Genomic DNA, 68,225 nt, shown 5'->3' on the forward strand with positions numbered 1-68,225 from the left:
AAGCTGCTGGTGGTCCTTCCACCACCACCAAAAAAAGAAGGCCCTGCACCTTCTCAGACTCCTTGGGTATTGGAGACAGCATATACCTCACTTGGGCATCCTACTTGGTCCTTTACATCTGCTAACTTGCCAACCAGCACCCTTTAGAGCAGTGCCCAGGCCAGAAAGCTGTATTGGAAGCTGTCCAGCAAGCCCACTCTCTACCTGTGGATCCTCACAACCCAATGATCCCTTTAAGCTATATAAGTCTCTGTGACTAGTTTTGCTAATTGGAACGTTTGGCAAAGGGAAGCAGACTGTACCCAGAGGTGCCCCTGTTTTGGACTTACTGCCTGTCTCCCTGACAGTGGCCAGGGACACCTCTTTTGAAAAGCTTACTATCTGGGTTCTTACAACAGAATACCTGACCCACGAAAGGCTGGCTTTTATGGAATGTACGTGTACTTAAGATGGAAACGGTATATTTAAGAACACAGCTAGTCTAGCCCTTCTGACATTGCAGTTTTACATGAAAAAACTGGCAGCTAACCCTTTGGGGGACACTTACATCCCCCTCTCCACCAAAGCAAAGTCACTGGGGTCAACAGGAACCTCAGTTCTCAGAGGTTCTCCTAAATGCCAGGGCCTGGTTCACTGATGGTCTGATGAAGTGGAAGCTTCCTGGTGTCCACAGGGCTGCTGTGGCTGCTCACCCTCAGAAGCAGCTGCGCAGAACAGAAAATGGGTGAGTAACTGCTCAGTAGGCCCTGAGCCAGTACTCCTCTTGGTAACCCTTGTTATATTTTTACTGACTCTTAGGGTGTTGCCAATGGCCTAGGTGTTTGGTCTGACACTTAGAAAACCTCAACTGGCAGATTAAAGACACCCATCTTTGGGGTCATGAACTATGGAAATAAGTTTTGGCTGTGATTGCTCTGTCTGGGTCACACATGTAGATGTCCATGGTTGAAGCCTGTTCTCTGATAAGACCAACTGAAATAAGGCTGTTGAGGGAGACTGCACTAGCTATATTGCCACTGGGATCCATCATTGTGCCGGACATGGCAACACATCCACCATCATGGACTGGGCACAATGGAAAAGACTATGTGTGTGTGTGTGTGTGTGTGCGGGGGCGGGGGTTGCCTGTTTTTCTGAGACAGAGTTTCACTCTGTCGCCCAGGCTGGAGTGCAGTGGCACCATCTCGGCTTACTACAACCTCCGCCTCCCGGGTTCAAATGATTCTCCTGCCTCAGCCTCCCAAGTAGATGGGATTACAGGCACGCACAACCATGCCCAGTTAATTTTTGTATTTTTAGTAGAGACAGGGTTTCACCATGTTGGCCAGGCTGGTCTGGAACTCCTGACCTCAAGTGATCCACCCGCCTTGGCTTCCCAAAGTGCTAGGATTACAGGCGTGAGCCACCGCACCCAGCTGGAAAGGACTATTTCTGATGCAGAGGCTACCACCACATACCAGGCTGTGATTCCTACCAAAGGTTGGCCCATTTCTCTTGCATAGGAGGAGGTCATCTTTCACAGGGCATGGCCCCAGCCTGTTCATGGCAGATCAACTTCATTAGACCTTTGACCTCTTGGGGCTATTGGTGGTGCCTTACCGCTGTTGACACTTTTTCAGGTTATTGGATTGTTCCAGTCCTATCAGCCAGCTCTGGGCATACCACTGCAACCCTTGAAACTAATCTGTGTCATGTTTTGGCTCTCTGGACCATCTGCAGTGTGACAATGGTGCACCTTTTATCACAAAAGCCACTCAACAATAGCGGTATTCAAGAGATCTTCCACACTCCTGCCATCATGAGATTCTGGCATTGTTGAGTATTGGAATGGCTTCCTCAAAAATCGGGCCGGGTGCGGTGGCTCATGCCTGTAATCTCAGCACTTTGGGAGACCGAGGCAGGCAGATCACCTGAGGTTGCGAGTTCGAGACCAGCCTGACCAACGTGGAGAAACCCCATCTCTACTAAAAATACAAACATTAGCCGGGTATGGTGGCAGGTACCTGTAATCCCAGCTACTCTGGAGGCTGAGGCAGGAGAATCGCTTGAACATGGGAGGCAGAGGTTGCAGTGACCCGAGATCACGCCACTGCACTCCAGCCTGGGTGACAGAGCAAGAGTCCGTCTCAAAAAAAAAAAAAAAAAAAATCAGCTCAAGGTCTCTGACTCTACTTTTCTCCCTCCCTCCTGGTCCACACACTTTCATAAAGCATTTTGTTTTTTTTTTTGTTTTTCAAGACAGAGTCTCGCTCTGTCGCCCAGACTGGAGTGCAGTGGTGCAATCTTGGCTCTGCCTCTCGAGTTCTGCCATTCTCCTGCCTCAGCCTCCCAAGTAGCTTGGATTACAGTTACATGCCACCACGTCCAGCTAATTTTTGTATTTTTAGTAGAGACAGGGTTTCCCCATGTTGGCCATGCTAGTCTTGAACTCCAGACCTCAAGAGATCCACTCGCCTCAGCCTCCCAAAGTGCTGGGATTAAAGACGTGAGCTACTGCACCCCGCTTTTTCTTTTTCTTTTTAAAGTAGAGATGGGGTCTTGCTATGTTGACCAAGTTGGTCTCGAACTTCTGGCCTCAAGCAGTCCTCCCATCTCAGCAGCCCAAAGTGCTGGGATTTCAGGTATGAGCCAATGCGCCTGGCCCTATTAAAACATTTTGGTCACCAAATGCAGCTGTCTTTAAAAAGGCTACTTCCTAGAAAGGTATATCTGAATGAAGAGGTGTAGGAAGGTTATAAAGACCTATTTTTAAAATTTGGGATTCTGATCAGACTCTTCCTGGGCACGTTGCTTGCTTGCTTTCCCCTAGCAGCAACCCCAGGCCAGCCTGGTGGGCACACCTTCTAGATGGCAGTCCAACTATAAGGGGGCCTAGGGGCTCAAACCTGATTGTGTTTCAGCCACCTGGATTCTCTTGTTGGACTGACATGGTCTTAGAGCATAAGAATAATGACCACTTGGGCAAGTACGCTGCTCGCCGAGACCCCTTAGAGTGGCACATACAGGACAAAGTGGGGAACATAATGGGTCCCCGTGCATTTTGTAAACATGCCCTTGTTCCTCTTGGACCTGACTCTTCCAATCAAAAAGTCTAGGTGCACAAAGGGGATAACTGGAAAAAGAGGTGGCTGGTACTGGTCAGTCCAGTCACCTCTTTTTCCTTAAAGAGGTGACTATAGGTACTGAAATGAGACACCGATTTGGGAGGGGGAGCAGCAATTCTGGCACCTAGATAGAAAATACTTTGGATTCCAGGAGATAAAGAGGGGGAGGCATTTATGATCTTTGTCCTTCATAATTGCCCCTGAAGACTTCCTTATGAACATAAAAAAGATCTGGTGCAGCTCTCCCAAGCTTTTGCAAGCACCTTAAATTTAACTGACTGCAAAGCTGGGCATAGTGGCTCCTGCCTGTAATCCCAGCTACTTGGGAAGTTGCAGGGGAGGATCACTTGAGGCAAGGAATTCAAGGCTGCAGTGAGCTGCGAGGGCACCACTGCACTCCAGCCTGGGCAAGACTGAGAACCTGTCTCAAATAAAATAAATTTAACGACTGTGGGTTCTGCCTTGCCCCAACAACAGATGGCTTTGGCCACCATTGGGTTTGCTCACCATTCCCATTAACCTTACCAGAAGTCCACTGGAAAGAGCAGGGGATGTCCCTGGCTCCTGCACCTTCCATGAAAATCACCTGTGATACCACCAGTTGTTGTTCCCATCCCTATTCCCATAGACCCCACTCAGCCATTCTGTGGAGAGAACAAGTGCCACCTTGCTGGTGGCATGGACAAATGGGATAGATTGGACTAACTGCCCTCAGGCTGTCCTTCCAAATACAAAGACTAGACTCAATTATTCAAAGTAAACTGGGAAGCTACTTGGGAGGCTGAGGCAGGAGATCACTTGAACCCAGCAGGGAGAGTTTGCAGTGAGCCGAGATTGCGCCACCGCATTCCAGCCTGGGTGACAAGAGCGAAACTTCATCTCAAAAAAAAAAAAAAAAAAAAAAGTAAACTGGGAACCTGAAGCCCTATCAGGTGGCCAGGATCTGTGCCCCAACAAATGTAGGTCCCACTTGGGGGACCTCCAACAATTATAAACATTTTCTAGGGGTAACGATATGTGCCCTTGTGACTGTACTTGTGTGGAGGCTAAACATTAACTCATCATCCTCCCCAAAATAGTGTCTTGCCCCTTCAGAGTGGTCAAGAGACCTTCAAGTGTTTAAGCAAATACCACCAATAGACTATGTAGCCCACAGACAACTGTGGAGATTTTTTTTTTTTTTTTTTTTGAGATGGAGTCTTGCTCTGTCACACAGGCTGGAGTGCAGTGGTGTGATCTCGGCTTACTGCAACCTCTGCTTCCCAGGTTCAAGCGATTCTCCTGCCTCAGTCTCCCAAGGAGCTGGGATTACAGGTGCCCGCCACTATGTCCAGCAAATTTTTTTGTACTTTTGGTAGAGACAGGGTTTCAAAATGTTGGCCAGGCTGGTCTCGAACTCCTGACCTCAGGTGATCCGCCTGCCTTGGCCTCCCAAAGTGCTAGGATTACAGGCGTGAGCTGTCGCACCCAGCTGACAACTGTGAACATCTTTCTAAAGTGAGGCTGCCCTTGGTTACTCAGAGGAACTTCTTGGACTGATAATTGACTCATTCCTTATGTGCGCTTATTATCCCTATGATGGGAGTCCTCTGATTAGGAAAGGTGATGCAACATTTGTCTCTAACTTTAGTTGGGTGATCAGTGGTACCACCTTGCCCCTGGAAGGCATTCAGGTCAGCGGCAACTCACTGGCCAGGGTGGAGGTTGTATGGATGACAGAGTTGCCCTAGGCTTCCTCCCTGTGAACCAACAGTGGAGATTATGCAATATCTAATATATCCTGCTGTACCTGGATTAATGACTTGGGCTGAGTGGAAAGGTCAATATTTGAGAAAGTCACCTGGCTTTCTTAGGTAGACCTTGATGGTTTATAGGATTTGTTCAGCCTGTTGAGTTGAAAACCCTGGGGTCAGCCGGGCGCGGTGGCTCACGCCTGTAATCCCAGCACTTTGGGAGGCCGAGGTGGGTGGATCATGAGGTCAGGAGATCGAGACCATCCTGGCTAACATGGTGAAACCCCATCTCTACTAAAAATACAAAAACAAAATTAGCCGGGCGTGGTGGTGGGTGTCTGTAGTCCCGGCTACTCAGGAGGCTAAAGCAGGAGAATGGCGTGAACCCGGGAGGCGGAGCTTGCAGTGAGCCGAAATCGCACCACTGACCTCCAGCCTGGGCGACAGAGTGAGACTCCGTCTCAAAAAAAGAAAGAAAGAAAAAAAAGAAAACCCTGGGGTCAATATTGCAGGTTGGACTCATTCTGTTGAAATGCTGTTCATTAAATTAAATTCTGTGAGACACGTTGAACTGATTGGCTCTATGCCTATTGGTCAGATTAATCAGTGACTGATAAAATGGCATACCCATAAGAAAATTGCCAGAAGCCAAGACAATGTAGAAATGAGGGGTGGATATTATTGGGAGATAATTGTCCACAGGTCTCTCACGTTTCTGTATGTGTCTTGTCAGCTAAAACTATGAAGGCATTTGTTCTAGACTATCTTTTCAAGGAAGCTGGTATAGGCTTGGAAGATAGACACAGGTGCTTTGCATCTATAGAGCAAAGGACAGGTATTCTTGTGACCTTGGTGGAGATAATGCCTCCCATTAGTGCAAAGGGAAGACATACCAACCATCCAATATAAAAGACGCAAATTCTGTTAGCTCTCTTCCCTCCTCCTTTCCTCAATAAAACCCACTGCATGTGCACGATTCACTTGGTCCTCTTTGTGTTGCCGTAAGGGAACTAGGCTTGGGAAATGGCCGTAAGAAAATGCTGGTACTCTGGCTACTGCTATTGCTGTAATAAACTGTCCTTTGTGTCTGACCCAAGAGTGTCTTGTCTGGTTGGGTGCAGTGACTCATGCCTGTAATCCCAGCACTTTGGGAGGCCAAGGCGGGTGGATCACCTGAGGACAGGAGTTTGAGACCAGCTTGGCCAACATGGTGAAATCCCGTCTCTACGAAAAATACAAAAATTAGCCAGGTGTGGTGGCAGGAGCCTGTAATTCCAGCTACTCAGGAAGCTGAAGCAGGAGAATCGTTTGAACCCAGGAGGCAGAGGTTGCAGTGAGCTGAGATTGCACCACTGCACTTCAGCCTGGGCAACAGAGCGAGGCTCCATCTCAAAAAAAAAAAAAAAAAGTATGTCTTCTATGAGCATCTGTGAAACTACTGCAGTAGGCTAACCTAGCTTGCAAATAGAGTAAAATCTCTGACTATTCAGTTTTTGATCTGATGTTTGTGCTTTTTAATATTTCTTCATGACTCAATCTTGGTAGGTTTTGTTTTTAGGACTTTGCCTATTCATTCACTCATTCATTCATTTATTTTCGAGACAGAATCTCACTCTGTGTCGCCCAAGCTGGAGTGCAGTGGCACAATCTTGGCTCACTGCAACGTCTGTTTCTCAGGTTCAAGTGATTCTCGTGCCTCAGCCTCCCAAGTAGCTGGGAGTACAGGCACACACCACCACACCCAGCTAATTTTTGTATTTTTAGTAAGACAGGGTTTCACCATGTTGGCCAGGTTGGTCTCGAACTCCTGACCTCAAGTGATCCACCGGCCTCAGCCTCCCAAAGTGCTGGGATTACATGCATGAGCCACTGTGCCCAGCTGGAATTTGCCCATTTAATCTAGGCTATGCAGTTTGTTTCCATACAACTGTCTGTAGTACTTTATAACCCTTTTTACTTCTGTAGAATTGGTAGTAGTGTCCCAATTTTCATTTCGCCTTTTAGTAATTTGACTCTTTTTCTTATTCAATCTAGCTAACGGCTATCAATTTTGTTGATCTTTTTGATGAAGCAACTTTTGATTTTGTTGACTGTCTCTTTTTTCTTTTTCTTTTCTTTTTCTATTCTCTAGCTCTGTTATCTTCCTTCTAGCTCTGTTCTTATTGGTTTCCTTCTGTTAGCTCTTTCATTTGCTTTTTTGTGCCTTAATGTGTAAATAATGTGTACAGTTCAGTTGTTGAGTTTTTTTTTTTTTTTTTTTTTTAGAGACAGGATCTTGCTCTGTTGCTCAAGCTAGAGTGCAGTGGTGTCATCATAGCTCACTTAGCTCACTGCAGCCTCAAACTCCTGGGCTCAAGCAATCCTCTCACCTCAGCCTCTGGAATAGCTGGGACTACAGGTGTGCACCACCATCCCTGGCTAATTTTTAAATTTTTTGTAGAGGGGCCAGGCAATTCTCCCACCTCAGCCTCTTAAAGTGCTGGAATTATGGGTGGGAACCACCATGCCCAGACTCTTCTTTTTAAATGTAAGCATTTATAGCTATAAATTTCTTTCAGTACTGCTTTTGCTGCACCCCACAGGTTTTGGTGTGTTTTTGTTTCATGTGTCTCAAGATATCTAACTTCCCTTATGATTTCTTTTTTGATCCATTGGTTGTTTAAAAGTGTGTTGTTGGTCAGGAAGGGTGGCTGACGCCTGTAATCTCAGCACTTTGGGAGGTTGAGGCGGGCAGATCACTTGAGACCAGGAGTTCAAAACCAGCCTGGCCAACACGGCAAAACCCTGTCTCTACTAAAAATACAAAAATTAGCCAGGCATGGTGGCATGTGCCTGTAGTCCCAGCTATCTGGGAGGCTGACGTATGAGAATCACTTGAACCTGGGAGGCGGAGAGTGCAGTGAACCGCAGTTGTGCCAGAGCAAGACTCTGTCTCAGAAAACAAAAAGTGTGTTAATTTTTTTTTTTTCTTTTTTGAGACAGAGTCTTGCTCTGTCGCCCAGGCTGGAGTGCAGTGGGGCAATCTTGGCTCACTGAAAGCTCCATCTCCCGGGTTCACATTCTCCTGCCTCAGCCTCCCGAGTAGCTGGGACTACGGGCACCCACCACCAAGCCTGGCTAATTTTTTGTATTTTTAGTAGAGACAGGGTTTCACCGTGTGAGCCAGGATGGTCTCGATCTCCTGACCTTGGGATCCACCCGCCTCGGCATTCCAAAGTGCTGGGATTACAGGCGTGAGCCACCGCACCCAGCCGTTGTTTAATTTTTAAAACTTTCAGCTACTGATTTCCAGTTTTGTTCCATTGTGATGGGAAAATACACTCTTATGATTTTAATCTTTAAGTTTACTGAGACTTTTTTGTGGTCTAATATGTGGTCTGGTTTATATTTAATAATGCCTTAGCCCTTTTTTTCTATTAATTTTTTTTTTAATTTTATAGAGACAAGGTCTATGTTGTCCAGGCTGGTCTTCAACTCCTGAGCTCAAGTGATCCCCCTGCCTCAGCCTCCCAAAGTGCTGGGATTACAGATGTGAGCCACTGTGCACAGCCTCCTTTTTTTCTTTTGGGCACACTGAAGTTCAGCTACTCCACCCCAGATTCCAGCAATAAAGCTATATCCTGGCAGGAAGGTGGCCTTCCAGAACTGAGAATTTCTAGGGAGAAATTCTTGAGCCCAGCCACCTGTTATCTTACCGGTGAGAAAACTGAGGGGTCAGAAGGCTTCATCCAAGATTGCACAGGGGCCCACGGGCCTGCAGGCCATGTACACTGAACCACTGCAATTTCTTGTCTGAGAGATTGCCCTGTAGCATCAGCAATGATCACAAGGAAGCAAAAACCTCCACCACAGATTCATTCAAATGTTTACTGAGCATCTGCATGTTCCAGGGATGAGTTAAACCTTGAAATGACCTTGGCTGTGCAGGGCCTGCATACTCTAAGATGGGCCTGACGGTTCTGTTTCCAGGCAATGAGAGTTGCAGATAATCAAAGAGTTGTGGTCCATTTATTCATGCCTATTTCACAAATGCACCAATTTGTCACCTAAGCTGGCTTCTGTATTAGGTTGATTACACCCTCTAGAAACCAAAGACACTAAGGTGTTTTGTTTTTTTGTGTTTCTTTTTGAGACGGAGTCTTACTCTGTTGCCAAGCTGGAGTGCAGTGGTGTGATCTCAGCTCACTGCAACCTCCGCCTCGTGGGTTCAAGCGATTCTTCTCCCTCAGCCTCCCGAGTACCTGGGACTACAGGCGTGCACCACCATACCCAGCTAATTTTTGTATTTTTAGTAGAGATGCGGTTTCACCATGTTGGCCAGGATGGTTTCCATCTCTTGACCTTGTGATCTGCCTGCTTTGGCTGACACTAAATTTTGAAAGCTAAAGGACCAGGCAAAAAAGCTCACCATGTCTGTGGGACTGGAATTTTTTTTTTTTTTTTTTTTTTTTTAAGGTACAAGGAGGGCCATTAGGTAAAGTGAAAACCTGCAGTACAGAGTTCAAGGAAGTTACTGCAGAGCTGTGGCCAGGCAGCTCCATCAGGTTTTTCATCCCTGGTGGCTGTCCAGGAGTACCCTAGCCCTGACATGGAGGTTTCCATATCATTCAGCTGCTGGGCCAGTGAAGGGATGAAGCTGCCTTCTCTGGCTGCCTTCTCTGATTGGGAACAATAAGCAGGGAATTACAGAATCTCGACCCCACCTCCAACCCGATATTCTGGTTAACTGCTGTTTGAGACTTGGCAGGTTGGGCTCTTGCCGTGTTGTGCAGGGACAGGGCTAAATAGGCGCTGCACTGATAACTGCCAAGGAGCTCCCTGGCCCATCTAGTCTGTCTCTTACCACTGTCTTGACATAAAGCAGGAATATGGTCCCCCCCTTTATTTATTTATTTATTTATTTATTTATTTATTTATTTTGGAGATAGGCTCTCAACTCTGTTGCCCAGGCTGGAGCACAGTGGCGTGATCTCGGCTCACTGCAGCCTTTGCTTCCCAGATTCAAGCAATTCTCATACCTCAGCCTGCTGAGTAGCTGGGATTATAGGCATGCGCCACCATGCCCAGCTAATTTTTGTATTTTTAGTAGAGACGGGGTTTCACCATGTTGGCCAGGCTGGTCTTGAACTCCTGACCTCAAGTGATCCACCTGCCTTGGCTTCCCAAAGTGCTGGGATCACAGGCATAAGCCACCGCACCACACCTGGCCCAGTCCCATTTTACAGATGTAAAAACCAAGGTGTAGAGAGGTGAGTAATCTGATGTGTAAAATGGAGCTCAACCACATTAGCAGTACTAGCAGAATTAGTAGCTGATGGATAGAGATATAAAAAGATTTAGTGAAACAAATTACCTTCTATGATGATGGAATCTGGTCAGGCAAGTCTGATATCCACAGGACAAGCCATCAGAAAGGGCAGGCTGGAACTCTGGGCACAGACTGATGGCTGGCCTCGCACATAAATTACTATTTTTGCACCATGCTGTGGACTACCAACTACCCTCTTTACCTTGACTCTATGGAAATAGAGTCACTGATGCCTTTAAGTTCAATCAAACTAGGGAAGAATTCTAAAAAATCCAGAACCAATGCAGAAAACTCATCTTTAAGATTCTATTTTTCTAGAACCACTTTTGGCACCAAAATCTGTATCAGTCAGATTCAACTAGAGAAGCAGAACCAGTAGGGTATATATTGAGATTTATTGCAAGGAATTGACTTCAGTGATTGTAGGAGCTGGCTAGTCATGTCTAAACTCTAAGGCAGGCTATCAGGAAGGGTAGGCTGTCAGGAACTCTTGCCAAGCACTGGGCTGCTGTCCACAGGCAGAATTTCTTCCTCAGGGAAGCCCTTAGCTCTGTTCTTTAGGGCTTTTGACTGATAGGTCAGGCTGACCCAGATTATCTGAGATAATCTCACTTACTTAGTCAACGGGGAATGGACTTCTGTCACATCTACAAAATACTTTCACAGAAATACCTAGATTAGTGTCTGATTGAATTACTGGTGACTGTGGCCTAGCTAAGCCGACACATTCAAAGACCATCCCACCCACCACAGCCTTGCTGTAGGCTCAGGGTCTCTGGATCAGCCCTCACCCTCTTCCCACTGGTGTACAGGATGGACAGCATCATCTGCCTAACCTCATATCCACCTGCACAAGCATACCTGGGCATTTTTTTTTTTTAGTTGAGGTAAAATTCACATAACTGAAACATTCTGAAGTATACAAATTCAGTGGCATCTAGTACATTCACCTCCACCTAGTCCCCAAACACTTCCAATACCCCAGAAGTAAGCAGCCCCTTACCCATTAAGAAGTCACTCCTCATGCCACTCTCCCCCTGCCTGGGGATTTTAAAGCCAACCTGGACAATGTTATTGGGGAGAACTTGAACATGTTAAGCCTGCCACGCTTGCTAATCCACGGGGGCAGAGGTGTTTTCCTCACCCCAAGGCAGGCACTGAAGCCGGCTACTCTTTCACGATGGTGGGGCTGTAGTTGGACTTGACAGCTTCGGCAAGCTCCCGTGCGTACATCTCATACCTGCCCGTCATCTGAAAGCAAAACACAGATGTACTTTACAGGTTCTGGTTTTATAAATTCCCATCACTTACACGCCACCACCTCTTGCCACTGGAGGGCAGTAATGGGACAGGAACGCATCAGGAAGGCTCGTTGACAGTGACCTCTTGGCACTGATTCTAGTACTGTGGCAAAGTTCATAGATGCCACAATGACTCATACAGCCCAGCCTTGGCTGCTGTGACCTCTTCGACCTGTCCATCCAGAAAGTGTGGTCTGCTGAGGCAGGACGGAGAAGGGGAGTCCCGTGGTCCTGTTGCTCCCCAGAAGAGCAGCCTACAGCCCAGAGAGGAGTGACCTGCTCCAGGTCACCAGCCAGTTGTAGAAAAGGCTGGGATTTGAACCAGGGGCTCCTGGATGGGCCTGGAGTTCTGTCTACTCCATGTGGCATCTCATCGTGGATACAGAGGCTGGTGGAGTTGAAAAGCCCACCCACGGTGCTCACACCCAGCACGCCCTCACTCCCTCCCTCCCTCCTTTCCCAAGGTGGATTACTCCCAAAAGCCTTGACAGGAGCTCATGCCCATTACCAAAGTTGGGAAGGCTTCTGCTTCTAAGAAGTGTCTAACGAGAAAGCATTTGGTTTACTGCTCCTGGGATACTTATTAAAAAGAGTTGGCCAGCATTCTTGGCTCCCTTCTGATTTGGGTGGAATCCTACATTCATTCTAGTTGCCCAGGAAGAGGAGAGAGAGGTCAGGAGACTCTCTCATGCCCAATACCTTGTTTGTCTGACAAGGATCGGAGACTGAGGAACCCATGCTCAGAAAACAGGATCAAGGCCAAAAGCCCATGTCTGGGTGGATTAGAGGCCCTGGTGGTCTCTCAGTCACACCCGGCAAAGTCAGTTATAACAATGGACATTTGCATATACAATTTGCTTATAAAAGGTGGCTGAGGCAGGGCACAGTGGCTTATGTCTATAATCCTGGTATTTGGGGAGCCCAAGGTGGGAGGATTGCTTGAAGCCAGGAGTTCAAGACCAGCCTGGGCAACACAGTGAGACTCGGTCTCTATAAAAAATTGAAAAATTAGCTGGGTGTGGTGGTGGTGCACGCCTATAGTCCCAGTTACTCGGGAGGCTGAGGTGGGAGGATGGCTTGAGCCCAGGAGGTCAAGGCTGCCATGATCTATGGTTATGCCATTGGTCCAGCCTAGGCGACAGAGCCAAGACCTTGTCTCCATGCCCCCTACTCCACCAAAAAAAGAAAAAGGGGTGCTGAGTTGGTGGAAATACTTTCGGACACTAATACAGCAAACTCTGAAGCTGTGAGCCCTTCTAGGGTGGAGTCCCATCCTAGGAGGGCAGACGTCGCCATTCCTCTGACTCCTGACATCACAGGGCATTAGGTGTCAAAGCCAGCATGGGACCTTCGAGTTAAGCCCCTTATTTTACAACTGGGAGTACTAAGGCTTGGGAGCAGAAGGTGACCAAGGAAGGAAGGCTGTGGCAGAGCCAGGCCTAGATTCCATTTCTCTGCATGACCCATTTCCTGCTATCGTCAAGGCCTACACTGCAGGGACTGGCCACAAGCAGAACCAGACATGCACATTTATCTTGTGATAAGTGCAAATGCCTGGAAAGGAAAAAGGATTAGAGGAGCCAATCCATTCTATTCTCTGGACAAATGAAATTGAGATTAATTTGTCTGAAGGCACCCAGAATCTAAATCAGATGAGAGGAGAATTTATTGCAGCCTGCTGCCTGTACATTGTTTGACCCAACTGTTCCTCCTGGGAGCCAGCAAGGAGGCAGAGATTCAGCCCTCAGCTCACATAGAGCCCTCGGGTGGGAGCTGGTACCTCATGCTGCCATGGGCAACCCTGCAACAGCAGTTCCTGAGAGCAGGATGAGGGCCAAAGCAGAGGAGCAGGCAACAACAGGGGTCCTGGGGACCTACCTTGAAGTTCCAGACATCATTCACCTGCTGGCAGAGGTTTAAGTCGAGCTTAGCAACTAGCAGTCCATCCTGGCTACGGGACAGCCCAGGAGTCCGGCTGCCATCAGGGGCTGCCACATAGCTTGAGCCATAAAAGTAGCCAAAGTCCTGGTGAGCTTTAAAGGAACAAAGAAACACATCTGTGAGCTTGTGTAGATGCACTGTGGGCTCCACAGAGGGTCAGGCACCTTGAGGCAGGCCCAGGACACGCAGTCCATGCCATCCTCCCCAGTGTCTGCCAAATGCTGAGGCCCAAAAGGCCTGTCTCTCATCTCAGGCCTGAAGGCCCAGCAAATTGCTGCAAATGGCCCCCTTATGCTGCTCCCCTTTGCCCCTGGGGAAATGTCTAAATGTCACCCTTCTGAGAGGTGTTGCTTCCACCCACAGCCTAAGGAAATGAGAAAGTCACACTCTGGGGGCTTCCTATGGGGGCCCTCACAGTGAGCTGGAGGCTCTGCCTTCATCTGCCTTGCCAGCTGCGTCACCCTTACCCTCCCTCCAGGCCTTGGTCCCTTCACCAGTCAGGGAGGACTGGCAGCCACCCCACACATGTGTAAGGAGCTGGTGGGCTGGGCAGGGCCTAGCTTGGCCCAGATGCAGCAAGCATCCAGTGGACGCTCATTCCCTTGCCCTTTCTGCATCTCTATTTGCAGTAAGTTAACTAGGATCAGGGACTCTAGAAGTCGGGGGCCTGAAGTGGCGGCATCTGGGACCCTTTCAGGAAGTGTTTTCCTAGAAAACAGACTCGCTCAGCCCCTTCCGGCTTTTTTCTTTTTTTTAGGTGGAGTTTCCCTCCTGTTGCCCAGGCTGGAGTACAATGGCGCAATGCTGGCTCACCACAACCTCCACCTCCTGGGTTCAAGCGATTCTCCTGCCTCAGCCTCCTGAGTAGCTGGGATTATAGGTATGGGCCACCATGCCTGGATAATTTTTTGTATTATTATTATTTTTTTTTTCCAGTAGAGACTGGGTTTCTCCATGTTGGTCAGGCTGGCCTCAAACTCCCAACCTCAGGTGACCCGCCCGCCTCAGCCTCCCAAAGTACTGGGATTACAGGCATGAGACACCATGCCTGGCCCCCTCCCGGCTTTCTAGAGGACACTCTGAGCTAGTTCAGATACCTCCTTGGTGAGGGGGACAGTCCCTACCTCCCCCATTCTTGGCCAGAGACGTGGGAAAGGAGTCTTTAGGGTTCTTAGCAGAGGTGAGGTGGTATGTGCCCTTGGATCAAAACAAGCCATGGACTCTAGAAACCCAGGGCCATCCATGCCAATGCCCTGTGGCATCTGTACAGCTGCTTTGGGCAAGGGGAGGGGGGACAAGGACAAAGGAAAGTGGAGAGGGAGATCTATGGGCTGGATGAGAGCACCTCTCCCTTTCAGAGAGCTCACAGAGGATCCCCCACATCCTCTTGGTTCATCTTCACACCAGTCCTGGGGAATGGATGGGGTCCAAACCACTCCTCAAGCTCAGGACTGCCTATCCACACCCCAGCCACAGCCTGATTCCCACACTGCAGGCAATAAAGCAGAGAGGAGTTGGCCTCCTCCTAGATGCCAGGCATGCAGACGTGATCCATGTGGCAGATCCTGACTGGAGGAAGCAGACAGTGAAGGGGAGAGGAAGGCCCACTCCTCAACTGCAGCCATCCATGGTTCATGGGACATACCTTTCTTTCCATCTCCCGAGGTAAACTCGTTCGGGAAGTGCTCCTGTGAAATAAGACCAAGGTAAGAGGAACCTATAGGTGGCACTACCACTACACTCATTCCAGCTCACTCAGCCAGATGAGCAGGGCAATCAGGCCAAGAGGCGAGTCAGCCAGGAAACAGTTAAGGTGAGCTGGAATGGTCTGTACTCATTGGGCAGTTAAGTGCTTATTAAACACCCCTGCTGAGCAGCCAGCCCTGGGCCAGAGGGGAATTTGACAAGCAGGGTAAAAACCTGGATGGTGCCTTTCGGGAGTTCATAATCTGAGAGAAGAGAAAGACACTGGGCACAGACTGGTTCTCAGGGCTGTGGGCACCTGAGGCTGGCCTGCCTGGAGTAATTAAAACCCCAGGCCGGGGTCTGTGAAGGCAGTGGGCAGGTACACACACTGCTTTCAGTATTTCCCCCAGAACCTAATGGAAATTGTACATCAACCTGTGATGGGGTTACATAGGCTAACTAAAACATCAGGTTTCTTTTCTATTTATTTATTTTATTATTTATTTATTTTGGAGATGGAGTTTCATTTTTGTTGCCCAGGCTGGAGTGCAATGATGTGATCTTGGCTCACTGCAACCTCCACCTCCCAGGTTCAAGCGATTCTCCTGCCTCAGCCTCCCTAGTAGCTGGGATTACAGGCGCCTACCACCACGCCCGGCTAATTGTATTTTCAGTAGAGACGGGGTTTCTCCATGTTGGCCAGGCTGGTCTCAAACTCCTGACTTCAGGTGATCCACCTACCTCGGTCTCCCAAAGTGCTGGGATTACAGGCGTGAGCCACCGTGCCTGGCCTTTTCTTTCTTTTTTTTTTTTTTAACAGAGTCTCACTCTGTCACCCAAGCTGGAGTGCAGCGGCACGATCCTGGCTCACTGCAACCTCTGCTTCCTTGTTCAAGCTATTCTCGTGCCCCAGCCTCCTGAGTAGCTGGAATTACAGGCATGTGCCAGCCTGCCCTGCTAATTTTTATATTTTTAGTAGAGACAGGGTTTTGCCACACTGGCCAGGCTGGTCTCAAACTTCTGACCTCAGGTGATCTGCCAGCCTCGGATTCCCAAAGTGTTAGGATTACAGGCATGAGCCATCAAACCCAGCCAAAACATCAGGTTTCTTTATGCTGCTAGAAGTCAGATAGACTTAGTGTAGAAACCTTGGTTATCTCAGACTGAAAAGATCCTCTGATTAGAGTTTGCTATCTGATTAATAAGGATAAGGAAGAGATATAATAAGTGTATTCTGTTTGGCAGCCAAAACTGTTAAGTGTATGGGGTCAATGGGGAAAATAAACTGGATACTTGGAGGTGATAGGGTGAGAACTGCCATGTCAAAGATCTTTTCAAAATGGCTTCAGCCAAATACAAAAACAGAAAAAACAGGAGGACAGAGATATCTTGAAAAGTAACAGACCAAGCCAGTTTACCCCTTTCCGGACCCTAGGATTTGTGACACTTGTGCAGAGGGAATGGGGTGTCCCCACCAGAGCCACCAGGTGGTGGCTCCTCTCCCCAGCCAGACCTTGGGACTTACGGTGCCCACACGATTGATGGCGCAGGTAAAGCAGTGATTGGCAATGGCTGCGTTTCTGGCCTCGATGGGCCACAGGGACTCGCTGTAAGAGAGAACCAAGAGGAACCAGGTTGCCGACTTTCCAGCCAGACTCAGTGGATGCTCAGCCCTGAGCCTGGCCTGGCTGCAGGCTTTCCAAACCTGCAAGCAGGCCAGCCTGTCCTCAGCACCTTGCCCTGGCCTGAACAGCCTCTGGGAAGGGCCTGCTGCAGGCATAAGCCACGTGGCTGTGCTCTGTCAGAAGAATTGGCAGCCCTGGATCAAATCCTTATCCTGAGCCTCAGTTTCCTTTTCTGAAATGTCCTCAAAGGAAGAATATGAAGACTGAATGACCATGCAGGTGAAGATCCAAGTGGTAGAAGTTCCATAACCACCACTTCCCACCTCCATCCCTTCTCCTGGAACCCACCTGCTGGTCTGGGCAGAACCTCTCCTGGTGAATGCCAGAAGGGAGCCAGGGGCCTGGCGGGCTTGTGCAGGGCCTGTGAGGGCTGAGCGCAGGCTGTACCTGACCTACCCTAACTCTCCCACTCTGCTATGCTGCCTTGCAAGGCAATCTCCAAAGTGGGTGATTTCAGGGCCAGTAAACAAGAAAGGAACTTAGGTAATAGGATAAGGGGTCAGATTCTGCCGCAGGGTCACCTCCTCCAAGCTGGACCATTTCCCAGTGACTTCCCATTTCCCTCTTCTGAACCTTGAGTCTCTAAGTAAAGGCTCCCTGGTTCTCTTACTGGCCAGTGGGGGAGTGGCCCAGGAGGGAGGCACCCCATGGGCTTGGCTGAGCTGTGGGCCTTCCTCACTCCAGCACCTGCAAAGGGAGAATGTGATGGGAGACATGGCCCCAACCAGAGACCCTGTCCTTCTCTGGCCCGCCAACTAAGTTGTGACATGGAATCTAGTGGGCCTTCTTGTCACTGACTATCTTTTGTCTGAGGAACATCTTTAAGACTGTGGATTGACAGGAGTAATGCCCACTTAGAAACACTGTGTGACTGGGAGCAAAATGCCCCGGAATCTTCCTTTGTGTCAGCATGCACCTGGTTTAAACCAGGGAGTAGGTGGAGGGGGTGGGTGCTTGTCACAAGCCTAATTCTCAGGAGGATTCACAAGTCTGAAAAAATAAAAAATCACAGGCTTGATTGAGGGGACTCATTTTGCTGCTTTTTTCCCCCAGCTGCTAAGCCAAGCTGACAAAACTTTTCAGAAATGATTTTTACAGAAACACACCAGTAAATGACATTTTCAGGAATTAAATAGACACTTGCAGGGCGATTGCCATAAACATCTTAGTTGCAATTCTCCAGGGAGGTGTTCTGCATAGGACCAAAACCCACAGCTGGCAATAAAATTTATGCTCTCAAAACCACCAGGGGAAAGGAAGCTGGGGTTAGTGAGAACCCAGTGTGTGCAGGAATCATGAAGTCTGATGGGGAGTGGGGACGTTTGCCATATTCCCAGCACAGTGCACACACACCCCTAAAAATAATCGCAGTGGAAAGGCAAGATGCAGCAAGAGGATAGGATGGTGACTTGCCAATGAATGTACACAGGTGGTAGAAATCTTTGGTCACCCAAGCTGTAAGGGACACATCCTTGGATTATGAGGATAACCTAATCAAAAGCATTCAGACACTACTGTGTACTTAGAACTGTGGGACTCAAAAATGAATGAGGACACCCTGCTGACCCACGTGTGTGCATGCACATGTGTATGTCTGTCTCTGATACAGGCGGCAGAAGGTGCCAGAAAAGGGGATGGATGGTTCTGGATGCTGTGATCCAATGCTGGTGGGGATTTGCCCAGCATTGTGCTGAAAAACACTATCAATTCCATCATTCATCATTTTAAGAAAACCAGCCAGGATCCTACCATCCTAATAAACCACCTGTTGCCTTTTATCTGCACTCCATGACTATCCTCGTCCATAGGCAAACTTTTTTTTCCTTTTTTCTTTTTTTTCCAAGAGTTCTGACCACAGCCTGAACACGTCTTTTTCTTGCTCACAGGCTTTCGTCACTTTGCATTACCTTCATCATGACTCTTTTTAGTGGCTGTACAATAACCTGTGGAAGAGGTGGGCTGCAATGTACTTAGCTCAGACACTTTCCCCGCTGTCAGCTTTTCCCTTATTGTAAGTAAGCTGTTGTGAGCACCTTCACATGCATTGCCTTTCCCTATTTTTTTTTCCGTCTTGTTCTGTCACCCAGGCTGGAGCGCAGTGGTGCAATATCAGCTCACTGCAACCTCCGCCTGCTAGGTTCAAGCGATTCTCCTGCCTCAGCCTCCCAAGTAGCTGTGACTACAGGCACCTGCCACCATGCCTGGCTAATTTTTGTATTTTTAGTAGAGATGAGGTTTCACCATGTTGGCCAGGATGGTCTCAAACTCCTGACCTCAAGTGACCCACCAGCCTTGGCCTCCCAAAGGGCTGGGATTACAAATGTGAGCCACTGTGCCTGGCCTTCCCTCCTCTTTTAGAGTGTTTTTTCAGGCTACAGTTCTAGGAGTATCATTATCAGGCCAAAGGGCATGAGCATTTTAGGAGCTCATGAAACATACTGCTTTCCAAAAGACCTGTTAGTTTTTACTGCCAGCCTCACCACACCCTGGAAAGCCAAGGGTTGGATGATTCTTGGCTGAGGAAAGAAAAATCAATCATTTTTAATAAGCCTAATAGGCTGCTGAGGACATAGCAATTATATGCATATTACACTGGGGTGCTTCTGTTTGCCTAACTGGAGCTAATAAAAGCCTGAGATAGGAGGGTCAGGGAGGGCCTCTGCACACACAAGGCGAGGAGCCATCTGAGTCCACGGTCACAACTTTGCCTGCCCTGGCCCAGAAGCCAGATGCCCTAGTGCTTTGGGTTCCTCTAGGGACCTCAGTGGGGAGATGGAGCTTGCCAAGTGTCTTATCCAGAGCCAGCAGAGGGGGCTGCTTTAGGGGGTGGCCCCAAAGTTCTACCCAGGCCTGGTAGCTGGATGACCAGTAATAACCCTACTGATGACCGCCAATGAATGCTGTCACTGGTGATCTGACCATCATGAGACTCCAGTATGTTCTCTGAGGGGAGATGGAGGCCTGATTTTCTCCTTCTACCCAACAGTACCCCTCCTGGACATGGACCAGACCTCCAGGTACATGGGCAGGGTGGTAGACCTGAGGTAACAGAGGAGGGATTGCATGCTGGCTCCAGAAGGAACCTGCTATGTAAATAAATGTTGAATGCAGAGGGGATATTACTCTTGAGAAAGGGGCACTATATGAAAAGAAAAGGTAAATGTCACATCCTGACGTTTAGAAGAAATTCAACTGAAATTTGGCTGGGGGCAGTGGCTCACGCCTCTAATCCCAGCACTTTGGGAGGCCAAGGTGGGTGGATCACGAGGTCAGGAGATCGAGACCATCCTGGCTAACATGGTGAAACCCCATCTCTACTAAAAATACAAAAAATTAGCTAGGTATGGTGGCGGGCGCCTGTAGTCCCAGCTACTCGGGAGGCTGAGGCAGGAGAATGGCATGAACCCAGGAGGCAGAGCTTGCAGTGAGCCAAGATTGAGCCAGTGCACTCCAGCCTGGGTGACAGAGCGAGACTCTGTCTCAAAGAAAAAAAAAAAAAGGAAGAAATTCAACTGAAATTTAGTCAAGAATGAGGACAAGAGAGACAAGTGCAGGCCAACAGAGACTCAAAGCTGCGCACACACCAGAACTCCCCCTGCTCCCCACCCATGGCAGGACAGGGCACACCCCTGTCCTGCTGGGGACACTGGCAGCCAAGACCACAAAAAGTGAAAGCCAGCACCTCCTGCTGCAGGAATCCTGCTTGGAAGGAAGTGAGTTGGGGAGAAAAGTATTTGCACATAAATTCCTAGAGTTCTGTTACTTGTAGTGATGCAAAACTGGAAACCACCCAAATGCTCAGCCTTTGTGGAAGAGAGAGGCAGCAGCAGCACAGTTATGCAGTCAGATCAGCTCACTGGATGCCCCTCCTAAATGAGGGGGCCCAGGGGTGGGGTACTGCCCAGCTCTTGGGCTTCTGGGGCCACCCTTCCCTCATCCCCCAGCCCTGCCTTGACAAGGGCAGTTCTATCTGTTTAGGGGTGAGGCTAACACCGAAACACTTGTTATGTGTTATAAAAATAAAACCCTTCTCTGGTTAAAGACAAGTTTCCTCGACTGATCTCCAGCTCCCTCATTGGTGGCTTCTCTTGTCCAGATGTTTGCCCTACCTGTGCAGGATGCTACAGATGTGAGGACTAGGAATCTACAGTCCCCCATCCAGGAGCCAATGCTGGCTAGGCACCTACTATGCTCCAAGGACTTAGATGTGGGGGTTCTTTTTTGTTTTATTGTTTTGTTTTGTTTTTTGAGATGGAGTCTCGCTCTATCACCAGGCTGGAGTGCAGTGGTGCCATCTTGGCTCACTGCAACCTCCGCCTCCCAAGTTCAAGCGATTCTCCTGCCTCAGCCTCCCGAGTAGCTGGGACTACAGGCACACACCACCATGCCTGGCTAATTTTTGTATTTTTAGTAGAGACAGGGTTTCACCACGTTGGCTAGGCTGGTCTCAAACTCCTGACCTCAAGTGATCCACCTGCCTCGGCCTCCCAAAGTGCTCGGATTATGGGTGTGAGCCACCGAGCCCAGCCCAATGTGGGGCTTTTTGAAGCCCCCTGGTGACTACAGGGAAAGGGAGGAATTATTTTCATCTCAGTGTTCAGAATCACAGCAGAGGCTGGTGTTTTACTGTAGAGCAGCTCTTGCTGCGGGTGGGGGATTGCTCATTGCCATCTTGAGGATTCTTTTCACTGAAAAGCTGGTCACATGTACAACATGCAATCCTGGGGGCTCAGCTCTGTTAACATCCTGGTGGCTGTGCCTGCCTGCTGCCACCTTGGAGGTCCACAGCCCAGCCTTGGGCTTCAGCTGGCTGGGCCCCAGGAAGCCCCCCAGACCCTACCAACTGAGTGACCTGAGTGCTCCAATCGTGGCCGAGGGGTTGAAGATGATCTCAGCTCCGTTGATGCTGTACATAAGCCAGTTGAGGGGGTGGTGTCGCCCATAGCAAATGTTCACCGCGATCCTTCCGAACTGCGTCTGGAACACGGGGTGGCCCAGGTTTCCCTCCATGTAGTAAGTTGACTGAAAAGCAAAGGGCCATATACTGATGCCTCTGACCTTCAAGATTTCCCTTTCCTTAGACTCAGCAGAAAAACTGAAATATCACCAATAGTCCAGAGGTGGTTACACTCCTGAGTGTGAGTCTAAGTTCCAGAATTTCAATATGATAAAAACAAAACACACACAAAAAAAACCTGACACCAAATAAGCCAGCCCCCGGGGGAAATCATCACAGTGGGTTAAGCATTTGCCCAGTCTCCTTTCTGACATGTCACAAAAATCCCCACAATGACGTTCCACACTATTTCAAACTCTGGTGAGGTTTCACTTATGGTCCAACTCAAGGCTCAGGTTTGGTCGGCGTTAACACGAGTTGGTCAATGCCCTCAGCAATCACATGTCATTATATAGAACGGTGGAGTCCTGGGGACCTGAAGCACATCCAAGCAACTCTCTCCCTGGTCAGAGGAGAAAGCTGTTTCCTGAGGGGGCATAGCTTGCCCAAATGATTAAGGCCAAAGCTTCTAGTGGAACCCACACCCTGAAAGCACACCTTCTCCATCCTGCCTAGGGTTAAGGAGGTCCCTGTGGGGCAGGCGGACCAGACCCCATCCTCCTATCCCTGCCTCTCTGTCTGCTCCTAAGGGTGCCAGGGCAGGGACACTGTCCTGGACAGCACTGAGGGAAGCTAGAGGGCAAATCAGGGTCCCAAACAGATCTGCTCCAGGAGCCTTCCACCTCCTCCTGATCCTGGCCATCAAAATGGGCCAGGGTCAGGCAGCAACCAGGATGTGTGCACGTGGTGAGCACCGGAGCAGATCCTGCTGTGTTGAGACAAGCGCTGTGCTATCTGCAGGGAGCTAAAGATTAATCCCAGGGTAAACAGGTGAGGGGCGCGTCTTTCCACCCCCACCTCCAGCTGTTACTGAGAAACGCTAGGTTCTTCTTTCTCCCTGGGAAACCTCCTCTAGTCCTGCAGGCCATTTCTTATCTGCCTGACCAGCCTGAGAATGGCCAGGACCCCCACAATCATGGAGTGAGAACTGGGGACATCACATCCTGAACAACTGCATTAACGGCAAATCAAGTTCAGATTTAATATCTTAGGCATTAGGCAGAGGTCATTTCCCTCCTTCAAACATCCACCCACTCCCATCTTACCCACCCAGGGGTTGGCATTAACCAACCAAAATGGCCCCCCCAACTTATGCCCTGATCATAGGCACATGAAACTTCACATAATGCACAGTATGCAGACATGCATGTTTGCCCACTGCCACCTGACACACAAACATGGGCCACCTCAGGCCCCCCCACGATCCACAGACAAGGAATCCACGCTCCAAACAAGCACAGGGCTGTGGCGTGCTAGGCTCTGAGCCTGAAAGGGGCCACAGGAATCATTTCATGTTTGTGCAATGTTTATTTTTGGTTTTAATTTATATACCACTTACTTCAGAGAATTCAGGAGGCCAAATCAGGTTGTATTAAAAAATATATGCCCCATTGTGCTAAAGGTGTTTGGGACTCCTCTGAGAGTCCCACCTGAATCCTGTCTGCCTGTGTGATATAGGGCACATGTCAGGTAACCCTCTGAGCACTGCAGCCACACTGTGCTCCAGTGGAGTGTGCGTGACATGGAGTATGATCCTGCACAGAACTTCCCCACAGAAAGTCCCACAGAGATCTACAACACACAGAGGGGCAAGTGAGCAGGGCTGGTTATCTACCTTATGGGTGGCTCACCTCGTTGAAGTCACCCACTCTGGGGATGTGGTTTTTCCTGGTCTTTCCCAGGACTGCTCCGGAATTGGAGATCACCACGGCTGTATTCCACAAAACGTCCCCATGCTCGCTGTCTCGTTCCAGGATGGGAGACACCACCACCATGTCATGGTTCTTCGCCAGCTGGAAAAATGATAAATATGGCAGAGTCCCACTTTTAAACCAATTGTTGTAGTTTTTTATCGAAGAAGAATTTAATGATCCTACTAAATCATTAGGCTTGGGTCAGAGCAATCACTTGCATTTGTTGTTTGGAACACTAAATACCCTAATGTCCATGCTTTGCTAAATAAGAATCACATTGTCCTGTGCACAGTTGGTGGTATAGTAAAATGGTGCAGCTGCTCTGGAAAACCATATGGGAGTTCCTCAAAAAATTAAACAAGAATTACCATTTGATCTGGCAATCCTAATCCTGGGTATATATCCAAAAGGATTGAAAGCAGAAGAGATTTGCAAACGCATATTCATTGCCGCATTATTCACAATAGCAAAGAGGTGGGAGCAAACCAAGTGCCCATCAATGGGTGAATGGATAAATGAAACGTGGCACATCCATACAATGGAGTATCATCCAGCCTTAGATGCCATGGTTCTATGCTACACATGGGTGAACCTTGATGATACTATGCTAAATGAAATAAGCCAGTCCCAAAAAGACAAATACTGTATGATTCCACTTGTGTAAGGTATCTAGAGTAGTCAAACTCACAGAAATGGAAAGTACAATATTAATAGAATGGTGACTGCCAGGGGCTGGGGGAATGGGGAGCTATTGTTTAATGGGATACAGTCAGATTTGCAAGATGCAAAAATTCTGGAGATCCGCACAGTGTGAATATACTTTACACTACTGAACTGTGCACTTAAAAATGGTTAAAATGGTACATTTTATATGTATATTTTACCACTTTAAAAAAGAATAAAAATAATAATCAAACGTCTTATCTATGCCAAAAATAAATTTCTTTGGCATCAAATTCCTTTTGTCTCAAGTAAGAACATCAATCCCTGGTGACCACAGGATGAGCAGCCCAGCGGGTCATTTGTCCTCTACTCTAATTAGCCGTCATGATCTCTGGCCTTAACAACAGGACAGGGGAGAGGCATGCTCAGAAGGCAACACTAGGAGCCATGCTAAGGGCAGCCTCAGGTCCCTGTGGAGGCAGAGTGTCTGGCACCAGCTCTCTTTCACACTCTTCCTCCAGCCCTGGCTCAGGCTTATCATCTGCAAAAGTCCCCTAACCAGTCTCCTTCCTCTTTTTTCCATAGCAAGAAATCAACACCCTGGTGAATGAGAGATTTTTTTTCCCCTACAGCCTGAGAACACCGATGTTTGGAATCACAACTGAGTATTGATAAAGTCACCATGATTATAGCTCTGCCCCAAAAGCCCCTAAGTATATGTATAAAACCTGAAAGAGAATACAAAGAAATGAAAAGAGTTATTCTGTTAGAGGTGAAAATAAGGATAAATGACCATTCGTCACCTCATGGATTTTCTGGTAACAGTTTTATTAAGATATAATTCAGGCCAGGCACGGTGGCTCACGCCTGTAATCCCAGCACTTTGGGAGGCCGAGGCGGCGGATCACGAGGTCAGGAGATCAAGACCATCCTGGCTAACATGGTGAAACCCCGTCTCTACTAAAAATACAAAACAAATTAGCTGGGTGTGGTGGCGGGCGCCTGTAGTCCCAGCTACTTGGGAGGCTGAGGCAGGAGAATGGCGTGAACCCAGGAGGCGGAGCTTGCAGTGAGCCGAGATCATGCCACTGCACTCCAGCCTGGGCAACAGAGTGAGACTCCATCTCAAAAAAATATATATATATAATTCACACAGCATAAGATTCACTTTAAGATTGGTCAAGTACAGTAGCGAGAAGTGGGAAACAGCAGAACAAGGAGTCACTCTTTTGAAGTGTGCAATTCAGTAGTATTCAGGATATTCACAGAGTTGTGCAACCCTCACCACTATCTAATTTTAGAACATTTTCATCACCCTAAATGGAAACTTTGTACCCATTAGCAGTCACTCCCTTCCTCCCTCACTCCCAGCCCTTAGCCACCACTAATCTACTTTCTGTCTCTATGGATTTGCCTATTCTGGACAGTTTATATAAATGGGATCATACAACATGTATTATGAGGTTTTAACGAAGAAAAATCAAAACCAATTTCTATGCTGATGAGACACAGGCCATGCATCAAAGCTTCTGTGACTCAAGCAAACTGCAGTGGAGCATGCAGAGCTCTGGATGAGGAACTGGCTTCTCTGGCCCCTGAATGCCAGCTCTGCCACTTGCCAGCTGTGGGACTTGCTACAAAAGTCACCTCCGACCACCCTCCCTGGGCTGCAGCTCCCTTGCCTGAAAAAGCTAATGGCCCTTCTGGAGCCTTACACTCTCCAATTTTAAGAGTACGCTTAAAAAAAAAAAAAAAAAAGCGGCAAATAGTCTTATCTAATCTTATCTGGCAAAACAAGCACCAAATGGGTGCATTTTCCATGGTGAAAGGCCAAACCCGGCAGCTGTGGTCATGCTCTGTGACTTGCACATATTTGGCAGCTGCTGCCAGAGGCACCGTTAATGTCCTACCTTCTGACAGAATCTGGTGGTGGGCCCATCCTCTGCTGACTCAGCAAATTCTGTCCAAGGAAGCTTCTCTCTCGTACAGAAGGCAAAGGGCATAGCTATAAATAGGAGAAAGGGCAGAATTATATCCAACATGCACAGCCTCTGAGGGGGGCTCCTCAGCCCAGCAGCGGGAGGTCACTGCAAGAGAATAGAGTCTCAGGAGTACCATGGCCTGGCTTCTGGGTCCTGTTCCTGGCTGTGGGCACTGGGCAGCCCTTACCTCTGGGCTTCATGGCAAAACAAGGGTCTAGGCCAAATGTCTTTCCCAAAGTCTTAAAAACAATTGCAGCAGGGACTCGAACAGATATTTGCACACTCATGTTTACAGGAACTTTATTCACAATAGCCAAAAGATGGAAACAACCCAAGTGTCTTATCAACAGATGAACTGATAGGTAAAATGTGATATATATATATATATATATACACACACAATGGAATATTAGTCAACCCTTTTTTAAAAAGGGAAGAAATTCTGATGCATGCTTACATGGATGAAACTTCAAGAATATGCTGACACACAAAACAAATATTGTAGGAGTCTACTCATAGGAGGTATTTAGAGTAGTCAAAAATTTTTTTTTTTTTTTTTTTTTTGAGATGGGGTTTTGCTCTTGTTGCCCAGGCCAGAGTACAATGGCACTATCTCGACTCACCACAACCTCCCCCTCCCAGGTTCAAGCAATTCTCCTGCCTCAGCCTTCCCGAGTAGCTGGGATTACAGGCATGCGCCACCATGCCCGGCTAATTTTGTATTTTTAGTAGAGACGCGGTTTCTCCATGTTGGTCAGGCTGGTCTTGAACTCCCGACCTTAGGTGATCCGCCCACCTCAGCCTCCCAAATTGCTGGGATTACAGGTGTGAGTCACCACGCCCAGCCTAGAGTAGTCAAATTCTTAATGACAGAAAGTAGAATAGCCGTCAGAGGCCAGAAGAGGGGATAATGGGAAGTTACTGTTTAATGGGTAGAAGTGTCCAATTGTGAATGATGAGAAAAGTTCTAGAGATCATGGTGATGATGGTTGCACAACAACATGAATGTATTTAATGCCACAGACTGTACACTTAAAAATGGTTAAAATGGTAAATATTGTTATGTATATCTATATGCCACACACACAAAGTTTTAAATTGCCAAAGTTCCCAACCAGCAGATTTCATGCTGTTGGCCAATCTGCAGGGTGGCAGGAGCTCCACTGACTCCTTGGGGAAAGTATCAGAAGGCTGCTGGGGATGGCACTGGGACCCTCCCTCCTCCTAGTGACAAGGAGGCTTCTTCAGAAATAAGAAAATCTACTCATTAATGATCCCACAAAAAGTTTGGGAACCACTGGGCAGGATGAACATCTGCAAGGATTAATGCTCTTATTCTCATGATCTCTGGCCAGGCCCCACCTTGGGGCTAATTCAGTAGGAAATTTCATTCAACTCACTGTTTTGTTTTTGTTTTTCCCAAACAGTAGGTACATACACATTGATTAACAGTTCAAAGATGCCGGTCATCTCCATGCACACCAAGTTCAGAGCAGTCTCCTATGCAGGGGACGGAGGGGACTCTGCTGGGGTGGGCCCTTGGGACCTTTGGCTATGTGCCCATTGCTGCTCTACAGCCCAGCCACACATGGATATCTGCAGTGCGTGGAGTTACCTTTAGTACCTGCCAGTCTGCTGGTGTGAACGGTGCCTCACTGTGAGTAAATGTTTCCCATATCCCCGGTGAGGCTGAACCCCTCACCTCACATTCACTGGCCAGTCTGGATTCCTTCCCTACATTTTTTTGTTCATACCCTTTGCCTATTTCCTACTGGGCTATTCGTCTTTTTCTTTCTCAATGTGGAGAACTGAATTCCTTGTCTGGACTAATTCAGCATACTCTGTAGATCTCCCACCTCACAATAACCCAAGTGCATTTCTTTCTTTTTCTTTTTCTTTCTTTTTCTTTTTTTTGAGATGGAGTCTTGTTCTTGTTGCCCAGGTTGGAGTGCAATGGCGCGATCTTGGCTCACTGAAACCTCCACCTCCTGGGTTCAAGCAATTCTTCTGCCTCAGCATCCCAAGTAGCCGAAATTACAGGCGCCCACCACCACGCCCATCTAATTTTTTTTGTATTTTTAGTAGAGATGGGTTTTCATCATGTTGGCCAGGCTGGTCTCGAACTCCTGACCTCAGGTGATCCAGCTGCCTCAGCCTCCCAAAGTGCTGGGATTACAGGCGTGAGCTACCAGACCCAGCCCAAGTCCATTGTCCATTTCTTTCTTTCTTTTTTTTCTTTTTTGAGACGGAGTCTCGCTCTCGTTGCCCAGGCTGGAGTGCAGTGGCGCGATCTTGGCTCATTGCAACCTCCACCTCCTGATTTCAAGCGATTCTCCTGCCTAAGCCTCCCAAGTAGCTGGGATTACAGGTGCCCACCACCACGTCCAGCTAATTTTTGTATATTTAGTAGAGACGGGGTTTCACCATGTTGGCCAGACTGGTTTTGAACTCCTGATCCCAGTTGATTCACCCGCCCCAGGCTCAGAAAGTGCTGGGATTACAGGCGTGAGCCACCACATCTGGCCCCAAGTCCATTTCTTTTAGAGGGATTAGCCTAACAGAAGTTTCCAGTTGTCTGCTATTATTCCAGCTACTTTGAACTAACTTGAGGGGGGTGTGCAGGAAGCTGTGTGATGCGATGGGGCAGTGTTTAACTGGCCTCTGCGAGGGCCTTAAGACCTCTTTAGGAGTAACAATTGTAGACAGTATCTCCTAAATGCCAGGCATATGTGGAGCATGGTGCCTGGTAGAAAGAAGAAAACAGCTCCCCCATACGGCGGAGGGGGCCAGGGGAGTCTGAACCAAGAGAAATCTGGTGTGCAGCGGAAAAGTGGTTGGTTATATTGGGAGGCTGGAGGAGGTGGGGTCTGATTTGCATAGGGCCCAGGGGATTGGTTTGACCAGCTGTGACATTCAACTAGCCCGCAAAAAATCTAGCCCTCCCACCTTAGTCCTTTAATATGCAAATGTGAGCTGCCATGATGTCCTGAACATGTATGAGTTATCTGGAGGCGGTCATGACACTTGGCACAGGTGGTGACAAGAAGAGGGCAGGAATCGCCATGTTGGGTGGACCTAGTTTCTAATTGCCTGCATTTGCGTATCAAAGCTTGCTGGCCTGGCTCTTTAAGCCGCCTTTTCGGTTAGAAAAGAAATGGTTCAGGGGTTGCTTCTTATTACAGGAAAATTTTCACTGAGAACCTTTACTCCTTTATTCCTTTTACTCCTTTATAGCTGCCAAAAAATTATTTGTTTATAACTCCTATCTTCATAATAGGCAGATCGTCTCCAACATCCCTGAGCAGGTGTCACCCCCTTTATTTCACAGAGAAGGAAGAGAAGCCTCAGCTTTTCAATTCCTTCTGGTCCCAGGAAGCCTGGTCCTAAGAGAGTACCACAGTAAATATCCCGCCAATGGCACCACCACCATCTTGCCAAGCAGGTGGCAGGCACTGCCAGCAACAGCCCTGGGGGCCTTGGTACCAGGCTCAAGGCTCCCCAGGATCGCCTTCTGTGAAGAGAGTTGAATTATTTTAAGGAAGCCAACAGAAAAGCTGTTGAAAACACAAATGCTCCTTAATGACCATTAATTCTCAGCTTTCAGAGCATTAGGAGTGAGTCAAGTGCCCCCAGAGATTAAGCGGCTTCTTTTCCTGTTTACACAACCACTCTAATGTAAACACACTTTCAAAAGAAGGATGTGGAAGTGGGGTTGGGTGAGGCTGGCTGCAAAGTCCCAACTACGAGTTCTTTAACTAGAGGGGATGGGGTTCCACATGCACTGACCCAACACTTGGCCCTCAGGAACTGCCAGCCTAGAGGGAAGGAGATGAATTAGAACCTGGTGCGGCCACACAACCTGGCAGTACAGAGTGGTCAGAGGGAGTCTCCAGGGCCCCACAAAGGAGGGGTACCTGTGCTAGACTTTGATAAATGAGGGGGAGTTCCAGATCCAAGAAAGGGAAGATGTTAGTTCAACTATCCAGCCAATACTAATTTGTAGTGCCTGTCATGCACTAGGGATTATTCTTGCCACTAAAGATGAAACAGGGGTGGGTGGAGAGTTGGGAAAAACAAACATAGATACTATCCTCATGGAGCTCATAGTCTAATCAAGAGTGAGAGTACAAAGGTAACAAAAATAGGAAAATGACATGAACTTCTGGGACACAGACACGTGTTCTTTCCTGAAACCCCATTAACATGACAGGAAAGCAATGTTCATGCAAAGGCATATACCCACAAGGATGGAGCACTGAGGCACGGAAACATGGGAAGCTGGCAGGCGGAAAGATGCAGGCAAATCTCTCAGCAGATCAGAGAAAACTGAGTCCCACTAGCAGTAGAGAAGGTCTCCTGCTTATCCGAAGCTCAGGACCCAGGGACACCAGGTACCTCTGAAGGTGGGGAAGCAGGGAAGTATGATAAACAAGGACTGGTCAAAGGTCTATTTAAGAAGCAGTTAGGGTCCGGGCACAGTGGCTCACATGCCTGTAATCCCGGCACTTTGGGAGGCCGAGGCGGGCAGATCACCTGAGGTCAGGAATTCGAGACCAGCCTGGCCAACATGGTGAAGCCCGGTCTCTACTAAAAATACAAAAATTAGCTGGGTGTGGTGGTACAGGCCTGTAATTCCAGCTACTCAGGAGGCTGAGGCAGGAGAATTGCTTGAACCCAGGAGGCGGAGGTTGCAGCGAGCTGAGATTGCGCCACTGCATGCCAGCCTGGGTGACAGAACAAGACTCCGTCTGAAAAAAAAAAAATGCAGTTACAGCCAGGCACGGTGGCTCACGCCTGTAATCCCAGCACTTTGGGAGGCTGAGGTGGGTGGATCACCTGAGGTCAGGAGTTTGAGACCAGCCTGGCAAACATGGCAAAACCCCGTCTCTACTAAAAATACAGAAATCAGCCAGGCATGGTGGCACGGGCCTGTAGTCCCAGCTACTCAGGAGGCTGAGGCAGAAGAATCGCTTGAATCCAGGAGGCAAAGGTTGCAGTGAGCTGAGATTGTGCCACTGCCCTCCAGCCTGGGTGACAGACCAAGACTCCATCTCAAAAAAATAAAAATAAAAATAAAAAAAGAAGCAGTTAGAAGTCCAGGTCCTTTCTCCACACCAAGAGGCTGGGAACTGCCCCATCTACCCTAGAAGAAGGCCAGAGGCTCATCCTCCAGAGATGGTTCAGCAGAGGCTCTCTGGCTTTGGAGCAGGGCAGATGAAAGCAAGTGAAGTGTCAAAACAGAGGGATTGAGTAAACATCAGCATGCTGAATCTTTGTTCTCCTTCCCTTCTTTGCACAAGGGCAGAAAAATCTCTGGGGACTCTCACCAGCCTGAAAAGAATGACCCAGAGATACTAATACCGGGATTACCTGGGAATTACCACTAAATCAGATCACCCTATAATGGAGCTCAGTGGGTGAGCCCCTACTACAAACTCAGAGCTCACAGATTTTTAATCCCCAATTCTTAAAATATGAGCAATCAAACAAAGAGTCCAACTTGGAATAAGGACCATGCAGAGAGAAAACAAAATTTACTTAATATTAGTATCCTTAGAGATAAGAGAAGATATCGCAACCATGATGTAAGAACAGGATGTAATACAACAGGGACTTTCAGGCCAAAAGAACACTAGTAAATTCAAAATTTGACAGCAGAAATGAAAGGTTGAATAGGAGGGCTGACTGACAAATCAGATCAAATCCACCAGAAAATTGAGCAAAAAGACAAAGTGGTAAGAAATAGGAGGAAATACTGGCTGGGTGACCGGGCCCTGTGGCTCACGCCTATAGTCGTAGCACTCTGGGAGTCCAAGGTGGGAGAATCGCTTGGGCCCAGGAATTTGAGACCTGCCTGGGCAACACAGATCTCATCTTTACAAAAAAAAAAAAAAAAAAAAAAAAATCAAGAAAATTAGCCAGGTGTGGTGGTATGTATCTATGGTCCCAGCTACTCAGGAGGCTGGGGCAGGAGGATTGCTTGATCCTGGGAGGTCAAGGCTGCAGTGAGCTGTGATTGTGCCACTGCACTACAGCCTCAGTGACAGAGTAAGACCATGTATCAAAAAAAAAAAAAAAAATAGGAGGAAATACATAACAAAATTAGGGAACTAGTTCAGGGTTCCAACATCCTAATAGTAGGACTGTCTAGAACGAGAAAAAAAGAGGAGAAAATAATGAATGAAATAATGCAAGAAAATTTCCTAGAGCTTCAGAACCCAAGTTTCTAGACTAAAAGAACCCACTGAGTGCCTAGAGTGGATTAAAATAGCTATACACAATGGAATATCATTATGAAATTGTAGAGTACTGGTGAAAAAGAGAAACTCCTACAGTCTTCCAGAGAAAAACAAGTCATAGACAATGGGTCACAAGTTAAAATGGCTGTGAACTACTCAACAATGCCCAAAAAACTAGAAAACAATGGAACAATGTGTGTTCAAACTTCTGAAGGAAAATGATTTCTAACCTAAAATTTGATGCTCAACCAAATGATCAAGAAAACTGTAGAAGGAACATATTTTCAGATGGGCAAGTCCTCAAAAAGTTTACCTCTGATGTGTTCTTCCTCAGGGAACTACTTGTTCTGAGAGTCCCTAGCTAAATGGGGGCTCCAGTACCAGAGCGGTTGGCAACCCAGCACTAACAGGAAATGAAGGGAGCTGGATATGGTCTCTACAGTGTGCCTTTCGCAGGATACATCTTGTACATGGTGGACAGCCTAATGCCTGTCTGTCCAACCTGTGACCAGGGGGTCCCTCATACGTGAAACTTGTTTATACTGGCAGATGCTGTGTGGCTCTTGCCTGACTTGTCCCTGCCTGACTACCACTCTGGCCCTAGGAGCCCAACTTTGTGTTTCCCCCGGTATCCCAGGGAAAACCCAGCCTGGGGCAGCCCCTGGTTCTTCTCATGGAAGGTGCAAATTCAACACACAATCGCAATAGGAAACAAGTTTAAAGATTTTTTACTTACAGATCCTGGGCAAGGAGAGTGCCATGAGTCAGGAGGGCAGTCCTCTGTCCCCAGGTCAGATGAGGCAGAAATGAAGAGTCAGAGAGAGTATGGGGCAAACTAGCAGTACACATAATGACTAAGATGTGGTCACCTTAAGTTAATGGCCAAATGTCTGGATGGTCCATTTAAAGGAAGCAACAGGAAAGTGGGCAGCCCAGTCTGCTGGCGGGAGAGAGGCCTCTTAAGTTCTTACCTCTGGCCACTTGGCTTGAGCCATCTCAGTGTGGTGTAGATCTGGAAACTGTGTCCAGGGTGACCGAGCCCTGCCGCTGGTATGAGAGAGTTAAACTTGTATTCAACATGGATGCCAAGGCAACATAAATCTATAAGGATCCACTACACCACTCTACTAAAATAAGGGTATAAACCAAGAAAGAGGAAGCTGTGGGAACAAAGAAACACAAAAGCAAGGCAAAGGGATTCCCCAGGGTGATGGTGAGGGGGGATCCCAGGACAACAACTGTGTGGCCAGCAGAGGGGGCACCTGATTCAGACCACAGCAGTCACAAGGCTCTGGGGCAGATTCCTTGGAGGAGATGAAACTGATAGACTGTTTGACGCGTCTAAAACACACTAAGGGAGATTTAGGAATTGATAGAAAGTTTGGGGTTGAATGCTTGGCAAGTAGAAAACAAAACAAACTCTAGGGAAAACAGAAAATAATTCAGGAAAAGAAATCAAAGTTCAGCCTGAGCAATATAGTGAGATCTCCATTTCTACAAACTTTTTTTTTTTTTCAATTAGCTGGGCGTGATGGTGTGCGCCTGTGGTCCCAGCTACTTGGGAGGCTGAGGTGGGAGGATTGCTTGGGCCTGGGGTCAAGGCTTCAGTGAGCTGTGATTGTACTCCAAGCCTGGGTGACAGAGTAAGACGTTGTCTTAAAAAAAAAAAAAGGAATCAAAGTTGACAAAACGGTTGGGGGGATAGAAGAACAAGGACACATGTATGTCGAAGGGCCAGGAGGAGGCAAGAAAGAGCTAACACTGACATCTTCCATAGGGGGAAGTCAATAGGTGATGCAAAACTAAAAAATTAGGAAGTAGCAACACTAACAAAGGTAAATTCCAAAGGAACTAGCTCAGTGTTGATGCTGGGGATAACAGCTATTTTTGGTAACAGACCTTGTACACCCATCTGACTCTAAACCATGAGCATGTATAACTCTGATAAAAATAAAAACCACAAAGGTACATAGTACCAGGAATGTTTAGATAGCGGGGCTGGCTCTGGGCTGAGATCTGAAGGTAAAGAAGTCCTGGTCAGGAGGATACAGGAGACCAGCTGGAGGGAATTACAAAAGCCAGGGGTGAGCTGCCAAGGGCCTGGACCGGGTGGTGGTAGAGAGATGGGGAGGAGTGAATGGATTCAGAATGATGTGGGAAAACTGATGGGATCAGACAACAGCTCGGTGTGTAACAGCAGGGAGGCCAGGGTTCCTGGTGATGTGGACAGCGAACCTTTCCATGGATGAGGAAACAAAGGAGATTCTTTAAAAGTCAGGAAGCAGACACTCTTGGCAACATGGGGAGAATACACAATTGTTTGAAGGCAGCAGAGAAAGCACCATAAAAAAAACTCACTCCATGCTTCCTGGAAACAGATGATATTGACTCCACACATTGCAGCCACCTCTACAATAGCCTTTATGCGTCTATGAAGGGCAGAGACCTGAGAATTTAAAAAGGATTAGAATCCATTTAGTTCTACTGGTAAGGCAATTTTTAGGATTTCATCCTAATGCATATGGAACAATCAATGCCCACCTGGGCAGGTATGAGGAGTAGGGTGGGGAGGTTCTATATTTGGTTATCTCCTGATGTCCAAAATCTGCATGAAAAGCTGGAGGTGCAGAGGCTCTGGGGTCAGACACTTGGACACTGCCTCAGTTTCCTCACCTGGTAATGGGGAGGCTGCCACCTGACCTGTGGGGTTGCTGAGAGGCAGGGATGAGGATGGTGCTGCTTCCGGTCCAGGGCCCACGCTCACACCCATCTCCCGGGTCAGCCACAAACTTGGCCTGGGACTCCGCTGTCCACTCTCCTGCCTTCAGAGGCAAGCCTTGTCCCCCACTTATCCTACTTATCCTGTGTGCATCTTATCATGGAATGCCTTGCCTCTCTGGCTCTTTTAAATCCCCGTGCTTTGGTGTGTGCTGTGCCCTGGGCCAGGAATGTACTTCCCTCCTCCCACCTAATCTTCCTGGAGGTGTTATCTATGTCATGTGTCGCCCCTCTGTGGGCCTCTGCAGACTCTCACAACTGTGGGCCAAGTGTCAAGGTAACTTGGCATCCCCTGGCCTTCGGGAGCCATTGTGTGCCACTGCTTTCATTGTGTGCCACTGTTCCTCTGCTGTCTGTCACTCCCAGGACCCCACAGGCTCCTTGGGGATAGGAAGAAAGCATCCTCATCATCTGCTTGTCCTTGGCACAATGCCTGGCTCCCAGGAGACATTCAAAAGTGTTTGTTCAAAGACAGACCAAAGGAACCACGCTGAAAACCCAGAGCGCACAAACTTTTTACAAGGCCTATAGTCTCCTCCTTTGAGAGGCTGTGCACCCCATGGCTTTGTGGATATTTGCTGACAGCATCAGCCCCACAAACACACATTTGCTTGGTGTTAGCAAAACGCAAAGCATACTTCTAGGCCCTGTGCGGGTGAAAAAAACATAGCTGGTCCTATGACTTGACAGTCTGGGATGATAGAGGGGACATATCCACAAAAAATGAATCCAGATACAAAAAGTGAGAGAACTGAGAACCAGACATCTGTGAATCCAACAAAAGCAAAGGAAGGACCAACGTGAATGACGATGCAGAACCAAACCTGGAATCCAAGAGACCTTAGGTTTCTCCAGAATCCCTAAGAATCCTCAAACACGCCGTATCCTGAGGAAACCTGTGCAGGGAAATCCCTGAAAGTTTGAGCAGCTGGAGGAATGCTGTGGAGAAGTGTATAAAGCAAACCACCTGCGCCTGTGACAACATGTTTCTTTAGGGAGATACAAGATGCTGTCACTTTTATTTACTAACTGAGGTCATAAGTGAATGCCTATCTATTCCCGTAATCCTGTAGGCACCACAGCTGACAGACTTCTGGGTATAGTGAGTCCCCGCCCTGAGGATTAAGGCAGAAGAACACATGGACAGACGGTCCCAACCAGCTTGTGCTGGCTGGCCGCCTCCTGGCAGGCAGCTGAGAGGCAGCGTCCCGTGGAGAGCACGAGCAGGCCAAAAGGGCACCCTCCCAGTTGGTAAATGGAGTTTCAGATCAATAGCTGGAGAGAAGTGGAAAGATCAGTGAGGAGGAGGGAGAGACAGAATAAGAACAAGAAGACAGAAGAGCCAGAGATGGAGGCTGGAGGGATGTGGGGAGGCCAGGGCAGGAGCATCTCTGCTACTGCTTGAGGTGCCCAAGCCTGCAGACCTGGAGTATGTGGCCAGCCAGGGCCTGCAGGTGTGCTCCAAGGGCGGGCCACAACCCCGTTTGTGTATTTATTATGGTCAAAAGAGTCTGCACCTGTTCTGCCACAGGGGCATTTGCAGGGAGGGGGATTCTGTTCTGAACCAGCCCCACGTGCACGATGCGGGGTCGTCTCAGCTGCTCCTCCGCTGCTTCAAAGGCATATCCCTGCAGTTCAAAGTCTTCTCTGGAGGCGGCTTCGAAAGCTTCCCTGGGCAGATCAAGCTTCCTAGATGGGCAGGAAAAAAGAGGGAAGGTGATTTTGATGCAGTCTGCTCCACTTAAAATCCCTCTCCCATTTCTTGTAGTTATTTATCAGCCAAAGAGGTGAGGATGTCCTAGCTAGAAGGCGCTCAGTGCCAGGGCCCAAGGGAGCTGGCGAGCAGTGAGGTCCAGCCATGACAGAACACTACACTGAACCTGGACTTTACCTGCAGTTGGCAGGGAGACCTCAGCAGAGAGGCAGCACGGTTAGGCCTGGCAATGGGGAGGCCAGTCAAGAGGCTGGTGTTTTAGAGTTGCTGAAATCAGGGTAGGAATTAAAGTCCTGCAGTCAGCACAGAAAGGAGGGAACAGATTCTCAAAAGTGTTTCTGAACCAGAATCAGGGCTATGCTGAGCCTAGGGTGTGAGGCAGGCTGTGGGAGCAGAGAGGGGCTTAGAAAATGGGGCTCAGGAGACAGGCTGGATGAAGAGGCCGTGACCTGGGATCACACGGATGGCCTTATGGTGAATAAAGGCCCTGGCCACTCTGTCCTGCTGCTCCTGCTGGGGGAGGCCAGTTCCACATCTGGTGCTGGGTGGGCTTGGAGGGGCCCAGGTGTTCAGATGGAAGCCCTAAGTGCTCATCCACATTTGTAGTTTATTAACCAAGGCTAGAGAATTAGTTGTAAAACCTTCCACTGAAGTGACCATTGGCCAAACAGCAAATACCTCCTGATACCTGTAGCACACCCAAGGGTGAAAGCCACAGTGGCATGGGATGGGACACAGTCCCTAGCCAGGAAGGGCTTACCATCTAAGGGCAAGATGATTATGAAATACTCAGAAAACACATCAAAAAATAACCTGACAGCCATTATCTAATAATAATATTTCTCTCCTACTTTAAATCACTTTCTTGGAGACGTTTCTTTCAAAATCACAGCCCTGTCAGCCCAAGCCCCCTGTCGCCGCCCCCTGCCAGGCACTTTCCATGTGATGGCCCTGACAGCTCTGAGTTCGGTTCCGCCCCTGACAATCAGCCTGCTTTTCAAGTAGTCAAGGTTCCCTTCACTCCAGCAGGTTAGAAATAGCAGCAGTGCCCACACCGTGCCTCTCCTTGCTGTGACTGCCTTAGACAGTCCTCCCACCCTCCAGCAGAAGGGCGCTCCTGCAGGCCACAGCCTCAGGGCAAATCCCCTCTGGTGGACATAATCACGCAGCTTTCCAGGATGTGTGTGTGGGCAGACACCGGGAGAAAAAGGAGCAAGGCTTATGTGTCTATTCCCTCGAAGGCCTGTGGGCCTGGGAGCCAGACAGCTCTTTGAGAGTGTCCTGGTGAACCCTGCCTGGCCTCTCAGCCTGTGGTCTCACACCAGGAAAATGTCAGGTGAAGAGCTCGTCTTGCGTGTGGAAACATGGCTGTAACCACCACCTGGCTGAAGTCTCTCTCCCCATCTTCCCACCATGCACAACCTCCATTACCTACCCTTCTTCCCCCAAGTGGTGCCTCCGCCTGGCCAGCCCTGAGGCTGCCCACCTCCTTATCCCCAGCTCCCTGAGAGCTCATTCTAAGCCAAGGTAATACAGGAGAGGCTGCTCCACCCTCCAGGACAGTCACCTTTGGGGCTCTACCTCCTCCCAGCCACTCCTGTCTACTATCTGGGCACCACTTGTAAGGCCTCTCTGCCCTCCCATTATCCAAGGCGGTCCATTACCACATCCTACACAGCTTCATCTTGGAGAACCTAACCAATCCTCAAGCCATACCCTGTGCAGACGCAGTCAATGACCATGTGCTGTGCCCACCGAAAGGCCTGGTACAGGAGATGCAGTGGACCACTGAGACGGACTGAATGCTTATGTCTGCCCCAAATTCATATGTTGAAATCCTAATCTCCAATGTGATAGGGCTCTTTGGGAGGTGATTAGGTCATGAGGGTAGAGTCCTTTTAAAAGACCCCCAAGAGGGCATGCTTGCTTCCTGTACCATGTAAGAACACAGTGAGAAGGCACCATCTACCAACCAGAAAGTGGGCCCTCACCAGACACCAGATCTGCTGTGGCACCTTGATCTTGGACTTCATAGCATCCAGAACTGTGAGGAATAAATTCATGTGGTTTAAGATCGGGAAAGAGACCGCAGCCAGATGTGGGTTACAGCCAGGGTTGCACACTCAGACAAGAGCTCTGCCACCTGACATCTTCCTGGTGTGAGACCACAGGCTGAGGACAGTGTTCACTAGGACAGTCCCAAAGGGCTGTCCAGCTACCAGGCCCACAGGCCTTTGGGGAAACAGACACACAGACCCTTCTCCTTTTTCTCCCTGTGATTGCCCACAAGTACTGGGAAGTCTGTGGTATTTTGTTATAGTAGCCCAAAAGTACTAAAACAAACATCAATCAGCCACTGCCCAGGAGGACAAGACCAGCAAATGAACCATAACCTCAGAGATGGCCACATGCTGCCACTGCCTGCCCTGGTCCCTGTAGTTGGCTTTCAGACCCTCTACCCCTCACCCTGCTACTGAGGCCTCCCCACTCAGGGCTTCCCTTCAAACTTCAAGGAGTAAAGCCCTTCACTTCCCATCCTAGCCCCACCATGCCCTTCAGGACCCCCACCTCTCCCACCCAGGGTCAGGCAGACCTTGCCAGAGGACACCAAGTTCCTGCCTCCTCAGCAACCTCTCACTTCTGGAACTTCATCTTTCCATGTCTGATGGCTCTTTACCACCAGCACTTTAAATCATTAAACTAGAGCTCTGTTACAAAAGAGACACGTGCTCATGGCGGGGGTGAATCAAATAGTGGGAAAGGGTACAAAATGAAACATAAATTCCCCTTTCTACCCCACCCCTAGTCCCAAAACTCAGAGGCAACCCCTCTTAACAATGTTTTATGTCTCTTTCCTGTTTTCCTACATGTATGCATTACAAATACAATGGCATCATTCTGTATCTTGTTCTTCAACTTGCCTTTTTTACTTAATACACATAGCTTGGACATCTTTCTCCACTAGTACCTACAGACCTCCACATCCATCACTGAAGCTGTTAAAGACTCTCTCCCATTGAAAAACAGAAGGGGGCTGGGGGGGAGAGAAGGAGGGGAAGAAAGAGAAAGAGGGAGTGTTCCACACATGTCCACATGTTTACTCACTTGCTGTCTCTCCCTTCTGCCTAGGGAGCTTCCACACATGCTTCCCCTCAGCTCAGGCCTCACCTCCTGGCCCCATCTCAGGAACTGCCAACAGCCTTATCATGGCTAAATCCAGCAGACTTCCTGCTGTCCTCACCCGCTGGACATTTCTGAGCCATCTGATGCTTCTTTCCCTGTCCTGCCCCAGAGTCCTCACCTCCAGAATCTCCCACAAAGTCTCTTTCTCTGACTCCTTGAATATCCGGGTTTTCCAGCATTCTCTCCAGCGCCCTCTTTTGTACCTGCTCCTCCTCCACCTGGAATGACCATCTCCAGGGCAGCTCAACAAGCCCAGCCTCGCCCACCTGAGGCCCACCTCCACATAGCAAATAGCCCCTGGGTTATTTCCACCTGCAGACCCTGAAGCTACTGTAGCAGGTTGAGCTGTGTCTCCATCCTGACACCTGGAACCTGTCATTGTGATTTTATTTGGAAAAAGGGTCTTCACAGACGTAATTAAGGTCAGGATCTCAAGATAAGATCATCTGGGATTATCCAAGTAAGCTCCAAATCCAAAGACGTGTGTGTGTGTATGTTTGAGACAGGGCCTCGCTCTGACTCCAAGGCTGGAGTGCAGAGGAGAGATTTTGGCTCACTGCAGCCTCGACCTCCGAGGCTCAAGTGATCCTCCCGCCTCAGCTTTCCCTGTAGCTAGGACTACAGATGCATGCTACCGTGCCTGGCTATTTTTTTAAATGTTTTATAGAGATGGGTGTCTCACTATGTTGCCCAGGCCGGTCTCAAACTCCTGAGTTCAAGCAATCTTCCAGCCCTGGCCTCCCAAAGTGCTCAGATTACAGGTGTGAGCCACTGCACCCTGCTCAAAGACAAGAGACACCACAGGAGAGATACAGGGACAACAGGAGAAGGCCAAGAAAGAGGTAGAGACTGGCTGTCACAAGCTAAGGAAAGCCCAGAGCCACCTGAGGCTAGAAAAGACAAGGGAGGATTCTCCCCTAGGATCTTTGGAGGGAACATGGCCCTGCTGACACGTTGGTCTTGTACTTGTGGTCTTCAGAACTATGAGAATAAGTTTCTGTTGTTTCAAGCCACCCAGTTTGTGGTAATTTGTTACGGCAGCCCTAGGAACTAAACACTCAAACACAACCTGTCCAAAGATGCTCCTCATCACATGAGTTGACTGGCCATCTGAGAGTCCAAGCCAGAAGCCGACAAGATCCTCACTGCCACACCTGTTATCCTCATTGTCTCACTGTCCGCTGACCTCCCTGAGACCTCTGGAAGCCTTCTGTCTCTCCACCCCCAGGTACTCTGTTCACATCAGGCCTCTCATCTTCCACCTACTTTTTTCCAGGCTTTTTTCCTTTCCCTTTTTAAAAATTTCAGATCATCCAGTCATTATTCCAGGTCATTCTTCACTCAGCCACCAAGTCAAACTCTTCAAAGGCTCTACCATTATCGAGACACAGTTCTGCTGCCTCAGAGACCCTAAGAGCGACTTGCCACTCCTGCCTCTTCTCTCAGGTCTTCCTTGGGGGAGCACTCAATGACTAACCCTCTCACAAACACAGTCCTCAAATGGGAACATTCCCTGGTGTCTGGGGACATGTACCCTTCCTGTCTCCCTTAGGATGTAGCTTAGGCATGGTGCTCCTGGGAAGCCTTCCTGATGTCCCCCCAACCCCAAACACACAAACTCTCTCAAGCTCTCCCTGCCTCCTTCTCACAGTGTAAGGCAACCATCAAAAGATGGAAAGCCCCCAAGGGTAGGAACCATGACTTACTCATCCTGGTATCCCCAGTGCCAGTGGCCGAGACTAAGTGCTCAACGAATGCTTGTTGACTGAATGACTGCTTCTTGGTTCTGGCTGTCTTAAAATGGAAAGTCGATGTTCTCTGGGGATTTCATCTGTCTGCCACAGGCAAAGGCCCATTTGGATCATTCACTGAGCAAACATTTACTAAGCATTGTAACTGGGAAAAGAGGTGGTCTTGTGTGGAGCACATCAGGACCGAAGGGCTGAGGGCTTCAGGCCCACTGGACCTTCACAGAGGTGGCTATGTCCAAGTCAGACTTAGAGGAGTTTACAGGAATTTAAGTGGGATTAGACTTTTTAAATGAGCAGTAATTTTTTTATCTTCAGTTCGAAATGCCATTCATCGCCAAATCCCACACATTAGCAAGGACAGAGCAAGTACAAAGGTTTACACCTTAGGGATAAAAGCTGAAAGGGCTAAATGCTGAGTAGAACAGAGCAAGAAAAGGGGGTAGGAAAAGGAGCCACTTTGTTATTGTGAGCCCCAGGATGAAGCCTGGCAGTCATTGGTCAAGAGAGGTCGTCTCCCATTTCACCAGCCATTATCATCATCCCTCCTGCTCTGGAGTGACCCAAATGCTTAGATAAAATCCCTCTTGCAGGCAGTCCTTGGGCTGACCTCAGCCCTTCTCCAGAATGTGCCCCAGCCAATTACCTTTCCCCAGCCAATCACCTTTGTGGGAAACTGACTTCTCTTTTCCTAAGACTCTTCTCCTTTACCTCTCCCTGGCACCCACATGCTGTCTTTTTCCCAGGAAGACATGCCCACCCCACTCTTAGAATAAACTAATTCCCATCCCTAGAAGCATAAGACACCCCTTGCTTTATTTAAGACATCTTTGGGAGTCTCAACTCTGAGACACTTCTCAAGGACTAGTCTTTACAGATGCAGTGGAAATAGAAGCATGAGCGCATTCACTGGGAGGAGCCTTAAAGGTCACCCCACCCTTTGGATATGAAGAGCCCTTTCTGACAAAGTTCTATACTACCTCACTCCCAAAAAGCGGCTGTTCTAACTTCATCATCCACTAGCTGTGAAAACACCCTTGGATCTGAGGTCTAGCCTCCCTGCAGTAACTCCACAGCAGCTGTGGCTGGGAACCACAGATCCAATCAACACCTTCAGTTACCGGTGAACTGGTCTGGTTCCTGCTGCAAGGTCACTGCCACAAGGTCATGGAGCCCGCAAACTGGCTGGACTCGGGGAGGCAGGGAGCCCACAAATTAGCAAGGAAGTGGAAGGAGAGTTAGTCAGGGGCTGCATGCGGTCAGAGTTTGGATTTCATCCTAAGAGCCCAGGAAACTCCTTACAAAGTTTTAAGTACAAAGAGCAACAGTATGTGATTTTTTCTTTTTTTCTTTTTTTTTTTTGAGACGGAGTCTTGCCCTGTTGCTCAGGCTGGAGTGCAGTGGCACGATCTGGACTCACTGCAAGCTCCGCCTACTGGGTTCAAGCGATTCTCCTGCCTCAGCCTCCCGAGTAGCTGGGATTACAGGCGTGAGCCACCACACCCAGCTAATTTTTGTATTTTTAGTAGAGACAGGGTTTCACCATATTGGCCAGGCTGATCTCGAACTCCAGACCATGTGATCCACCCACCTCTGCCTCCCAAAGTACTGGGATTATAGGCATGAGCCACCACGCCAGGCCAACAGGATATGATTTACATATTAAAGGGATCCTCTGGTTGCTGCAGGTAAGAAATGCACTGAAGAGAAACAAGAGTGGAAGGGGAAGTGTCTTTCTCTTTTTTTTTTTCTTTTTTGAGACAGAGTCTCACTCTATCACCCAGGCTGGAGTGCAGTGGCGGTGATCTCTGCTCACCGCAAGCTCCGCCTTCCGGGTTCACGCCATTCTCCTGCCTCAGCCTCCCGAGTAGCTGGGACTACAGGTGCCTGCCACTACACCCGGCTAATTTTTTGTATGTTTAGTAGAGACGGGGTTTCATCGTGTTAGCCAGGATGGTCTCGATCTCCTGACCTGGTGATCCACCCGCCTCGGCCTCCGAAAGTGCTGGGATTACAGGCGTGAGCCACCACGCCTGGCCGGGGAGTGTCTTTTTCAGCTTTGTGGACACAGTGTCCAGCAGTACACAGCCCTCAGAAAGTCCTGGTGATGCACAAGCTTGCAGGGAGTGGAAAAACTAGCGCCCATGGCTTGCCGGTGGGAAAGGTTCCCTCGCCAACTAAATGCAGACAGTCTCTATTTCCAAGGGTCAGCCAGAGGTCAGGTCACTGCAGGAAGGATGGTCTGGGGCCAGACAATCAGTACACCTGCTGGGTGCTCTGGTTGGAGACAGTGATCCAGCCAGACACCCAGAAGACAAGCCTGGCTCCGGGGAGGAGGGTTGGGATGGCCACAGAGAAAGCCCTGGAGAGTAAAATCCCGTCCTTTTCTTTCCAGTTCTGGGCAACGCGGGGGAGAAGAGATTTGTAAAGTTCACCCCAGGATTCTGTAACCCCCAAGGACCCCAGGGCCGTCCCATCAAGACCTGCTATGGTCTCTGCCCGCCAACTCAAGACTTCCCACCGCCTCCCCTGAGCCCTTCAGACCCTGAGGCCCTCCCTGCCTGCTCCCCCAGACCCGCACTTTGTGGCCCCAAGACCCCATTAACTTAGCCTCTGGGCGGCGGACCTGAGCTCCTTGCCATAGAGAACGCGCTTCACCTCCTGCAAGTCGGGGAGCGGCAGGTGCTTCTCCAAGCATTCCTCCAGCGACTTCCACTCAGCGCCCGCCATGGCCACGGTCCGCCAGGGCTTGTGTCTGTGCACGAACTACCTGCCCTTTGCCCGCAGTGGGAGGAGGTGCCCAGGCCCGCTCAGGCGCCCTTGCCTTTATCTCTTATTCTCGCTCCCGGGCAGCACAGCTCAAGTGAGGACACGCCACTTCCTCGCGCAGCCAATCTGCCCTCCAGGGCTTCGCGAGTGGGACCGCCCCTGGCCTTTATCGCTCCTTCGGCACGTGCCAGGACACGTTCCTCTTGCCGCCTCCGCAGCACATGGCCAATCAGCGCTCCAGGGCCTCGCGTGGGGAGGGGGAGGAGGGATCCGCCCCTTGCCCTTCGCCCCTTGCCCTTAGCCTCTCCTTTGGCAAGCGATGAGACACGCCGCTCCACAAGGGGGACTGCGCGGAGCCTTCGCGCCTCGGCTGCGAGTCAGGACTGAGGCTGTACCCCTCCCGCCTCCCTCAGGGGCCCTGGCGCGGGTGCCTCCAGGTTCCACCCCTCACCTGCTCCTTGGTGTCGGGTCGGGACCCTGGAGAGGTCGTGAGGGAGTCCTGGGCGCGGGCTCCGGGAGGCTGCGGCGGGGGTCTGAGGTAAATGGCTCGCCCGCTGCGGGCCCTCGCGGGGGCTGGTTCCAGCAGCAGCCGCCGGTCAGGGCCCCTCCCGACCGCGACCTCCTGTCCGCAGCGTAGGGCAGCCGACCCGGCCAGCCTCCCGCACAGGACTACCGAGGAAGGTACGGGACGAGTTTCAGTGTCCCATGGGCACGCGGCGGCTGCACCTCTGTCGTCCGGAGCCTTTATGTCTGGGGAGTTTTAACCCCCGAGGGGCCAGGCTCGGAGTCCATGCCGCTACCTGGGCCGCGCGTTCCCACCCCCGGCTTTGGGGCCGCTAGAGCCGAAGGTCAGCTGCTCGCCTGCAATTCCGTGCGCCTCCGTGGAGCTAATATTGTAAAATGCGGGGTCCCCGGGTGAGGGCGCGCCTCCTGCACCCTAGGGCCCCTTTTCAGCCCTGCCCTCTGCCGCGTGTGTGCAAATATGGGCACTTTCCTGCGGTAGGGTGCGCTTTAAACTGTCCCTGAGATGGTAGGAGTGAGAGCCCCATTTGCTGTTACCGCTAATCCAGAGGGTGCCATCCCTTCAGGAGCAAAGAAGCGTCCTCTTTGGGGTCCTATTGAGAATTAGCGCAGTAAGGCCCGCTTACCTCGGCGGGCAGCCGAGTGGAGGAACCAGTCTGTAGAAATCCTATTCAGCCACTTGTAAACCTTGTGACCCCAGGAAAGTTTAACTTAGTCGCTGGAGGCTTCTGTTGCTTTATCTGTAAAATAGGAATACAAAGATTACGCTGCGGGGTGGTTTAAGTCAGAAAAGGCCAGCACGGTGGCTCATGCCTGTAATCCCAGCACTTTGGGAGGCCTAGAAAGGAGTATTGTTTGAGGCCAGGAACTTCAGACCAGCTTGGGTAACACAGCAAGACGTATCTACAAAATAATTTTTTAAAAATTAGCCTATCATGGTGGTGCGCACCTGCTTCTTGGGAGGCAGAGGTGAGAGGATCGCTTTGAGCCCAGGAGTTCGAGGCTCCCTAGCTATGATCTTAACACTGCACTTCAGCCTGGACAACAGAGTGAGACGCAATCTCAAAGCAAAAAAAAAGAGGCAAGTAAAATGAGCACAAAGGGAGCTAATTTATATCTAGAATCAGCTACTAACATTAAAAATATTATACTTCAGGTATTTTGTTTCAGCTGCTAATTCACAAGTTTTGTTCCTTGTTTTGATAAATGTTAGCTGACAGTTTCTAGTATCTGATGGCGCTGCCTCCTCAAGAATGCAAACTCTGAGGACTTTCTATGTGTAAGGCACTGCCAAGAGAGCCATATAAAGACAGATAAGACCTAGTACCTTTTCTCTGTGATTTAAAGTAAAGACGGCTGGGCACGTTGGCTCACACCTGTAATCCCAGCACTTTGGGAGGCCGAGGCGGGCAGATCACCTGTGGTCAGGAGTTTGAGACCAGCCTGACCAACATGGTGAAACCCCGTCTCTACTAAAAATACAAAAATTTGCCAGGCATGGTGGTGCATGCCTGTAATCCCAGCTACTCGGGAGGCTGAGGCAGGAGAATCGCTTGAACCCAGGAGGCGGAGGTTGCAGCGAGCTGAGATCGCGCCATTGTACTCCAGCCTGGGCAACAAGAGCAAAACTCCGTCTCAAAAAAAAAAAAAAAAAAAGGAAAGACAAACTTGTAAATAGAGCAGATTTAAGTAATTTGAGATGAAAAAGATACTATGGAGTGCAAAGGGGTGATTTCTGGCTTAGAGAAATTGTTGGAGGTCTCATGGAAGAGGCTTCAAAGCCAACTCAAAATGCTTCAAACTGAATGAACTTTTACCTCCTTTCTCAAGCAGGCTCTTATCTTTTGTTGTTGTTGTTGTTGTTCCAGAGTTTTGCTTTTGTCACCCAGGCTGCAGTGCAGTGACGCAATTTTGGCTCACTGCAACCTCCACCTCCCAGGTTCAAGCGATTCTCCTGCCTCAGCCTCCCGAGTAGCTGGGATTACAGGCGTGTGTCACCACACCCAGCCAATTTTTTGTATTTTTAGTAGAGACAAGGTTTCACCATGTTGGTCAGTCTGGTCTTGAACTCCTGACCTCAGGTGATCCGCCTGCCTCAGCCTCCTGAAGTGCTGGGATTACAGGCATGAGCCACCGCGCCCAGCCTCTTATCTTCTGCACTGTATTCCCTATTTCAGTAATGGCCTCACCACCCACTGATTTGCCAAGTTTTTGAGAGTCATCTGCAACTTCTTTCCCCCATACAATCAGGCATCAAGTTCTGCTAAATTTATCTCCTGGATTTTGTTCATATCCTTCCTCCTCCCTCCTCATGTCTGCCTCCTGTCATCTTTTGCTTGAATTGTTGCCAGTCTTCTAACTTGTCTCTCCACCTCCAATGTCTATCCTTAGTTGTCTTTCTAAAACTAGTATCTTACCAGCCTTTGTACCCTCTCATTCAGTGTATCCCTACCTGGAATCACCTTTCATCCTTCATTTTGTGACCGCCTTCTCATCCTCCACCATGCAGTTGAAACATCACTTCTTCTGTAAAGACTTCTCCAATTGTCCCAGAAAAAGTTTGGCTCCCCCAGGCCTTCATAGATAGCTCTCTTGTTACATTTATTAAACAGTATTGTGTAGTTATTTCTGTGCTGTCCTCAGAAAATGGACCAGATCTACTTTTGTATCCAGAGGACTTTAGCACTCAATAAATGATTATTGAAGGAATCAACTCTGGGATCATGGACAAATTCATTAAGGTGATAACACTGAGCTGGACCTCAAAGCAGTAGTAGAAGCTATTATTACTAGTTAAATTGTTTAGTTCATCTTTCCCTATTGTTCAGTGACAGGTCATTCATACTAGTTCATTATAAACCAGTGTTTCATAAATAAAACTTAGGATTTAAAAAGTTGTATTAAAAATGTTTACATTTGCCCAATTTACTTTTTACTCTGAATGATAGCAAGACACTTCACTAGCTCTTTCTGTGGTAATCATTTTGTTTTTTGCTTTTTTTTTTTTGAGTTGGAGTCTCCCTCTGTCACCCAGGCTGGAGTGCAGTGGAGCGATCTCAGCTCACTGTGAAACCTCCACCTTCTGGGTTCAAGTGATTCTTGTGCCTCAGCCTCCAGAGTAGCTGGGATTACAGGCACGTGCCACCACGCCCGCCTAATTTTTGTATTTTTAGTAGAGATGGGGTTTTACCATGTTGGCCAGGCTGGTCTCAAACTCCTGAGCTTAGGTGATCTGCCCACCTCAGCCTCCCAAAGTGCGGGGATTACAAGCGTGAGCCACTGCGCCCGGCTCTGTGGTAATCACTTCAAAAGACTTAAGGCTTTGCCCTAGTTTCTTTCTGAAATATCCCACCAACCCAAAAGGTTATAACTGCATGCAAGCATACTAGAGTGAGGGATTCTTCCTTGTTTGGAAGAACAACTCTTTCTCTGGCTACATGGTGTGGTTTAAGGATATATAACCCATAATTTGGTAAGTGTATACAAACATGGGCAGGAAGGACAGAATACACACAACCTCAACATGATGGATACCTCTGGAGAGGGAGATAGGGGAATGAAATAGAAGAAGGGGAATTATCTGTTGATAGATAATGTTTTAATTCTTTTTAAGAGATCTGAGACATATGACAATATTAACATTTAAAAAATCTGGGTGCTTATCATTACCAATACTTTTTATGTTTGAAATATATTTTTTAAAAATTATAGAAAAAAAGAAACTTAGAACAGGAGTCAGAAAACCTGCAGTTTAGTCTGGGTTCTACTTTAACCTCAGTTTTCCTGATATAAAAAAGATAGGGGCCAGGCATGGTGGCTCAGGCCTGAAATCCTAGCACTTTGGGAGGCCGAGGTGGGTGGATCACTTGAGGTCAGGAGTTGGAGACCAGCCTGGCCAACATGGCAAAACCCCGTCTTCTACTAAAAATACAAAAATTAGCTGGGGATGGTGGTGCATGCCTGTAATTCCAGCTACTGGGAGGCTCACGCAGGAGGATCACTTGAGCCTGGGAGGTATACGTTGCAGTCAGCTGAGATCGTGCCACTGCAGTCCAGCCTGGGCAACAGAGCAAGACTCCGTCTCAAAAAAAAAACAACAAAAAAAAGACTGGGGAGGGGAGGGAACTGGTGAGACAGTCTATAGAGATGATGTAAGTCTTGTCCTAATTCTAATAAAATATGATTCTAATAATCTAGTCATGTATAAATTCCTCTATTTATATGCTTATTTGTGAGAAAACAGTTTCATTATAGAAGCTGGTTCTGCAGAAGGAGCTTATTTTTAAAAATGTATTAGTGGGGCTGGGAGCAGTGGCTCACGCCTGTAATCCCAGCACTTTGGGAGGCCAAGGCGGGTGGATCACGAGGTCAGGAGATCAAGACCATCCTCACTAGTATGGTGAAACCCCGTCCCTAATAAAAAATACAAAAAATTAGCTGGGCGTGGTGGCGGGTGCCTGTAGTCCCAGCTACTCAGGAGGCTGAGGCAGGAGAATGGCATGAACCCAGGAGATGGAGCTTGCAGTGAGCTAAGATTGCGCCACTGCACTCTAGCCTGGGCGAGACTCCGTCTCAAAAAAAAAAAAAGTATTAGTGTCTGTTTTTGGGTATTACTTTTAAATTCACAATATGTGTTTATTTCAGTCCTTAGGGAGGTATTTAAAGTACTTTTTAAAAAGTAATGTGTATAGGTAATTAAATTTTATTTTTAATTTTTGTGAGGGCATAGTAGGTATATATATTTGTGGGGTGCATGAGATGCTTTGATACAGACATGCAGTGTGTAATAATCACATCATGGTAAGTGGGGTATCCATCCCCTCAAGCATTTATTCTTTGTGTTACAAACAATCCAATTATACTCTTATAGTTATTTTTAAATGTACAATTAAATTATTGACTATAGTCACCCTGTTCTGCTATCAAACACTAGATCTTACTCATTCTTTCTAACTACTTTTTGTACCTATTAACCATCTCCACTTTTCCCCCATCCTCAACCACCCTTCCCAGCCTCTGGTAACCATCCTTCTACTCTCCATCTGCATGAGTTCAGTTGTTTTAATTTTTAGCTCCCACAAATAAGTGAGAACATGTGGTTTGTCTTTCTGTGCCTGGCTTATTTACTTAATGACTTCCAGCTCCATCCATGTTGTTGCAAATGACAGGATCTCATTCCTTTTTATGGCTGAATAGTACTCCATTGTGTATATGTACCACATTTTCTTTATCCATTCATCTGTTGATGGACATTTAGGTTGCTTCCAAATCTTGGCAATTGTGAACAGTGCTGCAACAAACATGGGATGCGAGTGCAGATATCCCTTAGATACACTGATTTCCTTTCTTTTGTATATATACCCAGCAGTGGAATTGCTGGATCATATAGTAAGGTACTATTTTTACTCATTTACATTTGAAGGACTAAAATGTTATGATGATCAATGGTGAACAATTCTAATAAGGGCCATGACATGGAGATCCCACCAGTCTTCTCCTATGACCCAGAGGGGCTGTTTATGCCCTCATTTAGCACTTTACAACACACAAAAGGCTTTTGCATCATCTTGTCGCATTCGATCATTCAATAATACTGTGAGGTAAGGGGATAGGGTTTTTGGTATTTGTCAGATTTCCAAGCTAAACATGGTATTTACTGGAAATAAACTGTAAGAGCCAATATTTTACTTATAGTCATGGGAAAAAAGATCTGAGGTGATCCAATTTCTAAGCAACATTCTAAAACCCAATTTCTGGGTTAATTTGTCCCTACCTTGCATTCCTTAGCCCAGAAGTCACAATTCTGTTTTCACTAGCATTTTTTATTGTTTTTATCCTTATGTAGACTTAAGTGTCTCACATGAAAAAGTCTTGGAGTAGCCCACCCAAACTTACCAAAAATGGATTTTGCAGCAGAGCAAGGCCAACGCAGCCAAAATTGTGACAAATAAGGTTTTATGGCCCCCATTTTAGCAGCCTCCTTTTTGTCCCTTGTTTTTGTTGTGGGTTTCTTCTCCTCTCATGACCAGCTCTGCTTTACTCATAGTAAACCTTTATTCATATTAAACCTCTAAAAAGTGTTTTTAAAATTTTATTTTTAATTGACAAATAATAATTGTATATATTTATGGGGCACAATGTGATGTTTTGATACATGTATACATTGCGGAATGATCAAATCAGGCCAATTAGCATATCTATCACCTCAAATATTTATCACTTCTTTGTGGCTATTTTGAAATAAACATTATTATCATCATTATTATTAATTTTTAGAGGTAGGGTCTCTCACTCTGTCGCCCAAGCTGGAATGCAGTGGCACAATCATGGCTCACTGTAGCCTTAACCTCCTGGGTTCATGCAGTCCTCGCAGCTCAGCCTCCCAAGTAGACCACAGGCACGAGCCACCATGCCCTTTTTTTTTTGGAGACAGGGTCTCATTATGTTGCTCAGGCTCATCTTGAACTCCAAGGCTCAAGCAGTCCTCCTGCCTTGGCCTGTCAAAGTGCTGGGATTATGGGCATTATAGGCATGAGCCACCATGTCCAACCTGAATCTGTTGTTTCTTAAGGATAAAGGTATGGCATGTCTTTGAGTCTACAGTTATTTGCATATAACTGGCACTCAATGAATGATTGTTGAATCAAATTGAACACCATATCAGTATTGATAAATATTTAGAGACAAGGTCTCAATTTGTTGCCCAGGCTGGAGTGCACTGATGCAATCATAGTCACTTACCGGGTTCCTTTAGCTATATTAACTCAGCGGCTTATTTAGCCTGCTTTTGAAAAAGACCACCTTTGGCTGTAGCAGATTTATAATTATTTCCTTTCAACATGACTTCTAGCTGTCTCTGCAGCCTGGTTATCTAGAACACAAGTAGTCTAAATCCTCAAGTGTCTCTAACAATGGTAGATATTGGGGGAGCTGCTTCATATAGCACAAATCTGTTTACTGGGAAGTCGCTGGTTCAGCATCTCATGGTTCATCCCTCTCTGATTAGCTTCCTGGCCCATATTCCCTTGGATTAGGAGTTTGGTGGGATCCTTAGCCATAACATTCTTGAGTTGCAGAGAATGTGTATCTAGATCCCATTTTCAGAAATGTCCTTGCTGTAGATAACAGACAGTTACCTACTTGTATCTTGAGAAATAGTAGTGTAAGAGAAAGAAGATTGGTCTGAATACTGGTTAGAATATAAATATGTTCTAATCCTGGTTTTACTATTAGGTAACTGCAGCTTTAGGTGCATTATTTGATACCTCTTCCTAATATTCAAAGATATTAGACTAATTCTCATAGATTCTATGATTTTATGATTACCGGAGTATGAGATCCTTTTTAAAATCCAGATGGCAAGGGCAAGCAGAGAAGATGTTGCCTGACACTTAGAGGAGAATGCCCTGGATATGAGTGCCTTAATCACATGGACTGGGTCTCACTTGTGTGGGAATACCATGGGTCCCATAAGGACTGAACTGGACCAGAAATGAGAACACCCTGGATGTGAGTGCCTTAATCACACGGGCTGGGTCTCACTTGTGTTGGAATACCATGGGTACAATAAGGACTGAACTGAACTAGAAATGAGGATAATGATACCTTCCCCACTTTCTTGAAGGAGTGGAATAAGCTAAGTTGAAATATCTTTGAAAATCTATACAGCATTATCTCTATAGATGCTATTTTTAATCAAGGAGAAGGTGTTTAGATATAATTCTTCCATGGCAAATTATAAATATACCATCTTTAATGTACTGGATACTTATCTTTGCGTTGTTTTTTTCAGTGGTGATAATGGCTTTGCATTGAATCATTTATAGTCTTTCCACCAGTTCTTCTCGGGATAAATAGCATACATTTGAAAGATCAGTAATTTTGAGAAGGCTGCATGAGACCATGAAACAAAGCAAAGCTGACTAGCCTAAGCTGAACTCTAGTCCATGACTCATCACTAGTTTGTCCAATCATTTAGGATAGCAAACTAAGCATAGGCTTATGTATGACAGGAATGCAAAATCCCAGGTTGAATTTTTGGGCCCCAAATTTCATGAAGTATCAATGTGATAAATAAACCTTTCTCTTTACCACCTCCTCCCCACTAAAGCAATTGCAGAAGTATGCATTGGGCCTAGCAGCAGTATGTGTGGCTGAATTAGGGGTATTGAGTTGACTAGAAGCTCAATGTGAGTCAACAGTGTGTTGTGGCTGCCAAAAAAAGCTGATATAATCTTAGGTTGCATTATGAGAAGTATAGTGTGCAGAACACAAGGAAGATGACTATCTCATTCTGTTCTCTGCTGACCAGAGCGCACCTGAAATAATCTAGCTCTGGGATAGCTACACAACATATAGAGCATCTTGAATATGCAGAAAAGAGAGATCTAACAGCAACAACAACAAAATGTTAAAGGCACTGGGAACATATATTTAGCAAAACAAGGCAAACAAACTCAGGAAGGATATTGTTACTTCATTCAGATTTCTGAAGGGGCCACATATAAGAGGTTTTTATTTGTTCCACATGTCCCTAAGTAGAGAAGCTGGAGTCAATGGATAGAAACTAAGGGAGGAGGCCGGGCACAGTAGCTCACGCCTGTAATCCCAGCACTTTGGGAGGCCAAGGGGGGTAGATCATGAGGTCAGGAGTTCAAGACCAGCCTGGCCAACATGGTGAAACCCTGTCACTACTAAAAATACAAAGATTAGCTGGGCATGTTGGCACGTGCCTGTAATCCCAGCTACTTGGGAGGCTGAGGCGGGAGAATGCTTGAACCAGGACCCAGGAGGCAGAGGTAGCAGTGAGTAGCAGTGGGCTGAGATCATGCCGCTGCACTCCAGCCTGGGCTACAGAGCAAGACTCTGTCTCAAGAAACTTAGGGAGGCATATTTCAGGCCAATACAGTTATTTTCATTAGGTGATATAAAAAAAAAAATGAAATAGGCAGTCTCTGCAAGTGATGAGTTCTCATTCAGGGTGTTCAGGTACGGTCCAGATGACCACTTGGTGGGAGTGTTGTAGAAGATAGTCAATCATCAGATGGGTAGTTGAATTACAGTCTGTGATTTCTGTATATTGCTGTAACATGAACCAAGAAAACCTTAGGGATGTCAAATCCAAAGATCCATAAATAAGCCAAAGAACGATACAAGACATTCTGGTATTTGATGAAGTAAAAGTCAGTAACTGTGAGCTTACTGAAGAACCAGATGATGGGAAGATTTTATTATTAACTTTTGTAAAAGTGTGTTTGGTTGGATTTGGTTTAAAGGAAACACTTTATTGCAAGAGTATTTGGACCCTAGTTTCTGGAACCTAATGGTGAAAAGAGTTCTAGTCCCAGAATCTGGGGATGAAACAACTATCTCATGGTTGCAAAGAGCAATTTCAAATTGCAAGTGGTTGTATCTGGTGAATCGTAAGGGGACAAAAATGGATGGGGGTTAAGAGGTCAAGTAGGTACACAGCCTGGGGCGAAACAAGTGTATAGAAAGAATTATGTATTTGTTAAGTTAGGCCAAACAGACTTATGTTCTGTACTTCGCCATCTGCAGATAATTGGCATCTTAAAATACTTTATACTGAAGCAAAGTAGATTGTGTACTCTGAGAAGCTATAAGGTATACTAATGATTCATTGTGGAGGGCTTACAGTATTGTAATAACTTACCAGGTTCTCTGCCCCAGCAACAAACTCACCACTGGCAAGTTCAGCCCCACCTTAAACACTAGACTAGTTCTGCCCTCAGTCCTAGAATCTGAGTCCTACTTCAGATCTCAACTTTGCTTGCTGCTAGCCCTGCCTGAATTAATGTCCCAAATCTAATAACTAGTTTAGGGCATTAAACCTTTTTGTGGCTGGGTGTGGTGATTCACACCTGTAATTCCAGCACTTTGGGAGGCCAAAGTGAGAGGATCTCTTGAGCCCAGGAGTTTGAGACCCATCTTTAAAAAAAAAAAAAATCAGCTGGACATCGTGACATGTGCCTATAGTCCCAGCTACCTGGGGGGCTAAGGTGGGAGGATAACTTGAGCTCAGGAGGTAGAGGCTGCAGTGAGCCGTGACTGTGCCACTGCACTCCAGCCTGGGTGACAGAGTGAGAACCTGTCTCAACAAAACGAAACAAAACAAAAAAAAACTTTTTGTGCTCTAATCTTGAATCTCTTGTTTCCTTAAACTCAAGTCTCTTTCTGATATCTCAGTGCACAGCCCCCTTTTAAACTTAGCATTGCCAAAGACTTGAATCTGGAATCTGAATTTTGTGTCCTGCTACCTCTTTTCTGTGAGTTGTTTTTTGGTTTGTTTGTTTTGAAATGGGTTCTCGCTATGTTACCCAGGCAGGTCTGAAACGCTGGGACTCTAGCTGTTCTCCCACCTCAGCCTCCCGAGTAGCTGGGACTACAGGAGCACACCACTGTGACTGGCATGTCCTGCTACATCTTGCCAGACTAACATAGACTATTTCCTAGACTGCCATTGCTAAATCCCAGAGCCCCAGAGCCCCAGAGCCCCAACTTTGGGCCTGTGTGAGTGCAACGGTTACAGCCTTCAGTTCTGAGAATCAGGAATCCCTTCATCATCCGAAACCTCTCTTACAGTCTCATGTTTCTCTCTGATCCCAGTGAGTTGGTCTGACCACACATTCTGCACCTAGGGAGCCAAACTGATATTGGCCTGTGTTGGAGCAACACACTGAAGGCCCTTTTCTATACTCAGCCTCTGCAGTCACTAGCCAAAAAGAACTTCTTGCTGGACTTTCAGGCCATGCATCTGGCCAACGCAGCCCCACTATGTACTTGTCCTGTCCAGACTCTGGAAAGAGTTGGTTTCAGTAGTCCATGGCAAGCTGCACAGTTTGTCTTACAGATGGCTTACAACCATTCAACATTTATTCTCTTAATTGCTTAGATGTGTTCTGTTTTGCTTTTGATTTTGTTTTTGCTTTTGTTTTTGTTTTTGTTTTGAGATGGAGTCTCACTCTTGTCGCCCAGGCTGGAGTGCAGTGGCGCGATCTCAGCTCACTGCAACCTCTGCCTCCCAGGTTCCAGCAATTCTCCTGCCTCAGCCTCCCAAGTAGCTGGGATTACAGGCATGTGCCATCACGCCCGGATAATTTTTGTATTTTTAGTAAAGACAGGGTTTCACTATGTGTGCCAGGCTGGTCTTGAGCTCCTGATCTCAAATGATTTGCCCGCCTTGGTCTCCCAAAGTGCGTAAGCCACTGTGCCCAGCCCATTGCCTAGTTTTGTAAACAAATATTAAACGAACCAGACATTGGGGTCAAACATGAATAAGTCATGTGGTGCTTCTTCTCATAATTATGATAATAATACCTTCCATTTCTTGAGCACCTGCTATGTGCTGGGCACTGTGCCAGGCCTGTAAGTGACAGACTTTATAGGGGCTGGAAAGTGCATTGTGAGGGGTAGGAGGAAAAGCTGGATAGTTTGTGTTACATACATAAGGCTCCAAACACAGCACATGGCTAGTGCTTAATAAACAGTAGCTATGTTTACAATGTTAGGTGATAACATTACCAAAAGTACCATGCAGGTCCAGAGGTGGGATAAACAGTAGCTATGTTTACAATATTAGGTGATAACATTACCAAAAGTACCGTGCAGGTCCAGAGAGGTAGGAGAAAAAAAATATCTGAGAGGTACGGAGAAAAAAAAATATCTGAGGTAGGAGAAAAAAAAATATCTGAGGTAGGAGAAAAATATCTGAGCCAGAGGGATGTGTGGAAGGCACAGGAAGGTCAATCAAAAAGAAGGAAAAGTAAGACCACAAGCAGAAAGAGATAGCCATTGCAGAGTAGCTAGTCTATCTGGAACACAAGAGTAGATGAAAGTCTGCATTGAGACAGTGTATGTGTAGCAGATCTAGAGAGTTCTAGAGACGTGTGTGCTAACGAAAGGACCACAGCCATAAAACCCTTTAGTCACAGGAGAAAATGATTGCATGAATTTGTAAAAACCGGAAGGATAAGACACAAGCCTGAAAATTATTCAATTAAAGGAAGGAAGATTGCAGACTGCTTAGTCACCTGAAGAGAGGGAATAGAGCTTACAAAATGAGAGGAGATGATTACATCACTTAAGTGAGCATTGATCAAGTACTTGGCAGGACAAGTGGAAATGTTTTTCTTTTAAATAATTCAAGCCTGCAGTCTTCCAATTCAGTTTAAGATAGTTTGAGTCTGCTATATATAAATGTGGATAGTGTTCCAGTGGTAAATGAGTAGAATTCAAAGGAAGAATAAGTAAAACGTATTGTCTGTGTTCAACTAAGAGTGCATGAATAAAGCCCTGGTGGTAAATACACAATAGCCTCCCTTTGAAGATGTATAAGGGAAAGGAAATATTATTTGCTTGTTGACCTGGATTATAATGTACTTAACCCATATTATTCTAGTATAATCAGAGAGAGTCAAGCCTGACGCTCCAAAGACATTTCTGTTTCTTACATTCTGTTTCTATCAGATAGACTTAACTCAAAATCTATGACAGACTTTCATGGCTGGTTGCTCATATTTCTCTCAGTATTTTCCTGGGTTAATCAGTACAGAAAGTGGCAGGGAACCAAATGATGTTAAAAGAGTATTAAAGCTATAGGCATATAATATAGGATTATATAGTAACGATACTGTTTAACTGATCATTTTTCTGTTCATTGGGAAGCAGTGTTCTTATTTTATTAGAAGCAGCATGGTACAGTAGCAAAATCGTGTTTTTAAAGTTCTAACTCTGCTATGTATTAGTTATATAAGTTACTTTTTTGAACTTTCTTTTATTCTTCTTTATCATGAGATGACAGTACTTGCTTGAATGATTGCTTCAAGGATTACATGAAAAGCAGGTCTGGGAAATAATTAGCAGTCCAATGCCCAGCTCTCAGTAAGGGCTCAGACATGTTAATTCTCCATGTCTCCCCTACAGGAAAGCCTCTCATGAAGTTGCCTAAGGAGCACAACCCCTGGAATAACCTTAGTGTTGGTTACTCAAGAAATCTGTTTTTTTTTTTTTTTTTTTTTTTTTTGAGGGTAGATTTTACTTTTGAAAAAACAGAAATTAACTCTGAGCTAAGTTAATGGATGATCAGGTTAGAGGTGTTCACAAATAAAGTGTGACTGTGAAATAATTGGCTTCCTTGTTGGGGTTGTAGATGGACTCTGAAAGCAACTCCAACACAGAAGTTCCAGAAAAGTGTTAAAGCAAAAACAACATTTTTGGAATCAGTTTTGGATAAATTCTTAAACTTCAGCATTGTTACTTTATAATCACACTTCATTTCTGTGGAAAAGGTGATGCAAACAGAATTGATAATAGAGACCAGTGGAGAGTGAGGAGAAAATAAAACCAAAGAAAACATGTAGAGGCCATCCCACTGACACAGAGCCTAACTGAAATATTTTTAAATTCTTTCTTTAGATACAACTCAAGCCTGGTTGCTAACGATTTGTAAAGTCTCATTTCTGAATCTATATTATATTATATTCTCTCAGAGCAAAGCAGTCTTCAGCTCAGTATACCATACCTTAAAATAAATGTATCTTTGTCTTTGCTAATATCCTTGAGTTTCCAAGACTTAAAAACTTAAGCCTGATTCTTTGTTCTTACATTAAACCTGTTACTGTCATTCCTGTTTGTGAAATGTCTTGCATGCTGCCCCTTCTCCAGTCTTACTGCATCCACCATCATCACCTGCCTACCTGGATCTTGCCTGCGTCATTGTATTAGCAAAGAAGCTGTATTAGCTAGGAAGCGAATTTCTCCTATTTCAGTGTGTTTGTCTTCTAGTAGAGCCTTTTCAGCGTAATAGTTTAAGCTTAATATTCCTAAAATAACACTCCCATCTTATGTGTATGTTTATTACAATACCCAACATTGATGTATAGGTAATTGTTTATGAGAGAATCATTTAGTTTCGGAATTTTTGATTCAATTTTGAGATATTTGAAAGCATGAACTGTTTTATTAATCTGTGTCAGTAGTGCTTAGTACAGGGTCTTGCATGTAGCTGTGTCACTTCAAACAAGTTCTTTAATGGCTCTGTGCCAAAATTTCTTTGTCTGTGAAGTGGGGATAATAATATCTTTCTCAAAGGATTGCTTCATTAAAAGAGTATCTATATATGTGTATCAAAAGGTAGTTTTTCTATTATAGCTTTTGTATATGTTCACTTTTTTTTTTTTTTTTTTTTGAGACAAAGTCTTGCTCTGTTGCCCAGGCTGGAGTGCAATGGCACGATCTCAGCTCACTGCAACCTCTGCCCTCCAGGTTCAAGCAATTCTCCTACCTCAGTCTCCTGAGTAGCTGGGATTACAGGCGTGTGCCACCAGGCCCAGCTAATTTTTTGTATTTTTAGTAGAGATGGTCTTTCACTATGTTGGCCAGGCTGGTCTTGAATTCCTGACCTCAAGTGATTGCCTGCCTAGGCCTCCCAAAATGCTGGGATTACAAGCATGAGCCACCGTACCTGGCCACTTTTGTGTTATTATAGCACTCAAAAAAAGTTACTGCTGTCTGGCCAGGCACAGTGGCTCATGCCTGAAATCCCAGCACTTTGGGAGGCCGAGGTGGGTGGATCATGAGGTCAGGAGATCGAGACCATCCTGGCTAACATGGTGAAACCCCATCTCTACTAAAAATACAAAAGATTAGCAGGGCATGGTGGCAGGTGCCTGTAGTCCCAGCTACTCAGGAGGCTGAGGCAGGAGAATGGTGTGAACCCAGGAGGCAGAGCTTGCAGTGAGCCAAGATCATGCCACTGCACTCCAGCCTGGGTGACAGAGCTAGACTCCGTCTCAAAAAAAAAAAAAAAAAAAAGTTACTGCTTTCTTATTTTAGGCAAACTCCTTTTTTCCTTATTTTTTTTTGGAGGTAGGGTCTCATTCTGTCGTCTAAGCTGGGGTGCAGTGATGCTGTCTCAGCTCCCTGCAACCTCTGTCTCCCGGGCTCAAGCCATTTTTCCTCCTCAGCCTCCCAAGTAGCTGGGAGTACAGGCATGTGCCACCACGCCTGGCTAATTTTGTATTTCTAGTAGAGACAGGTTTCGCTATGTTGCCCAGGCTAGTCTCGAGCTCCTGGACTCAAGTGATCTGCCCGCCTCAGCCTCCCAAAGTGCTGGGATTACAGGCATGAGCCACTGTGCCTGGCCCAGTTTCTTGTTTTTATCTTGTCTCTCCAATAAGAGTGTAAGCTCCTAGAGGACAGGGACCATCCTATATTTCTTTCATATGCCCTACTATACATGGCATAGTTCTGGGCTTTTATTCATTCATTTAATAAGCATTTCTTAATAAATATTTGATGTACAATAATATGCCATGGGATATAATAATTAATAAGACAAGGTCTTTAATAGTGTTGAGGTACCTCCATCCTAATGCGAGCTAAAGATACTAGTATTTAGTATTTCACTTAGTGCTATGGAAGACTTTGTAGCAGATGACTAATATTCTCAGATCTATTAATTACATAAATCTGGGCTCTAAGCAGAGTATGAGCAGGGTGAGTGCCTGGCAACAAGGGCTACCAGTCTGCAGCAGTATCTGAGGTGAGACATGATAAAGGACTGAACTAAAGCCCTAGAAATAGAGTGGGGATGGATTCAAGAGCCACTGTGGAAATGAAAATCAAAGGGATTGTGCTGACTCCAACATAGAATATGAAGTGTAGAAGACAAGGATGTTCAGGATGATTCTGGCCTCTTGCCTGAGCGTTGGTTTCATATAAGCCATTTAGGAAATAAGAGCCATGAGGAGAAAAAGCCAGTTTGGAGATTAAGATGCCCCTGGGACCTCCAGAAAGAGACCCCTGTGAATAGCTGGAAATTCAGGTCTGGGGCCTAAGGATTGGAATTTGGACTAGAGAGAGAAAAAACTGGAAATTTTAACAAATAGTGATTGTTGAAGCCATGGGAATAGAAGAGATTAGGATGTGGAAAGATGAGAAGTACAAAGTACCTGAGACAGAAATGTCCAGAGAAGTTAGAGGAGATGCAGGAATCAGCAGGCCCCTAGTGTCAGAGTGTCCAGCAATATTAATGCTGCAGTGAGACCAATTTGCAATTATGTGTTGAATTCAGCGTTTGAGAGAGTATTGAAAAGGTGGTCCCTGGCTCAATAAATAGTGATCAGAATGAATTGAATAGGGGGCAAGAAAGGGTCTTTGAAGATGAAATAGGGCCTTTTTTTTTTTTTTGAGATGGAATCTTGCTCTGTTGCCCAGGTTGGAGTGCAGTGGCGCATCTCAGCTCACTGCAACCTCTGCCTCTAGGGTTCAAGTGATTCTTCTGCCTCAGCCTCCCAAGTAGCTGGGATTACAGGTGTGTGCCACCACACCCAGCTAATATTTTTGCATTTTTAGTATAGATGGGGTTTCACTATGTTGGCCAGCTGGTCTCAAACTCCTGGACTCAAGCAATCCACCTGCCTCAGCCTCCCAAAGTGCTGGGATTATAGGCGTGAGACACCATACCCAGCCTTCAGCTATGATTTCTTTTTCTTTTTCTTTTTTTTTTTTTTTTGAGACAGAGTCTCACTCTGTCACCCAGGCTGGAGTGCAGTGGTGCAATCTCAGCTCACTGCAACCTCTGCCTCCCAGTTTCAAGCGATTCTTCTGCCTCAGCCTCCTGAGTAGCTGGGATTACAGACAAGTGCCACCATGCCCAGCTAATTTTTTGTATCTTTAGTAGAGACGGGGTTTCACCATGTTAGCCAGGCTGGTCTCGAACTCTTGACCTCGTGATCCACTTGCCTTGGCCTCACAAAGTGCTGAGATTACAGGTGTGAGCCACTGCGCCTGGCCTGGGCTTTTTAAAAATGAAGCTTTCTTGAACATTTTTTGTGAGAAGGTGAGAAGTGGGAAAAAGGCCAGAAGAGAGAGAGAGAAATCAATATCTGTTGTGTTCTAGGATATGGGCTAACCCCTTTACATGATTTATGTTTAATCTTCATTATCACCTTATAAGCAGGGGTGTCCTATGCACTGGGCACGAGACTCAGCATGGTTAACTAACTTTCCCAGAGGAGTCAAGAATTGTTTGACTAAGACTAAACCCTTTCCACTACACGTGGCCGTTTCCAGGCTCTTATCCATCTCTAGTCCTTCACTAAAGAAAGTGAAGTTGGTCTGGATACAGAAGAGGCTGGAAAGGTTAGTGGGGCCAAGGTCACTGTGGACAAACTGCATGAGAGGAATAGGGACACTGTCCCCATGACAGGAGGCAGGATATAAAGAATGAACTACACAGGTAAGACCTAGAGATGGAAAGCCTCCCTAGAGATGAGAACTGAGGGAGCATACTGGAGCCTTAGCTGGTCATTTCCTAAGAGGGAGGGGTAGAGGAGGGCATTATGCGGAGATCAGGAAACACTCAATAATTGACTACTAGAAATCATAGCTGGGGCCAGGCGCAGTGGCTCACACCTGTAATCCCAGCACTTTGCAAGGCCAAAGCAAGTGGATCACGAGGTCAGGAGTTCGAGACCAGCCTGGCCAACATGGTGAAACCCCGTCTCTACTAGAGATACAAAAAATTAGCTGGGCATGGTGGCACTTGTCTGTAATCCCAGCTACTCAGGAGGCTGGGGCAGAAGAATCACTTGAACCTGGGAGGTGGAGGTTGCAGTGAGCTGAGATCGCGCCACTGTACTCCAGCCTGGGCGACAGAGTGAGACTCTGTCTCAAAAAAAAAAAAAAAAAAAAAAAAGAAATCATAGCTGAAGGCTGGGTATGGTGTCTCACGCCTATAATCCCAGCACTTTGGGAGGCTGAGGCAGGTGGATTGCTTGAGTCCAGGAGTTTGAGACCAGCTGGCCAACATAGTGAAACCCCATCTATACTAAAAATGCAAAAATATTAGCTGGGTGTGGTGGCACACACCTGTAATCCCAGCTACTTGGGAGGCTGAGGCAGAAGAATCACTTGAACCCTAGAGGCAGAGGTTGCAGTGAGCTGAGATGCGCCACTGCACTCCAGCCTGGGCAACAGAGCAAGATTCTGTCTCAAAAAAAAAAAAAAAAGGGTGACCAGGCTTGTGCTCACACCTGTAATCCCACCACTTGGGGAGCTGAGATGGGAGGATCACTTGAGGCTGGGAGTTTGAGACTAGCCTGGGCAACATAGTGAGACCTCATCTCTTAAAAAAAAATGGGCAAAAAATTTGAATGGACACCTCACCAAAGAAGATGGCAAATAAGCATAGGAAAAAAATGCTTAAAATCATGCATCATTAGGGACTTGCAAATTAAAACAACAATGAGATCCTACTGTACACCTATTAGAATCTAAAACATTGACAACACCAAATGGTGATGAGGATGTGGAGCAACAGGAACTCCCATTCATTGCTGGTGGGAGTCAAAACAGTACAGCTACTTTGGGAGAGTTTGACAGTTTTGTATAAAATTAATCCTACTCTTGCCATATGGTCTAGAAATTGTCCTTTTGTATTTAGTCAAAGGAGTTGAAAACTTATGTCTACACAGAAACCTGCACATGAGTGTTTATGGCAGCATTATTCACAGTTGCTAAAACTTGGAAGCAATCAATATGTCCTTCTGTAGATAAATGAGTAAATAAACTGTATGGTACATCCATATAATGGAATATTATTCAGTGCTAAAAAGAAACAAGCTATCAATCCATGAAAAGACATGGAAGAACCTTAAATGCTTATTATTAAATGAAATAATTTGAAAGGCTGTATACTATATGATCCCAACTATATGTAATTCTGGAAAAGGTAAAACTATGGAGATAATAAAATGATTACTGGGTGTCAGGGGCTTTAGGAGGAAGAGATGAATAAATAGATGAGATGGGATTTTTAGGGCAGTGAAACTATACTATATGATACCATAATGATAGATACATGTCATTATACATTTGCTAAAACCCATAGAATATATAACACCAAGAGTGAACCCTAATCCAAACATATGGACTTTGGGTGATAATGATGTGTCAGTGTTGGTTCACTAGTTGTAACAAATGCACCACTCTGGTGCTGGATGTTGGTAGCAGGAGAGGCTGTGTGTGGAGGCAGGGGGTCTGTGGGATAGCTCTATGTGTTCCACTCACTTTTGCTGTGAACTTAAAATGCCCTTTAAAAGTCTACATAGGCCGGACACAGTGGCTCATGCTTGTAATTCCAGCATTTTGGGAGGCCGAGGCCGTTGGATTGCTTGAGCCTAGGAGTTTGAGACCACCCTGGACCACATGGTGAAACTCCATCTCTACAAAAAAACACAAAACTAGCTGGGCATGGTGGTGTGTGCCTATAGCCCCAGCTACTCAGAAGGCTGTAGCGGAGGATCACCTGAGCCCTGGAGGTGGAAATTGCAGTGAGCTGAGATTGCACCATGCACTTCAGCCTGGATGACAGAGTAAGATGCCATTTCAAAAAAAGTCTATGTGAAAAAGTTGAGGGGGGAAGGATTGGGAAATCAGTATATTGTAGAAAAACTATGTGAAAATATTTTATGTTTATATAAAATTAAGTTCCATTTCCTAAAGAATAAGGGATAAGATGTAGAAAAGCTCCAGATTCTCAAGATGATGGAGAGCACCCAAAGCATTCTTTTTCTATTTTATTTTTTTTTTAGAGATAGGATTTCACTCTGTCACCCAGGCAGGAGTGCAGTGGTGCGATCATAGTGGGGACTACAAGTGTGCACCACATGCTTGTCTACGAACCTGAAGTATTCTGATGCAGTGGAGAGAGTGTAGAACTCTGGAGTAAAGAGACCTGCCTGGAACCCTGACTCTATCACTAGGTAATTCCTATAATCTCACTAGGCCTGTTTTCTTAGCTGGAAAATTGATTGATTTGTGGTATTTGAAGTGCCTTTGAGCTTGGGATAGCCATGCTGGTGTTTGGCTACAGTATAACAGTGGCTAGAGCACAAACTCTGGAGTTAGAATGTTTAGGTTAAACCTCAGCACCTCACACCAAAGGTATGTGACTGTGGGCAAGTTATTAGCCTCTCTGAGCCTCAGTTTCTTCATCTGTAGACTAGGGATAATAATAGTAAATATCCCTGCTGGACAATTTTAAAGATTCAATGAAAAAAAATCTATAGAAAGTGCCCAACACACAGTAAGCAGAAGATAAATGTAAGGTATTATAATTACAAAGTGTATATGCTGTTATTCTGATACCCTTTTGCTACCGCTGAGAACACACTACTCTATACCTACATGTAGTTGCAAGGAACAGGAGGTAAATGGAATTAACCAATTGGAGTTTGCCAGGTTCCCCGTTTGGGAAAGGAATGAAAGGAATCTTCAAATATCTGAGTGGTCAGGACCTCTGGGTTATGACTCAGCTACAGTCAACTGTCAGATTTTCCCACAGCTCAGTGGAAAGTCACTGAAGACTCCGTGAAAACAGTGCCATCTCTCCTTCAGTGTTTCTCTGCTAGGATGCACTGCTGACTCTGGAAGTTTGACCATATTTTTGTCCCAGCAGGCAGAGGGATCTAAGCAGGCTTGGTCGATTTTTCACCCAAAATGTCTGCAACTGTTTCTGCTGTACTGATGATGCCACAAGGCTCAAGCCTGTGAGAGTTTATTGTCAACCCCACTGCAGGGCACCAAAGAAGAAAAGTTTGGGGTCTGGATTGTTTTTCCTGGCAGGAACAATGATGTAATGACTACCATAGATTATTTCAGAGTTCAGAATCTCATGTCTCAATTCCCCTTGCTGCTCTCTACCTTTCTCTGTGGATGAAATTACGATTATGGATGATGGCCGGGCGTGGTGGCTCACGCCTGTAATCTCAGCAGTTTGGGAGGCCGAGATGGGCAGATCACCCATGGTTGGGAGTTCGAGACCAGCCTGGCCAACATGGCGGAAACCCTGTCTCTACTAAGAATACAAAATTAGCCGGGCATGGTGACGCATTCCTGTAATCCCAGCTACTCAGGAGGCTGAGGCAGGAGAATCACTGAACCCAGGAGGCAGATGTTGCAGTGAGCTGAGATTGCACCATTGCACTCCAGCCTGGGCAACAAGAGCGAAATTCCATCTCAAAAAATAAAATAAAAAATAAGATCATGGATGCCAGCTTGAAAGATAGTACACATTAGTGATAGTCATTGAGATTTTTTTTTAAGTTTTCTCAGATTGCCCCAGCAGAAGCTCCATCTGTTAATGTAATTGTCCACAGATTAAACAGAAGTGGAAACATCCACATAATTTGCTTATAATTCTAACATCTTTTGAAATCTTCTTAGGTCACTTCCTCAAATTTGAGTTCAAGAACCCTGTTTATCAATCTGTTTGAATGTTTCTCAATCTTTGTCTTTCTAGCCTTGCAGAGAAATCTCACAGCCAGATCTACACCATGATGTTCAAGTAACTGAGGGGCTAGTGATCTGGGACAAAGTGCCTTTTCTTTCTTATGTTTCCCTTCTTAAGAATAGAGATGCCATGGTCCAAAGCTGGTCTGGAATTTCCCCTGCATTGAGTTCTACCCAATACAAGAATTGATTTTAAACCTAAATCTCTCGCCCAGGTATGAATTTCCTTATGGCTGCCCCAGGACTGGATACTGGATGCCATTCAACAAATACTGGTTTGTATTATACCCCTTTTAATAGCATTTTACTGGCCTTGGCACCTCCACTCTGAATGTTTCTCCCTTTGGCCCTCCTACTTCTCTGTATACCTTTTTGTCTTCAGGTGGATCATTGGGATCTGCCCTTTGCAGAAAAATCTACACTGTGGTACTTGAAATGCCATGATATACATCTTAAAAAAAATTTTTTTTTGAGACAGGGTCTCCCTCTGTTGCCCAGGTTAAAGTGCAGTGGGCACAGTCATAGCTCATTGAAAACTTAAACACCTGGGCTCAAGCAATTTTCTCACCTCAGCCCCTCGAGTAGGTGGGACTACAGACGCACAACCACCATGCCTAATTTTTTTTCTTTTTTGTAGAGACAGGGTCTTGCTATGTTGACCAGGGTGGTCTTGAACTCTTGGCCTCAAGGGATCCTTCCACCTTGGCTTCCCAAACAGCTGGGATTACAGCCGTGAGCCACCACACCCAGCCATGATATATATATATATATATTTTTTTTTTGAGACCGAGTCTCATTGTGTTACCCAGGCTTGAGTACAATGGCATGATCTTGGCTCACTGCAACCTCCGCCTCCCAAGTTCAAGCAACTCTCTTGCCTCAGCCTCCCGAGTAGCTGGGACTACAGATGTGAACCACCACGCCCGGCTAATTTTTGTATTTTTAGTAGAGATGGGGTTTCACCATGTTGGCCAGGCTGATCTTGAACTCCTGACCTCAGGTGATCCACCCACCTTGGCCTCCCAAAGTGCTGGAATTACAGGCATGAGCCACCACGCCCAGCCGAAATACATTTTTTAGATGAAGAAATTGAAGCCCAGAAAAGGTAATTGGTTTTCCCAAGGTCATATAGGGACCTACGCATTAACAGAGGTCAAGCCCAGAACACTGACTTCCCTGAATCCTGTTCCATCGTGACTCTGTTAAGCCAGTAAGTGCCACCTTTTTAAAAATATGTATTTCCGAAGTAGGGGTTAGGAGGAATGGAGGGAATGAAACGCTCACTGAAGAAAGGATAGGGCTAAAGGAAGGATAGAACTCACACAAGGAAAGGGCTCTGGGTAGGCAGAAGGCCTGGAGAAACAGTATCTGGCTGTGGACAGGGAGAGGAGGTGCCATGGGGTGAGGAAAAGGCACAGAGAGAGTTGAGAGACCACCACCACCACATACTTGGCTTGCTTGAAAATCTAACTCGGCCAAACAGATATAAGTGCCCCTCCAGATCTTATTATTTCTACAGCTGTGACTTAACTGCTGCTTATCTTTCCTCCAGGAGATTCCTTGGAATGAAACCAATGGGAGTCCAGGGTTTGGGAGAGTCTCATCAGAGCAGATGGGCCAGCAGCAGCCAGAACGCTTGTTGCCTTTGGCTGAGAACACTATCCTGGATCTGAATGTCTTGTGAGCAAACCCCAGCAGGCTCAGCCTTAGGCCTGAGTGAAGTTGGCCTGCTTCTCCTTAATGA

The 68,225-nt window shown here is 46.9% G+C and overlaps 1 protein-coding gene across 3 annotated transcripts; it reads right to left on the bottom strand.

The window, feature by feature from the left end:
• Positions 1-10,521: 10,521 nt before the first annotated feature.
• UPB1 (beta-ureidopropionase 1) lies at positions 10,522-44,838 on the bottom strand. Of its 3 annotated transcripts, none has more exons than XM_054469304.2 (10): positions 44,502-44,838; positions 36,748-36,919; positions 34,811-34,898; positions 26,142-26,236; positions 23,506-23,667; positions 21,611-21,780; positions 16,599-16,680; positions 15,033-15,075; positions 13,325-13,479; positions 10,522-11,396 (listed from the first exon to the last, which is right to left on the bottom strand). In XM_054469304.2, the coding sequence occupies exons 1-10, from the start codon at positions 44,603-44,605 to the stop codon at positions 11,313-11,315; spliced, it is 1,155 nt and encodes a 384-aa protein (XP_054325279.1). In that variant the 5' UTR covers positions 44,606-44,838; the 3' UTR covers positions 10,522-11,312. The 3 variants fall into 3 exon arrangements, 2 of the variants coding, with proteins under 2 accessions (XP_054325279.1, XP_054325278.1); XM_054469303.2 differs by having other exon boundaries at positions 16,587-16,680; positions 44,502-44,769; XR_008496607.2 differs by lacking the exon at positions 15,033-15,075 and having other exon boundaries at positions 44,502-44,769.
• Between the last annotated feature and the right edge of the window lie 23,387 nt (positions 44,839-68,225).

This window comes from Pongo pygmaeus, chromosome 23 (assembly GCF_028885625.2).
Source record: "Pongo pygmaeus isolate AG05252 chromosome 23, NHGRI_mPonPyg2-v2.0_pri, whole genome shotgun sequence".
Lineage (NCBI taxonomy): Eukaryota > Metazoa > Chordata > Mammalia > Primates > Hominidae > Pongo > Pongo pygmaeus.

Bases quoted from the DNA above. Each gene is read 5' to 3' on its own strand.
- UPB1 (XM_054469303.2), bottom strand. From the start codon at position 44,605: ATGGCGGGCGCTGAGTGGAAGTCGCTGGAGGAATGCTTGGAGAAGCAC. The intron at 34,899-36,747 runs GTGCAGACTCTT...TTAAATTCTCAG, and splicing joins ATGCCCCTGTGGCAGAACAG to GTCTCTGCCCTTCATAGACG. The intron at 16,681-21,610 runs GTCACTCAGTTG...TCTCTCTTACAG, and splicing joins GCCACGATTGGAGCACTCAG to CGAGTCCCTGTGGCCCATCG.